Genomic DNA, 60,948 nt, shown 5'->3' with positions numbered 1-60,948 from the left:
GGGAACCCTCCCATACAGCCATTCCTCTGCCAAGCCCCCATCCATTTTGTCCCCACATAGGAAACCTCCTATACAGCCACCCCCCTGCCACCCCATAGGGTTTCCATAGGGGATGCTACTAAGGAGCAACCCCCTGTCACTCCCAGCCCCTAGCACCCCCCGGGGAATCCCCCCCTAGAGCCATCTCCTGCCACCTCCCCACCCAACCCCTAACTCGGGACCCCCCCGCTGCTTCCCCCGCTCCGCCCGCACTTGCCTTTGGCGCCCAACCCTCCCCCTAGCGGGCGGCACCACTTGCCGCAGCCGTGGGGGGGGGGGGTGAGGAGCGGAGCTGGCGTGTCCACTCGCTCGCTTCCCAGCGCTGGGCTCGGACGGGAGCGCAGCCCTGGGGTGTGAGTGAGTGACCCCCCCCCCCCCCAACCTTCGCTGCGGTGCTCCCCACGGCCCTGCCCCCCCTGCTCCACATCCCGAGTGGTCCGCCCCGAGGGGAGGCGGCTCCGCCGCCATTTTGTTTGTGTGGGGGCTGAGGAGCGGGCTCCGGCTGCCGCGCCGCGAGGAGGCGGGGAGCGAGCCGGGCGCGGGCGCCGTGAGGCGAAGGAGGCCGAGCGCGGTGGGGGCAGCCGCCGCCCCCATCCTCCGGAGACATGTACATCAAGCAGGTAAGGCGGCGGGCGGGTCTGGCTTGGCCTGGGGAGCCGGGGCCCAGGCCGTCCCTGGGGGGAGCGGCTCTGGGGTGAATGCCGGGCCCCGTTGGGAGGGGAGAGCACCTCCAGGCCCTGCCCTCGGGGAGGAGCGCCCCCCCCCCCCAGTGTGCTCTGCCGGCGGGGGCCCGCCGGGTGCCAAAGCCCGCTTGGGTCCCTTCAGGCAGGGCTGGCGGGAAGGGGGGGGGGATTGTATCTGGGCCCAGAGCTCAGCCCTTCCCCTCTCCAAGAAACCCCGTCACGTCTGTGTAAATAAAGAGCAATGGGGGGGGGACCCCACAAGATGTGCCTTTGAAGGGATAAGGAGGATGCTGGGTGGCCCAGCTATGGCCGACGGTGCCAGGTGCGGGGGGTAGACAAGGTGGGTGGGGAAATGTCATTTATTGCAGGGGTTCTCAACCTTTTTCTGAGGCCCACCCAAAATGTTATTAAAAACTCCATGGCTCGCCTGTGCCTATAAAAGCTAGGGTTGGTGTTAGGGGGTAGCAAACAGGGCAGTTGCCTGGGGCCCCCTGCCATGCGGGGCCCCACTACGTTAAGTTGCTCAGGCTTTGGTTTCAGCCCCAGGTGGCGGGGCTCGGGGCCCTGAGCTTCAGCCCTGCACAGTGGGGCTTTGGCTTTCTGCCCTGGACCCCAGTGAGTCTATTGCCAGGCTTGCTTAGAGGACCCCCTCAAATCCTGCTCGTGGCCCCGGACCCCTGATGGAGAACTGCTGATTTATTGGATCAGCTTTTGTGGGTGAGAGCGACAAGCTTTCGAGCTTACACAGAGCTCTTCTTCGGGTCAGGGTAGTTTATAAGAAGGGTACAAAGCTAAGGGTGAAGAGGAGGCCGACATTGAGCAAAATAATTCAGGCCCTTGAAAATAGAGGTGTGTGAAGCCTCAGCGTGAGGTGTACTGGTGACAGGTTCTATTCTGAGTATGACAGTGATTGAAATCTTATGAGACTGTGCAAGAGCTAAAGAATATTTGTGTCTCCCCCCCCCCCCCAATAGTGTCCATGGAGTCTTGATCAGGGAATTATTCCAGATGGCAAATAACTTGATTAGTCAGTTTGATGACAGTGAGTGTTTCTCAGTATTGTAGAGTTTTCAGATTACTTTACAGATAAAGTAGCTGGATGTCTACATTGGAGTTATTCGTCCAAAATATGCTAGACTAAGATAAAAGGTGGATTTTTACAAAATATACTAGCTAATGATTTTAACCATCTTAAAAAAAATTATATTCTAGACATACCCTCATTGGGAACAAAGTATTGTTTGGAGGTAACAGACAATGTGTTATATATTTGAGTGTCCGCAAGTGTCACTCACCGAGGATCAGGTGCTGATTCAGAGATTTGTGGGCCAAGACTTCTCCTGTCTGAAGGACATTAAGAGGTGCTGGAATCATTGCTGACGTTTGTCAAACTCTCCATTCAGGAGTGCAAGATAAACCCACTTCTTTCAGAAAAATCTATGTAGAGGCCGTTTCTCATTAAAACCATCTGTTCAGGCTGAGAAATTCTTCAATTATTGCCCTGTCTCAAATCTTTTTTGGAGGGGTGAGGGGCGGATTGTTTACTAGGCAAATCCAGCAAAACCTGGAGTCCTTAGCTCTAACTGGGTTAATAAAATTCAAGAGTAAACATGCCCAGTTTTTTAAACAGTTCCTTGTAGGTCTGGTTTTCTAAACCTTCTATCATTTTGATTGCTCCCCTCTGGACTCTCTCTCCAATTTATCTGCATCTTTCCTAAAGTGTGGTACCCAGAACTGGACACAGTACTCCAGCTGAGGCCTCATCAGTGCTGATAGAGCGGGTCTTACATACAACTCTTCCGTTAATATGCTCCAGAATGATGATAGCCTTTTTTGCAACCGCGTCACATTGATTCATGTTCAATTTGTGATCCCCTGGAATCCCCAGATCCTTTACAGCAGTACTGCCACGTAGCCCATTACTCCCCATTTTGTAATTAAGAAGGAAAAATCAGATGCACAAGTGTAATTCTTTGCACTCTACTGAATTTCATCTTGTTGATTTCAGACCAGTTCTCTAATTTGTTGAGGTTGTTTTGAATTCCAATCCTGTCTTGCAAAGTGCTTGCTAGCAATCCCTCCCAGCTTGGTGTCATCTGCAAATTTTATAAGCATACTCTCCAATCTATTATTCAAGTCATTAATAAAAATATTGACTACTACTGGCTGCAGGACTGACCACTTTGGGACCCTACTAGATACACTGCCAGTTTGACAGCAAGCCATTGATAACTACTCTTTGAGTATGATCTTTCAATCATAGAACTAGAAGGGACCTCGAGAGGTCATCTAGTCCAGTCCCCTGCACTTATGGCAGGACTAATTATTGAGACCAATTCTGACTGGTGTTTGTCTAACCTGCTTTTAAAAATATCCAATGATGGAGATTCCACAACCTCCCTAGGCAATTTATTCCAGTGCTTAACCACTCTGACAGTTAGGAAGTTTTTCCTAATGTTTTTCCTAAACCGCCTTGCTGTAATTTAAGCCCATTGCTTCTTGTGCTATCCTCCTCAGAGGCTAAGAAAAACAATTTTTATTCCTCCTCCTTGTAACAAACTTTTATGTACTTGAAAACTGTTATCATGTCCCCTCTCAGTCTTCTCTTTTCCAGACTAAACAAACCCAATTTCTTCAATCTTCCCTCATAGGTCATGTTTTCTAGACCTTTAATCATTTGTGTTGCTCTTCTCTGGACTCTCTCCAGTTTGTCCACATCCTTCCTGAAATGTGGTGCCCAGAACTGGACACACTACTCCAGCTGAGGCCTAATCACAGCGGACAAATTACTTCTCGTGTCTTGCTTACAACACTCCTGCTAATACATCCCAGAATGATGTTCACTTTTTTTTTTTTTTTTTTTTTTGCAACAGCGTTACACTGTTGACGCATATTTAGCTTGTGGTCCACTAGGACCCCCAGATCCCTTTCCACAGTACTCCTTCCTACGCAGTCATTTCCCATTTTGTATGTGTGCAACTGATTGTTCCTTCCTAAGTGGAGTACTTTGCATTTGTCCTTCTTGAATTTCATCCTATTCACTTCAGACCATTTCTCCAGTTTGTCCAGATCATTTTGAATTTTAATCCTATCCTCCAAAGCACTTTCAACCCCTCCCAGCTTGCTATCATCTGCAAAGTTTATAAGTGTACTCTGTATGCCATTTTCTAAATCATTGATGAAGATATTGAACAGAACTGGACCCAGAACTGATCCCTGCAGGATCCCACTCATTATGCTCTTCAGCATGACTGTGAACCACTGATAACTACTCTCTGGGAAGGGTTTTCCATCCACCTTATAGTGGCTCCATCTAGGTTGCATTTCCCTAGTTTGTTTATGAGAAGGTCATGTGGGACAGTATCAGAAGCTTTACTAAAATCACCCCCCTTATAGTAATTTCATCTAGACCACATTTCCCTAGCTTGCTTACGAGAATGTCATGTGGGGCTGTGTCAAAAAGCCTGACTGAAATCTATCCCCTTTACCCTATTCCCTTGGCCAGGAACCTTGTAAAAAAAAATATTTCAGATCTAGCAGTTACCTTTGCAACTATTGACCATGAGGTGGTGGTGTTTCACTTGTTACCCTAGCACAGGGACATGTGATGTTTAGTGTACATTTCTTTCTTTTTGAGATGGGCAAAAGAGTAGTTAATACTGAGCTATTTCCCATCTTCCCTGAGGGATCTGTTGTGTGAGGGTTCCATTTTGTTACCTCTCCCCTTCCCATTTTGTATGGGGCTGTTAATAAGGAGGAATTGGCTATGGTGTCTTAGTATGTGGGAGAATATTAGCTTGATATTTAAACTTCATTGACTGGGTCAGATGAGAAAGTGACTTATTCAGTGCCTAACAGCGATTGAAGCCTGAATGTCTCTGTGTATTAACCCCTAGAAGACTTTATACACTGGGAGATGGAACCAGAGGAATGTTAAGATTGTATCATTTTTCCTGAATGAAGGGTATATGCTGTTTCTCAGGTTTGCAACTTAGTGGTCTGCTATCACCAATTTTTCTGGATATCCAGATAACTAGCTATAGTTGCCAGTAGTGATGTGTGGTGTTTGTGCTCTGCAGATGAAGAATAAATTTGACTCTGTGAGAGGGCCAACTATCTGATTTCTTGTGAAGTTTTGGTTTTAACCTCTAAGCCTCTATATGTGTTGGGTCTTGTCTGCCTTAGAGATTGCTTCACTTTGTGTGATATCAGTGTAGTTGTAATCATCTGAGGTATCCAAGCTTACAGCACATGAGTTTAAACAAGAGTTGTTTTTCATGAAGGGTCCTTGATTCATGAACTCAGACTTACCCCTGCTATTTGACAGAGCCTTAAAAATAAATAAATAAAATTAAAGAATGAATTAGGCCATTCTCATCCCTCCCCCATCTTCCCAATTCTTTGTCTTGTCTATTAAGACTATAAGCTTTTGGGAGTAGGAGAGTGTCTATTATATGTTTGTACAGTTCATAGCACAATGGGGCCTTTAGGTGCTACTGGACTACATGAGCTTTGCAGCATTTATTGTATTTTATCAGGATTTTTCAGGGGCAGAATTTGAATGGGGGTTTTGTAGTAGAAGGAAAGGTTGTTTTGGCGGGTCGAGAGGATTTTTCTAGTCTTTTTAATATCATGAGTTTGTGTGTGTGTTTGATGATTGTCTGGTGCCTAAATCCCATAATAGGTGCTTTTTATCAATTTTGAATAAATACGCAGGAATGCTGGGGTCAGAATACTGGAAAGGAAGATGCCAACAAAACTATTCTGCTTAGAAGCAGTTTTGCTTATATAATCTATTTCTTCCTTACTTCAGCAGTGAGAATATTAGTAGGAAAACAATATTGGTGTTTAATAGCTCATCTGTTCCTACTAGGGTGACCAACTTTCTAATTTGTGAAAATCGGACATTGAGCACTGGAACCTGCCCTGCCCCCTGATTCTCTTTCCCACCTTCACTTGCTGCCTCTCTCTACCTCCCTCCCTTTGCCAGCTGAGCAGGGCTCTGGGGGTGGGGTGACTGGGACAGGGCGGTGGAGGGAAAGCCACGCTACAGGGGTGGAGGGGTAACTGCAGCAGGGTGGGGGAGGGAGAGCCACGCTTGGGGCGGGACGTAGGAGCTTCCGGTATCCCTCTCCTCTGGAGCCATTCCTGTGTGCTCCTCCAGGCTCCAGCAGCAGCTGCTGCTCTTCCCGCTCGCTCTCCGGCGGCAGAAGCTGGTTACCATGCTGACCGGACACTATCAGGTTCCCTTTTCGACTGGACTTTCTGGTTGAAAACTGGACATCTGGCCACTCTAGCTCCTACACATAGTTATAATTACCTATTTGAGAGACAATTATAATTTTCACAATAACAAGGCTTCAATTGGGGGAATAAGCTAGAGGGAGGAAGATGAAGACAATACTAGCGCTGTTTCTTCTACAAGTATTCTCACTAAAAACTAGACTGGAGAAATGTGTTTTTTTTGTTTGTTTGTTTTTTAAGTGGATTCTATAGTTTTCCCTCATGTCCTCCTTTTTGTCTCTCACTTCACCTCAGTCTTGTATTAGGCAGAAATGTCCTCTTTACTGGGGAGAGTTGAAGGAATCTCCTGCTGGTGGCCCAGGCCTCTGTTTGCCAGAAGCTGGGAATGGGTGACAGGGGATGGATCACTTGATGATTACCTGTTCTGTTAATTCCCTCTGAAGCGCCTGGCATTGGTCTGACCCAGTATGGCCGTTCTTAGTTCTTTTGTAATTGGAGGGGTTTGCTTGAGATAGACACGTACTACAAAAGCTGGCTGAGTTTTTCTGGTATGCAGAGCCAGTTTTAAGATACAAATACCCTATGCACTATATTTTACTTTAGCTTACCAGACTGAAATCTCTACTACACCTAAGGAAAAAAAATGTGGAACTGACAGTGTATCTGAGGTTTGTTGTGTTGTTTTAGCTGTGTTGGTTCCAGGATATTAGAGAGACAAGGTGGGTGAAGTAATGTCCTTCACCTGTAGAAATTGGTCCAAAAAAGGTAAGCTTTTTCGCTACACAGAGCTTTTCTTCAGGTTTAGGAAAGGTATTCAGAGGGCTGGTCTACGTTGCGGCTTAAGTTGATGTAAGTTACGTCGCTCAGGGGCGTGAAAAAATCACCCCCCCCCCCCGAGCGACGTAGCTTACATTGACCGAACGTATGTCTACACCACGTTATGTTGACAGGAGATGCTCTCCTGCCGACCTAACTTCCGCCTTTCGGGAAGGCGGAGTACTGAAGTTGACGGGAGAGTGCTTTCCCATTGACTTACCGTGTCTTCACCAGACCCACTAAATGGATACTGCTGCATCGATCGCAGCCACGCTCGTTTTAGCGGGCCAGTATAGACAAGCCCAGAGTGTCACAGCTAAATAGAAGATGGAACAGATTGCTTATCATAAGTAGTTAACACACCTTCTAAGGGACCATTCATGATGAAAATCTGCCATCTATAGCCTGGCCCTGAGATACCACAGAATAAGCTCCAAGGAGAAAGTCTGCGATACACACTGTAACACACTTAAAATACTTTCACCAAACAAGGACATTCCACCAGAAAAGTAGATCGCATCATGGAATGGGCCATCCAAATACCCCAAGAGAACCTGCTTGAATACAGGAGGGAAAAAACCCTCTGCCCGCTTACTCCTAGTTGTCACCTATCACCCCATGCTTGAATCCATACAGGTTATCATTAAACATATACAACCCGTACTTGATGAGGACTGCATCCTGAAAGAAATCTTTCCTAAATCTCCTCTTTTGGCCTTCAGAGAACCCCCAGCCTTGCCCAGCTCATCATCAGAAGTAAGCTCCCCACAAACTAGGACCCATCAACTCAGAGCAGCACCAGACCCCTGCCAGAACAACAGATGTAAAACTCGCAGACATATCTACATTGCTACAATGATCACTACCCCCCAGTCCCATAATACACCTTTCAGAATCCATGGGTCCTATACATGCCTATCATAACATTTGCACTAAATGTCCCAATAACAAATATGTGGGTGAAACCAGACAATCAGTATGCACTTTAATGAACTCACACAGAAATGTAAGACAAAAGCACCATGTCACCTGTGGGCAAACAATTTTCACAAAATGATCACTCTGTATCTGACCTCTCAGTTCTCATCCTCAAAGAAAACCTGCACAACATCTTCAAAAGATGAGCCTGGGAACTTAAATTCATAACTCTCAGGTAGATACTAAAAATCATGGGGTTAATAAAGACACTGGATTTATGGTTTATTACAATAATCTGTAAACTCTTAACTCCCTTTTTTGTCCTATGACTGCCGGGCTGTTAACAGGACACTTCACCTTGAATGCTCCTTTAGAGTATATGTTAAGTACTTATACTTAACAATCTGTGTACTTTTCCCAGACCTGGAGAACCGTTCTGTGCAGCGAAAGCTTGTCTCTTCACCAGCAGGAGTTGGCCCAATAAAAGATATTAGTGCTCCCACCTTGTCTCTAATATATCTGAGAGATATTTTTGAACTTACTGATTTGTCTCACACCTTCAGTTAATCCTTTTCCTGTAGTTTTTGTGCAAATGTATTAGGTGAGCTCATTTGGCCAAATTTTCTTCCTGCCTGTAAAATACTTGGACTACTAGTACCAAGTAAATAATGAGCAACAATTTGTACATTTTCACAAAAAGGTTAACATAAATGGTAGAAAAGGAAGACTGATTTTATTCCATTTGAAACTGGCAGACCTCTTAACGTTGAGAGGCTTTGATCTTTCTCACTAGTTTTAGCACTACACACCAAAAAAGCTTAACTGAGCATGTTTGTCTACTTCCTAGATAGAAATAGGTCTGTTATCTATAATTTTTACATACAGCCACTGCTCTACTTAGAGCTTGCAAGTTGCACTCTTATGCTAAATATGCTAATTGGGGTATGAAATTAACTTAAAAAAAATTCCTGTCCTGCTAGCACTGAGCCCCTGACTTTTTTTACTCTAATCTGTCATTGTGTGTACATCCTTTCATGTTGCTTTATGCTGTGACAACAAGGTTGAGTTTATTTGAATATTTCCTTATTTATTATTCTTTGACCTAGATGTGTACAAGTGTACCTTCTGTGATAGAAAAAAAGCTACTCATAAACTAATATTGGGGTGAGAAGTGGTTTTTTTTTTTTTTTAACCTCACCCTTAATTTCTTAAAATGTACTTGGATCTGAACTGCAAGACTGGAATGAAAAATTACTATATGTATTGTGATTTAAAAAAAAAAATAGAAACCTATTTATTTGAGTTACAAATTTAAAATCGGGTACCTCTTTAAAAAATAACAATACTAAATACCCCCGTCTTTGGTGCTTCCCTTTTTTACTAAAAAAAATTCGGCTTATGAACGAGTATATATGGCAGTTTCCTTCATTTTTTAAGATTATTTAACTTGTTTATCCATCAGGTGATCATTCAGGGATTTCGAAGCTACAGAGATCAAACTATTGTAGATCCTTTCAGTTCAAAACACAATGTCATTGGTAAGTTGTTCTTATAAACATACTACCGTGTGAACTAGCATTACCTCATTATTTTTGATCAAGGGTCAAGTCAGTGGTCTTTATGATTTTTGATAGCCCTTCAGATTTCAGAGGCAGTTGTATACCTATTGACTAAATTTGAAACTGTTCTCTCCGGTATTACAGGACCCTTTCTACTTGCAACAAATAGAATTATTATGCTTTGCAGATAATTTAATTTTAATTTTGCCATAATGTCTGTTCATTGGCTCTAATCTTGCAATAAGATTCAGTATAGGAGTGGACCCCTCCACCTGTAGTCAGTGAGGCTCCAAACAGACCCAGGGTTCACCTGCATGGAGCTTGTTGTAGGATCAGGGTTGCAGAATACTTGAAGTATACTGTGTCTCATGAATTATATTCTGGATGTCAGGTGATACCTCCTAAGGTTCAGCCTGATTAAAATACTTTGAGGAGTGTTACGTATTCTGCCACTTAAAACTGACAGACTTGAAAGAAAAATGTCAAAAAATGAGTAGTAATATTGTGGTCAAATAATGTTTAATGCTTCCAGTGTTAATATATACCAAAGTGCAAAATCTAGTAGAAATGAGCTGTTGGTAATTTAATTGTATATTTAAGGGGCTGAGTGAATTCATACATGCACATTTAAAAAATACAAATTATCTTTAAGAACTGCATATACTGTGACTAATTATAAAAGAGGGATCATTATTTACACCATTTGTTCATAGAAAACATTTAAGGATACCACCTGTCCTCAAATTGGAACATGTTTTTATTTATTTTCCTCATTATCTTCCTAACGTGTAACTAAAATATAGTTATTTGCAACAGGTCATAGAACAAAGCTGGCTTAAAAAAATTCCCTATCAAACTGGATTCTTAAGTGTTAATTGTTTAAATTTAGCTATATAAATTGTCACCTGATAGTCAAGTGTAATTTTCAAATGCAGTTGTTTTTGTTGATTGGTAAACACATTGGTTTCCTTTAGAGCAGTACAGGGCAGTTAGCAATGGTTTTCTCTTGCTTTACTTCTGAGAAAATAATTTTATACAATTGGAATACTGTATGTTTAAAATCATATAATTCTTAATGTTTTAGTAGTAATTTTACTATGTAACCAATCACTTCTACTGGATGATTGATCATGTACTGTACGTTAGTTTAACTCCTCAGTTATTTCAAAGTAAAACTTCCGAAGTGCATTTGTCCCTTTGTGTTGAGTTGTAAATATGAGTTGGTTTTCATTTTCCTTTGTTGCTGTTTTAAATAGGAATATTTAGTCCTTTCAGAGTTGTGTAGTTTTCCCCATCAGACTGCTCTAGCCCTCATTAACCCATCTTATTCAATTATTCAGTGATTCTAGTTGTTGAATGGAAAATGACTCTAAGAATTTATTTTCTTAAAGTACTGAGTTTTTTTTCTTTAGTTGTCAGTGAATTTTCAGCCACGTAATAAAACTACCACATTAATTTAAGTGTGGTCAAGAGAGGCTCTGTAACCAAACTGTAACTGTGGGTGAGAATGGAAGTGTATTGGCATAGTTGCGTGTCAAATGTCACTGTGCCTGCTCATGTCACATGCTTCTTGAGTCTCACTTCAATGAGAGTTTAAAAAAAAATCATCCAGACAATGTTTGTTTTTAAAAGAAAAATGTAGTCTTACCATTATTTCTCTCTTAAAATGTCATATCAGTGTGAGAGGAATATTCACAGGTGTTGATTTGATTATATGAAACTATTGTATGTGTATTGGTTTAAACCTGTTGGCTTATACCAATAGTTTTGATACCGTTGAAACTTAATTAAAGCCGTACTCTTCTTGCTGATGCATTCGTTTCTTTGCAACTGACAAGTTGAGGACTTACAACAAATATCTATGTGTGGGATCAGTCTCAGCATATAGACATAAATCTACTTTTGTAAAATATGAGGGATTTAAATTGAGGGATTTAAGAAATGGATCCAGGGTTAAAAACTGATGTAACCTGGCCAAAAGTAGTAGTAAAAATACAGAGAATGATGATGATAATCTGAATTGATTTAATATCATAACTGTTTTGGGTATAAAATGCTCTTTCATAGGTTTTGTAGATCACAGTAATGTCTCTGTTGTGGGGCGGGAGGGAACTGGGGCTAGGTGCCATTCTATCTTGTTCAGGTAATGACTCCCTGATCCATCCTGCTAAAAGGTGGTTTCATTCCTAGAAGGTTGTATTTTGTCTAGATCTACTAAAGTTGAATTCTTAAATTCATTGCCGAAGTTTCATGTATTGCCATACCACTTACTTAATTTATTTAAATTCCTGAAAACTTCTGAATTTATAACTTTGTTACCTTTCGTATTTAGTGGGAAGAAATGGATCTGGGAAAAGTAACTTTTTCTATGGTAGGTATTACTGTTGCTACATGTAACAACTAAATGACTGTGACTGAAAAACCATAAACTCTTTTTTGTCAGTTTTACATTATGCACTTATTTAATATTCAGTTTCTCCTGTGTATGTCTTTTACATTGCAAAAGGGGGGCAGGGATGGGAAAATCTTCAAAAATAGGAAGACAGGGAAAATCAGGCAAGTGTAGTACCAGTGACTTTTTTTAACACTTTTAACTGAGTAAATTCTAAGTTGTCTGTGTCATATAAAAACGAACACCAGAGTATTTTAGGTGAGATCATGTAGCTCTTTTTTGGCAGATGTGATGCTTCCCCATTGTGCTTTATCATTTTTGACTGTAACTTGTGGGACTAGCAATATAGTGTAGATTGCTTACTATCACTTATGCTGTCCCGAGGCTACATCTACACCTGGCTTTTTTGGAAATATTTATCACCTTTTCTACATCAGTATTGCTCAACCGATAGCAGCTGTGATGGTAGTATATACAAAGCTCCAAGTGCCTCTTGGATTTTTAAGCACTGTGTATTCTAAACCTGCTCTGAGCAGGTCTACATGACATGGTAGAAATCCAGGTGGCTCTCAGATACTTGTTTACATTACTATTATTTCAGCAGTTCATTGCTCTGGGATTAGCAACAATGGAACATTTTTCAGAGCAAGGCCAAATGACCAGGCTCCAAGAACAGTTTATTTTAAAAATGAGACACTGTGATTTAATGCTTACATATTACTCTTAATATATGAGCTAAAGAAGTATACAATTTGGTTTTAAAGAAACATACTGAGTACTGCTCTTGAAAGAACAGAACTTTTGTACCACTACTTTTTTTTCTTTTTCTTTTTATTACAGCAATTCAGTTTGTCCTCAGTGATGAGTTTAGTCATCTTCGCCCAGAGCAGAGATTGGCTTTGTTGCATGTAAGTGAAGATATTTTAAAACAAAACAAAATGATGTAATATGTGTTAAAGTATTTTGTTGTTGTAAAGTCGGCAACTCACTGAAATGCAAATACTTAAAAACAGCTCTTGTTGAAAGCGTGCATAGCAACTTTTCCTCTCTGCCTCCCGGCAAAAGTTATTTTGCTTTACATTAACATAATTTGCCTTTTTGTAACATGGCAAGGGAACCACTAATTTCCTAAATAAGTAGTACAAAATTCTCCTATGCATTTCAGTGTTTAATAGGGAATGTTCTTTTCAGCTTATAGACCTAACTGTTCCCTAATACAGTCAATCAAGAAAGTTGCAGTACTACAAATTACCAATGTTATCAGTATTTGTTTTTTTAAAAAAATATTTGGAGTTCCATATTTTCAACCTCATTAAATGTCTACGACAGTGCAGCAGAAAACTGGATATGATACTCTTTTGGCACACAATTATACATCTTATATAATTCCTGCACTGTAGACAGAGGACACAATGTACATACGACCTTTTGAGCTGTATACTTCTCAAGTTTATTTTCAGAAATGTAAGTTTGAAAATTGTCAAATAAGCAATGTGTATATAAATACTTTGGAGTCTTTGAGAAATCAAGAAAAATATATGTTTTAAAAATCAGTTTAAAGAGGTAGTAGTCTAACCAAAATAAATATCTTTTTTTTCTTTAGGAAGGCACAGGTCCTCGTGTTATTTCAGCATTTGTGGAAATTATTTTTGACAACTCAGACAACAGGTTACCTGTAAGTTTTAAAAAAATTTCTAGAAAACACATCCGCTCATTAAACTACCCTCTTAGTTATTTGAATCTTCATTAAAGTAATTCTCTTTTGGTTCAGTTTTAGTGGACGATACTGTAAATACTGTGGGTTAATCATAAATGACGGTCACAGGCTGTTAAATTTGTCCTTTTTGTTTTCTTAAGATTGATAAAGAGGAAGTTTCGCTTCGCAGAGTTATTGGAGCCAAAAAGGACCAATATTTCTTAGACAAGAAAATGGTGACGTAGGTACTTCTTTTCTTCCCCCCCAAATGAACTGAATACACAATATTGTAAAGTGTAGTGGAATCATTCAGAATGTGTATTTGTTTATATCTTTAGATTTAATTAATTTATGACATATGAGTTCCTTTGCCAGCAATATTTAATACCAATAGAGTTTGCTAATAAATCTTTATTTTTAGTCCTTATATAATATCTGAATTGTGAGTGGGTTGAATTTGATATCCATTTAATTTCATAAAAGAAAACTTCTATGTATTTCCAAAAGTCACCATTCTTTTTTCAAAAACTAAATTGACATTTATTTTGAAATTTTAATATTTACCATTTGTACAGTTTGAACATGAAGCAGCCATTTTCTGCATGACAAGTTAGGGGTCTCATTCTACAAATACTTACTTCAAGAATAATTCTTACCAGTAGGCCTGTTCAATGGTATTAGGCCTAGTAGGAAGTTCACTATTCCTGGTAGTGCTTGTATGTTGAGGCCGAAGGACAGGAAGGGAATAACTCCATTAGATTCAATGGAAGGAACAATACTTTTCTATTTTTAAATTGGAATCTGTTTTGAAATAACTTTTTTTTTTATATGCCAATTTGTTTTTTCTGTAACTATTTTTTTTTTCTTCCTAGGCACATGGCTTTCAGTAGTTTTAAACTACATATAACTAGCATACCTCAAACTTCCACAAAGTAGTTCCGTCTTCTTTCCCCTCCCAGCTCCTCAAAGGCAAGATTCTCTACTTTAGCACCAAACTGCACTGATTTCTGTTCCACACAACTATCTTGTGAAGTTAGTGGAATTGTACAGGTTGTAAATAGCACAGAATTTCATTCCCAGTCCTATGATCCCAACCACTTATGCACTTAAAGCCTTCTCCTATCCTCCTTTGTCACCAGGAATGTACGGCTGCCAATAGAGAGAGGCATATTTGGTATGATTGGTGGCGATGTGGAGCACCTTGTCTGGAGTTTCAGATTGTGCTCTCAAACTCCTGTATATGATCTGTATATGAAGAAAATAGTTATTGAAAAACAAACCTTTATACAGTGATAAGAGTATTTCAAAATAGATTCCAACTTGCATACAAACAGCAATACTCCTTCCCCACCTCCCCACCCCTTCCTCCTGTTGAATCCAGTAGAGAGATTTTATGGGAGTGCATGTGTGTATACGCACTTTTTATTTTTTTTTCATGGAACTTTATTTACTCATGGAAGGTTAGATGATAAATCTCTTGAGATTTTTCCTTTATCTGAATTCAGCTCCCCCCCTTTTGGTCTTACAGGGTTTGAAGGCTGTCAAATTTAAGGGCCATTCTTATCACTTGTAAACTTTAAAAGTTTCTCTAAAACTTTTTTTACACTTAAAGATGAATTTGAGTGCTCATGAAAGTGAGGATTGATATTACTAACCTGAGGCAGTCATAGCAGGGGCACTGTGTATTCTTTCTAAACTTGCTTTGCCAGTAGTCCTCAGTTCTCACCAGCTATTCCAGGCATCTCTTTCTCTTGACTGGACACTTCGAATCTTGCCGCATTAATGGGACAGGGATTATGTGAATAAATAGGGTCTAGAAAAGACTACTTTCACCTATGACTACCAAAATTTGAATCTTAACCTCCAGAGTTGAAAGATTAGTGATACAGTAATGCATTAGCAATAACAAGTCCTTTTTTAAACTTGGCTTACAGAAAAGAAAATGTAGTATCTTGTTTCTCTTGTTTAAGTTTTATTGTTTAGGTATGAAGACAGTTGCCCAACAAAACCAGAACTAGGTATATTTTTATTCTTAGTACCGCTTCATGTTTAAATTGCCCGGTAAAACTCTTTATCAAAATTGGAAGAAACTAAGTGTAAAATTCTAATATTATGAGCTATATTGGCATATGACACTTTGTTTTAAAATGCCTATGTTAAACTAAACTATGGCTTTACAATTTTTCTGACAACTCAGCTCTTCTCAGTATGGCTAACACATGCTGATGTCTCCGCTCTTCCAAATAGTCATACTTCTATATCGCTTCCTCTCAGTGTTTTAGTAAACATCATCTGGCCTAACTAATTATTGGATCGTGTTAATGCTTTTGCATTAATTATATAATCCTCAGCAACTTGCTTTTAATAACTGAAAATGAGAAGAAAAGAAGCAAAATCTTATGCTAAATTCCAAATAATTCTTTGTGGCATCAGTTTCTCTGTTACCTGTACTAGCCGCTGTTGGTGTGGAGTGCCTTTCTTAGTCGTAATCTCTTCCCAGCCCCATATATCTTGCTTAGATTCTTTCTGTTTTCATTTTCTCATTTATTGTTTATCAGTTTAGGTTTTAATACATGATTAGATATTATTATATACAGAAACTTCTTTAAAGAGATACCCTAATGGAGAGCATGCACCACAAGCAGTATTCATATGTGTAGGTTTAGTACTGATTTGTTGAGGAGTCATGTTTGTCAAACGTAGTTATTTAAAAGTATACTTACTATTTGAGAAATGTTATTTACAGGAAAAACGATGTGATGAACCTTCTTGAAAGTGCTGGGTTTTCTCGCAGTAATCCCTACTATATTGTCAAACAAGGAAAGGTAAGATTGCTTATCAAAAAGCAAAATTAAATCACTCGTTTATAAAGAAAGTTCAGACTTTTTGGAGGACTACAGTTTAACTTAATTATTGCAAATGAATAATCAGGCTTTCTTTTTACTTTTAAACAATATAGAAATGACTAGTTCTTCCTGTGCACTCTTATTTTGCAAATGATTCCTCAGGGTACGGCTCCTTTATATAGAAATAAAGTAGTTGTAATTAGAAAGAAAAGTAATTCTGTATTCCTCCATCATTCTGATTAGAAGCATCTATTTTATAAGTGTTCCTGCATATAATGTTGCTGTAATCGACCAGCTTTATTTAAGTACAGAGAAAATTCAATCATAACATGTGCATCAATGTAGCTTTTGAAATCCTTGATTTCCAAGAAGAGCCCTGAAAATAATTAGTACCATTTTTTGTTTGTATTTCTATACGTTATATTTTCCAGTTCAGAAAGTTTTGGAAACTTGTTTTACAGAATTGTCAGTATTGAACTTGTTTGACTTTCATTGTGGGGCAAGACATGTTTAACGGCTGAATCTGCCAATTATCTATATTGATAATTTTGACTTCATAATCCTAAAAATAGTTCTCTTGACCAGTTACTGAAAAACTCATTTATCTGCAAGTACTTTACTGACAAGAAAAACTGAAAAAATAAGAGCAATATTGATAATTCCCATTTAGCAACACAGGATATGTTTTTGCTATACAACTGAATTTGCCAAATGGAGGAACAAATAAAAAATTTGAGTTAGAAAGTAACTCTGTGCTAGTGCAGGAGTCAGCCCACCTGGATCCTATTGCAGGTTAAAAGTCAACGTAGATTTACTAGTCTTCATGCTCTGTATAAATTGAAAACATTTATCTACAAGCATACCATAAAGATGCAGCAACTAAAATTCTTATGAAGAATGGTGATAATTCTAGTGAAGAATAGTGAACCTGACATGGTATTAATTACTAAAAGCCCATACACCGTTTCAGTAATGTTAGAGCGCCAGGTGCTGGTGGTGTGAAGTACGACTGCAGTGTGAGCTGAGGTGTGGTGGTGTGTTTTTTTTTTTTTGACATAATACATTGAAGTACATGGCCTTCTGGAGATAGGGAATGTAAGAGGTGATTTTGCTGCAGCAGAATATTAATGCTCATAGTTGAGTCTCTGTGAAAATCAGATAAGCTGATATATTATCTCCCTTTGAAGTCCAAGAAATACTAACTTATACTAGGTTTCAGTAAAGTCTACTAGTATTTGAAAATTAATAAAAACGAATTACAAGTAGAATCATAAAAGTATACAACTTCCTGTCTCTTAAAAAGAAATTGATGTCTCAAAAGGAGGAAAATAGGGTAAATTAGAATTTCTAATCTTCCTGAAAAAACCCAGTCCTGAAGAATTGTATCCTTAAGCAAGTATATATCAGAAATTGGCAGGGTGGGTTTTCAGCTGAATGTTTCATACTAGCTTGATTTTTAAGCATGTGATACCTGACTGGAAAGTGTTATCAGGTCTGTTGGTAAACAAAGTGAGAATTAATGAAGTTCTGCTAAAATTAAACAGTTATAAGAGACATGCCCTGTACTAGATCTCTTATGTGATGTTGATCATTATTACTATATAAGGAACATGATGTTCAAAATGTAATCTTGTAACTTTTTGTTTTCTTGAATTCTTAGATCAACCAGATGGCAACAGCTCCTGACTCTCAGAGATTGAAGTTGTTAAGAGAAGTAGCTGGTACTAGAGTATATGATGAGCGCAAAGAAGAAAGTATTTCCTTAATGAAAGAAACCGGTAAAAAATAATGATCTTTATCACCTGTGTTTCTTTTATATAAGGAATGTCCTGGTTCATGCCATAGTAGTTGCACTAATTTCAAGGGTTTATAACTTGCTTGTTAAAATTAATTCTTTGATAAATGTTTAATAAATTTAATAATTTAAATTATTTTACATTTTTTCTTTCACTCCAAAGATTCCCAAAGGGCTTCACAAACTCTATAGAACATCTACACATGTAACCTACTGCTAGGTTGCAGGTAGCAGTTAACCAGTACACAGCATGCTGCACCAAAGTGGTGGAAGGGGAAGTTTTTATCCACTGGCACAGCCAAAATAAAGAACATTAAAAAAACACTTGGGTTATGATGCTTACAAACTTAAAAAAGCCAAAAAATTCAAAATTAGGGCCAGAGTATCCTATATTCTTCAGCCATGAAATTTGCTACTGGGTTGTGCTCCAGAGTCAATTTTTACTTTTTAAAAGTTATATTTCTAGCCCTTATTTGTGGACCTAACTTGAACATGCAAACTGGCATTGATGTCTTCCTGAGTCTGCAGGAATCCTGAAACAATAGCTCTAACTTTTGTGAACTTCCCCGTTCATTTCAGTCGGGGACCCGTGGACTCCACAAATGCAGAATTTGATACTTTTTTCCAAGATGCCACAGAAATCAAATTTTTTTTACAATGGATTCACTCTTGCTATAAACAGACTTCCAGTGTTTGGTTCTATCTTCTGGTCCTGGCTGTAGCTGTCTCATGTTCTCTAGCTTTCCCCACGAGTGGGAGTTAATTGGTTTACTATGTGTTCTCCCTGCACTGTTCCATGGAGCCAGAATTAGAGCCTAATTTTTACTTAAGGAGTGGGGGAGCTAGAAGTGCAGGCGGCATGCTGAACTGCCTGAAATGCCGAACAGCTGAGGTCCAGGAGCCAAATCTATGAAAATGGCTCCTAGCTGACCCCTTCTCTGGTATACATGGGGAGGGGTTCTGAGTTTTTGGCTGCCTGGACCATATCAGAGTATTCAAGGCCTAGGAACTGGAGCTAGGTGCCTGATGAACATTATGCCAAAAAAAAAAAAAACCTCTGAAATGATTGGTTGCTTTTACAGCAATGGATGACTTCAGCTATGAGCCATAGTTGTTTGCATTTGTGGTGGGGAGTGGCAAGAGAATAGATCAGTGTTGCAGCTGGATTTAGCTGTGGTTGTCATGGAATTTGGTCTCATTATTCTGGGGAGTACATGGCCCCTGGTTTTAAGGCAACAGTTACACTTTCAATTCATGTTCTGATGCCTTTCTCTCATTCTCCCTCTCATTTCCCTACCTTGCCCATTTTTTTATACAGGTTGAACCTCTCTAATCTGGCACTCCCTGGTCCAGCAACATAGATTCATAGATTAATAGACTCTAGGCCTGGAAGGGACCTTGAGAGGTCATAGAGTCCAGTCCCCTGCCCTCATCTGTGGTCCGACATAGGCACCGACTCTGTGGGTGCTCCGAGGCTGGAGCACCCACGGGGAAAAATTAGTGGGTGCGGAGCATCCACCGTGGCCAAGCTCCCCCCTTCTCCCATGCTTACCAACTCCTCCTCCTCCCTTCCAGCGCTTCCGGAGTGCCGCAAACAGCTGATTCGCGGCGTTCAAGCTCTGGGAGGGAAGGGGAGAACCTGGGGCTGCCATCGGAGCCCCCGGGCACGGGGCCAGCAGCCGGGACCCCAGGCTTAAAGCCTGGGGATGCTTTAGCACCCCACACACCTCTACTTTCCACACCTGTGGAGACCTGCTGGCACTCTACATTAACCTCCTGTGGTTCGGCAAATTCTCTGGTTCGGCGCCGGTCAGGTCCCGAGGGTGCCGGACTAGAGAGGTTCAACATGTACATCCAAAACAAACAAAAATGCCAACAATCCAGGAATACTCAATGGACTAACAGCTCTATCTCCAAATTGTCTGGCCTTTGTCTTTCATGATCTTCATGTTGACTAAATGTAAAGTCCCAGCGATGGCTTCATTCTGTTACATGTATGCTCAGAACAGTTGTTCATTAACTATCCCCTACTGAGAAACAGAAGTAGAGTTGGAATAGAATGAGCCTTGGAAGATGGGAATTTTTGGAAAGAGGATGTGTCTGAAAGTTAATTCCAGACCTAGATCTTCATTTCAGTCAATCCGTTTTTTCAAATCAAAAGCTTTACTTACGAGTCAAAGATAAGAGAATGACCTAAAAAGAAAAACAAATATTCTGAATATAAAATAATTTAGTTGCCATCCTTTTCTTGCTTCTCATGTTCTAAAGAGGGTAAACGAGAGAAAATCAATGAGTTGTTGAAGTACATTGAAGAGCGATTACATACCCTGGAAGAGGAGAAAGAAGAGCTAGCTCAGTATCAGAAGTGGGATAAAATGAGGAGAGCATTAGAATACACCATTTATAACCAGGAACTCAATGAAACACGTGCTAAACTTGATGAGGTAAAGCATCTTATTACCATTCATTGCATATTTCCTTTGTTACAGACACTTAATATTTAAACGTACATAGTTTTGTATGGACATTTGCTTAACCTAAATAGAGTAGTTAAATTGTGACATTTTTAGGCTCATTAATGTACCAAATTAACATTTTTTTTTCTGAATCGATGAGTGATTTAAAAAAAAGGAACTTGTTAATTAAGCAATATTATTTCTGTACAGCTTTCTGCCAAACGAGAGACAAGTGGAGAGAAATCAAGGCAGTTGAGAGATGCACAACAAGATGCTAGAGATAAAATGGAGGTAAAATCTAGAAGCAGTGTACTGACATGAGCAACTCAAGTTTTTTGCGTTGACTATATGTAGTCTAATTGCCTTGAAAAGTCTTTCGGGTCACTTTTTTTGTGTGTGAACATTTCAGTCTGATGTCTCAAATCTGAGTGAATTTAAACACAGACTTTGGAGTTATTTGATTATTTAATGCCAATCAATGGAAAATGGATCCTGTCAAACCAATTTTTATATATATATATATATATATATATATTTACACTATTTATTTATTTATTTATTTTAATGCGATCACAGGTTTGATTTATAAAGGTAGTAGTGTTGATCTAATATTTTTAGATTTCTGTGAGGCATTAGAACAACAGAAAATTAACATGGCACACAGTAAATGGATTGAAAACTGGCTAACTGATAGGTCTCAAAATGTAGTGGTAAATGCGGGATCATCATTGAGCGAGTGTGTTTCTAGTGGGGACCGTCAGAGATCAGTTTTTGGCCTTCTGTTATTTAACATTTTTATTAATGACCTGGAAGAAAACATAAAATCATAAAAAGATACAGACTAACACGGCTGCTACTCTGAAACCTGTCATAAAATCATAACTTAACATTTACAGACAACACAAAGATTGAGGAATGGTAAATAATGAAGGACAGGTCAGTGATACAGACTGATCTGCATTGCTTGGTAAGCTGGACCCAGACAAATAATATGCCTAAATGCAAATATATACATCTAGGAGCAAAGAATGTAGGCCATACTTACAGGATGAGGGACTCTATCTTGGGAATCAGGATCCTGGAAAAGGTTTGCAGTTCGTGGTGCTTTATAAGCTGAACGTGAGCACCCAGTGCAACGCTGTAGTCAAAAGAGCTAATGTGATCTTTGCATGCATGAACAGGGGAATCTCGAGTTGAGTAGAAAGGTTATTTTAAGTCTGTATTTGGCACTGTTGCGACTGCTGCTGGAATATTATGTCCAGTTCTGGTGTCCACAATTCAAGAAGGATAGTGATAAATTGGAGCGGGTTCAGAGAAGAGCCACAAGAATGATTAAAGGATTAGAAAACATGCCTTATAGTGATAGACTCAAAGAATTCACTCTACTAAGCTTAACATAGAGACGGTTAAGGGGTGACTTGTTCAATCTTACAGGTATCTACATGGGGAATAAATATTTAATAATGGTCTCTTCAGCCTAGGAGAGAAAGGTATCACCCAATGTAATGGATGGAAGTTGAAGTTATACAAATTCAGACTGGAAATAAGGTGTACATTTTTAACACAGAGTCATTAGCCATTGGAACAGTTTACCAAGGGTCATAGTGGATTCCCCATCACTGACCATTTATAAATCAAGGCTGGATAGTTAAAAAGATGTACTCTAATTCAAAAGGAATTATTTTAGGGAGCTCTATGGCTTGTATTTTACAGGAGTTCAGACTAGATGATCACAACGGACTCCTCTGGCCTAGGATTCTGAGTTACCCTATGGGTGTTCCTAAATTTTAAAGCAAATTAAACAATCAACTTATTTTTAAGGTTAATTTTAAAGATTTTTGGACTTCATATTGTGGTGACTATTTTTCTTTTCTTCTCACATTCTCTTTAATCTTAATGGTTAAATAATGAAGCTGTCTTGTGCTAATTCCCTTAATGGGTACTGAAATATGGATTAGATCAAGCTGTGATAGAAGGTTTGTGTATGTTTAAGAACATATATTACATACTTCCGTTTGTATAGGATATTGAACGACAAGTTCGAGAACTAAAAACAAAGATTTCAGCGATGAAAGAGGAGAAGGAACAACTCAGTGCTGAGAGACAGGAGCAGATTAAGCAGAGGACCAAATTAGAACTTAAAGCTAAGGACTTGCAAGACGAACTAGCTGGCAACAGTGAACAAAGGGTAAGAAGCAGCTGCAAGAATAAAATGTACAAATTCACTGTTTTGTATGGATCACATTTCTGGCTATAACTTATGCGTGTATTATCAGTACTAAGGTATTATGACACCTACTAATAGATGTAAGATATAATTGCACTGGAAGAACTTCACAACAATACAAGAGTTCTGTGCCCTGAAGTGCCTAGCACACTTTTGAGTGCTGTAAAACATAATAATAGATCAATTATTTCTTTCTACCCCCATATTGTAAAATCAACTAGCTGTAGTCCTCATCCTTTTCAATCATATGGTAAATACTAAAGGGAGGATGTTGTGAATCATCTGAAAGAAGATTATTCAGTGTAGCAGTACTGAGTACAACTGTTTGGCCTGTATTGATCTTTGTTACCCTCCTAGTGTAGCCTCACCTTCTCAAACCTTGCTGATTCAAGGTTGCTCCTGAACCTACCTCAGTCATGTGTCAAAGCAGTGTAGTGTCAGACAAGCAGTGGAGTCCATTTAGCATTTTTACAAATATTAAAATATGCTCCAGAAATGCCCTACTATGTTCACAAATTTAATGATTATACAAAGTTGATCTACTTAGTTATTGGTATTAAATATTACTTTGTTTATTTTTAGAAAAGACTGTTAAAGGAGAGACAGAAGCTTCTTGAGAAAATTGAGGAGAAGCAGAAAGAGCTAGCAGAAACGGAACCCAAATTCAACAGTGTAAAAGAAAAAGAAGAGCGAGGAATTGCTAGGTCTGTGGCTCACCATACAGGAAATTAAACCATTTTAGAAGGAGCAAGGAGTAATGCGAAAGCAGTATATAATGAAAATTGTAAATATATTACAGATGTTATAGAGTGAGAGAATGCATTTGAGTCTAAATGTTTTTTTATTTACAAAGAAATGCCCCTTTCACCAACTAATTAAAAAAATAAAATAAAATATAAAAAGTGCACACATTCGGTGCTTATGTGGCCCTGCGTTATATTTGCTTGTTCCTTGCAGAGGCACTGAGTTTGAAGATAATGGTTGTTTCTCAAGAACCTTATTAAAAAAGCTTTTTTGAAAGAATCAGTGTTGTACTAGTGAACAAGGAGGCAAAGGAAGTGAGGATCTTTTGCTTATTAGAAAAAGGCAAACTTGATAAGTGAGAAGGAACTTGTTTTCAAGCTTTAAAAAAGCAACCCAGGGAGAGTAAGTGAAAATTCAAAACAAAAGTAAATTGGTGCCTCTTAATTGCTTTGCTCATTTTAAAGTGTTCTCTGAGATGGTTGTATAGCTTGCAAAAAAAAAAAAAAAAAAAATTCAAATTGTCGTTTGACCACTGTTAACGGTTTAAAATTAAGTTGATAGCACTTTGTTCTTGAAGATCTTCTGAATAAAATCTTAAAATGAAATATGTTTGACACGTTCTAAAGAAACTTATTTTTCTCTCTCTTATCTAGACTAGCACAAGCTACCCAGGAAAGAACAGATCTTTATGCAAAACAAGGCCGAGGAAGCCAGTTTACTTCCAAAGAAGAAAGGGATAAGTGGATTAAAAAGGAACTCAAGTCTCTAGATCAGGCAATCAATGACAAAAAACGACAGATTGCAGCAATACACAAAGATTTAGAAGATACAGAGGCTAATAAAGAGAAGAATCTGGAGCAATACAGTGTAAGGAGTTCTGAGTTATTACTGCAGAGATGTTTTGAGAGAAAAGGCTAAACCAGTGGAGGGCAACCTGCAGCCCACCAGGGTAATCTGATTGCAGGCCGTGAGCCATTTTGCTGATGTTGACTGTCTGCAGGCACTGCCCCCTGTAGCTCCCAGTGGCCATGGTTCTCTGTTCCCAGCCAATGGGAGCTGTGGCGGCCAGTACGTCCCTGCAGCCCCTTCGCCTGCAGGCGCCACTTCCCACAGTTCCCATTGGCTGGGAACAGAGAACCGCGGCCACTGAGAGCTGAGGGGGGCGGTGCCTGCGGACGGTCAATGTCAGCAAAATGTCTCGCGGCCTGCAATCAGATTACCCTGATGGCCGCAGGTTGCCCACCACTGGGCTAAACTCTATGTCCATAATTGGATTTGTTTCAATGAATGAGTTTTATTTTTATTTAAAATCCAGAGGACAAGAGAGGATCTTGTTGTGTCCTGCACTGTTATAAATGTTTGCATACTAACACTAATTTTAGAGTCCTGTTCTCAAATATTTTTCTTCAGCACCATATATTTCTTTTTTCCTGATTTTGGAGGGAGACCGAAATTAGCTAGACAGTATTCAGCAACATCCTTTAAGAGAACATGCCTATTTATTGTTTCTGCCAGTTAACAACACTCCTGGGTAATTTGATCCAAAATTTTTCTTAAGTCTTAGAAATATTTCTGTAAATTTTTTATTTAAAACAAAACCACTATTTCTTCCATGCAAGATGCATTTGATTTTGCATTTGGCTTGAGAGAGTGTTCCTTTGGACCCTGTTAGATAATTGTACAAGTCTTAATATAGGCTAAGCACTTTGCATGCAATAGGAATCAGTTTCCATCTGCACACAAGAAAAGAGGGACTATCTTGTGTTTTAATGAATGTGCTCTTTGTTACTCAGAACATCTGCTTTCAAAATCTTCTGTGTGATGCTGTATGCTGTAGGGAAGGGTAAGAATTTGGAGAACACTGAATCCTAATGCCTAAGAGAACTATTGGTGCAGAAGAAGTTTCCTTAAATTCTGCCAGGTACTCTGTGCTGCTGTAGTATTAAAGGAAAAGTTCTTTAGAAAAAATTAAGAAATTATCACCATTATGGAGTCTGATCATTCACTTCACTAAAACTCTGGTGTAAGACATGTGGAGGAGGATCAAACTTAAATAAAGTGTGTGGGGTATTTATGCAGTGGATACATTTTCATAGGACTGGAAGGGACCTCGAAGTCATCTAATCCAGTTCAGTCCCCTGCACTCGTGGCAGGACTAAATATTGCCTAGACCATCCCTGACAGGTGTTCATCTAATCTTCTCTTAACTCTCCAATGATGGAGATTCTGTAACCTCCCTGAGCAATTTATTACAGTGCTTAACCATCCTGACAGTTAGGAAGTTTTTCCTAATGTCCAAACTAAACTGCCCTTGCTGCAATTTAAGCCCATTGCTTCTTGTCTATTCTCAGAGGTTAAGGAGAACAATTTTTCACCCTCCTCCTTGTAATAACCTTTTATGCACTTGAAAACTGTTATTATGTTCCCCCTCAGTCTTCTCTTCTCCAGACTCTAAACCCAATTTTTTCAGTCTTCCCTCATAGGTCATGTTTTTAGACCTTGAATAATTTTTGTTGCTCTTCTCTGGACTTTCTCCAATTTGTCCACATCTTTCCTGAAATATGGTGCCCAGAATTGGACACAATACTACAGCTGATGCCTAATCAGCGTGGAGTAGAGTGGAACAACTACTTCTCGTGTCTTGCTTACAACACTCCTGCTAATACATCCCAAAATGATGTTTGCTTTTTTCGCAACAATGTTACACTGTTGACTCATATTTAGCTTGTGATCCACTGTGCCCCTACGTCCCTTTCCACAGTACTTCTTCCTAGGCAGTTATTTCCTATTTTGTGTGTAACTGATTGTTCCTTCCTAAGTGGAGTATTTTGCATTTGTCTTTATTGAATTTCATCCTGTTTACTTCCGATCATTTCTCCTGTTTCTCCAGATCGTTTTGAATTTTAATCCTATCCTCCAAAGTGCTTGCAATCATGAGGAAAATCTTTTCTCTATGATGTTGCCAACGACACTCTGCATACATTATCAACTTTGTGGATATTATTTATGAAAATAATTCTTATCTTTCACATTGGGACTTAAAAGCTTCTGTGAATATTTTTGTTTATTGTCTGGTGTAACTTTAGTCTTTGAGGCCTGTTTCTTTGCTTTGTTCCTCCTTTCTGATGGCCTTTAGTACTGCATGCTTTACTGTTTCTGGTTTAAAGCTAAATCTCAGTTGTCACTCTGCAACCTTGTGTGCTTTGTTAGATTTTTATTTTTATATGTCTCTCTTGAATTGTAATTGGTCTTGCACAGATTTAAGCCCTACAGCCTTGTAAGGGTGTGCCTATTTAATATGAACCACTTATAAATTACCTTTATTCTAACATGCAGAGGGAAACTAGTTTCTACTTACTTCAAAATAAGGATTTCATTTTAGACCTGACTTTTTACACATACACCTAACGTTTTTGTTCAGTACGAAATCAATCTGCCTGAAGTTTCACATGTGGTAGGTTAAGGTATAATTTTCCTAGAAAACTTTACAAGTCATTTGAAACACAGGCTCAAAAATTAGGTGATTTTTTTGCTTCCCCCACATCTTTTAAATATCTGGCATAGGAGCAAAATATGGTCATATTCCTTATTCACTGTGTTAGTGTTCCATGGGGTTTTAGCCTCTCTAAAAGGGTGTCCAGAGGAATCATTACTTAGCCTTCCTCTGCACCAACCATAGGAGCTCTGGCCAGCCATACAGCGGAGTATACTCTGCACCTTTTTGTGGGGTCTAACTATGGGTGTTTCCCCTTTTGTAAATGAGAGCTCCAGAAAGCATTGGGAGCAATGCCTTCTAAATGCTTCGCCTGGGGCACTGCATCAGAATATAAGAATGGCCATACTGGGTCAGACCAATAGTCCATGTAGCCCAATATCCTGTCTTCTGACAGTGGCCGGTGCCAGATGCTTTGGAAGGAATGTACAGAACGGGGTCGTCATCAAGTGATCCATTCACTGTCGTCCAGTGCCAGCTTCTGGCAGTTAGAGGTTTAAGGACACTGAGAGCATGGGGTTGCATCTTGGCTAACAGCCATTGATGGACCTATCCTCCATGTGCTTATCTAATTATTTTTTGAACCGAGTTATACTTTTGGCCTTCACAACATCCCTAGCAATGAGTTCCACAGGTTGACTATGAATTGCACGAAGTACTTCCTTATGTTTTGTTTTTAAACCTGTTGTCTATTAATTTCATTGTGTGACCCCTGGTTCTTGTTATGTGATGAAGTAAATAATACTTTTTCCTCTATACCATTTGTGATTTTATAGCTATCTATCATGTCCCCCCGTTATCTCTCTCCTAAATCGAACAGTACCAGTCTTTTGAATCTCTTCTTAGATGGTGGTAGTTCCATTCCTCTAATCTTTTTTTGTTGCCCTTCTTTGTACTTTTTCCAGATCTAATATATCTTTTTGAGATAGGGTGGCCAGAACTGCACCCAGTATTCAAGGTTTGGGCATTTATATTGGGTACCATGCATTTATATATACATTATATTTTGTCTTACCTTATGATCAAAGATCAAATATTTCATCTTTACCCCAGGCCTACGAGTGCTGTAGCTAAAAGCCACAGCAGACCATATGTTGAGCAGAATATTGGTCTGCCCTGTGCTGCTGTCCAATTGAGATATCGTGCATATTTTCCAAAGGTTCAGCCAGACTGCAAAGTATTAATGAAGGGATAAGGAATGTTCCTGATTATGGAGGGGAGAATTGACAGCAGCTTTGATAGCATTATGCTGGCTGTTTTGTTGGAGCCTTTAATCGGGGTTGAACGGTAGCCTGTTCTAATGGTGTTGATTTTTCCAGACTGTTTAACAGTCCTAGTATGGCAGTCACATGGCCGTGCAGGGAATATGCCCACTGCTAATGCCATTATGCTTGATGTGCTGACGGATGCAGCTCTTACAATCTCTATTGCATAATAAATCTACTGAACTTGGTGATAAATGTGAAATCTGATCAAAGTTATGAACAAAGTCACACTGAGGAAGAAAGTGTTCTGCCAGGGTGTAAACCACATTTTGGAAGAGAGCTCTGCTACTCAAGCAATTCTCTGTAGTTGGTTGAGTGAGGGAAATGGCATACCACTCTGGCTGTTTTTACTGGCAGAGTTCCTGCAATGAACAACTCTCAAGCCTCTGTTTCTTCTGGAAGTGAAAAGGATCTTGTCAGTGCTGAAACATGTGTGCGCGCGCAAAACGATATATACACAAATGCTTCTAACCAAGCTGAAATAATTGCCTGGCTTTTTTGTAACATGGAGGTTTTTTGGAGAAATTGGTCTGAAGACAGGAAAACTGAACAATAAAAATAAAAGATTTTAAGACTGCAGAAAATAGTAGTACTAATATTAAGAATCATAAAGTTATTACCAGGAAATTCCTAGCCATTGAGCTGCTGAAAGAAATGAAAGCTCTTGATTCCAGACAATGGGGATAGAGGAACATCCACTAGCAAGTTCTCCAAATATGCTGCACTAGCGGAGTACCTGCAGCTAAGTGGTACCAGTACTTGACTTCATTGGAGAACACGCTAGAACCTTCATTATAGTAAGAGTGGCATGGAAGGCTAACATGCAATATAGTCTTGGACAGCAATCTAAATGCTATTTAGCCTCAGAGGCTTATTATTTTTGTGTTCCAAGCAGATTGCAGTAATGTGTCTCTTTGATTCCACTTTATAGTGTAATTTACAATGACTTTGAGTATTTCTGCTAATTCTCTAATCCTTTTAGTTCCGCAGGTGGCTGGAACATCAGAATCAACAAAATAAATCTTTTCTTCTTTGTCCTTCTTTCCTGGCTATTAGCAACCAGTCACTTCATAGTCTCGCTGCTGCTGCTGCTGCTGCTGACCTCTGAAGATTTGTTTTTTCTTACCACTTTAGCAATTTTAGTGCAAATCATGGAAAAATTTACAGGAATTAATTCTGAATTGTAATACAAGGATTTAAAGCTAGAATTGGATAACAGATGGATTTAAAGCTAGAGTCTTATCATTGAAAGATTTCTTTTTTTATGTGCATTAGAAATTGGACCAAGATCTTAATGAAGTTAAAGCTCGTGTCGAAGAACTGGACAGAAAGTATTATGAGGTGAAAAACAAAAAAGATGAACTACAGAGTGAAAGAAAGTTAGTAAATTTATTTAAAATTTGTTTTAATTATTATGTGTAAAATGTAAAGGATGGCAGCTGTGTAGTCGTTAGGTTGGCATAACTACTTAAGTATTTTTAAATACGGTCATGTGTTTGGAGGTTTAAACCTCTACATTTCAATTTTTAAAAAGTTACTACTCTAGAAGGAAGTTAGCCCAGTTTTACTTGCTAAGAATTTTCTGATAATCAAAGTGCTTAATGATGTTAACCTGGCTTTTGTCTCATTTTGTAGTTATCTGTGGAGAGAGGAGAATGCTGAACAACAAGCTCTTGCTGCAAAACGAGAGGATTTGGAGAAGAAACAGCAACTTCTTAGAGCAGCAACAGGAAAGGTGAGATACTGTGCATTTGTTAGTTACTAATTGATTATCTGACATGAGGAAAGGTTTCATATCTTTTAAAGATAATTGCCACGTCTTTAAGGGGAAAAACAGTCTACAGCTGCAGATCATAATATCAGAACTTTTTCATAAGCCTTATTTTTCAAATACTTACAACTCTCTGAAAAAGAATTCTTTTGGGCTATTTATTCTCTGCCTAAAGCCAGTTTTTGGAGTGAGAAATTTTTTGTTGAAATTCAGTTTGAGTTTATCAAAGCATTGAAAACTGGTGGTTCTCAGGCTCTCAAATTACCATGCCTATTGGTTCCTGTATCCAAAGCAGGAACTTGCTGTGAGTGGCTGGGCAGGAACTTGTGGAGCCTTAGAGTAGTCAGTGACAGCTCACGTGCACCAGCCACATGGGTAGCCATGTGTTGTCTGCAGTCCTAACAAGAATTGATCAGTGACTGTGGCCTTCATAAGGCCCAGTGGTTGACGCCGAGCAGCTGAGAGGCAGATGGTGAATGACCCATGATCTCAATTAGAAATCACTAACAAACTTGAAATCCAAGCAATAAGCTTATAAACATTTTGTCAGTTTATATTTTAAACTGGCAAGACAAAGGACTAAAAACTCTAGATTAACATTATTTTTAGGTCACGTGATCCTTGAAGTCTAGTAATATAAGTTATTCATTATATTTTTTGTGACAGGCCATTCTAAATGGTATAGACAGCATAAACAAAGTCTTGGAGCACTTTCGCCGGAAAGGCATAAACCAACATGTTCTAAATGGTTACCATGGAATTGTGATGAATAATTTTGAGTGTGAGCCTGCTTTCTACACTTGTGTTGAAGTTACTGCAGGGAACAGGTAAATTATACTGTATTGAATTCTTCTTGAGTTTGAAAGGGTAAGAGGGGGATGTTTGACTTCATGCATGTTGAAAGCCAGTTGCTGGCACAAGCTTGCCATAGGAGGGTTTATTCTTTTGATGTATACATTGGGCCTGTTTTCAGCTTTAGTTGCATGTATGTACAATAATCAAATCCACACTGTATCAAAAAGATACTGAAAAGAGCTCTTTACCTGACTAAAACGCACTACCCAAATTACACCCTTCCTTCTCTCAACCTGTATCCTTAGGAAAATCCTTGCTGTGTGTCCAAAAGATCAGTAGGCTTGGGCTGTACTGAGCAAAACTGTGGGGAGCAGAGCGAATTCCAGACTCAAGAGCTCTGCACTGAGTCCTTCCCATGGTCCATTATGCAACTAGGGTATTTGCCCAAATAACCTGGTATACGTCAGGGTACTACAAAAATGGCAGTCTGTAGGATACATAGGCTCCAAACCATCGGGCTATCATTTGAATGGTACTTGGAAATCAATTGGAAGCCGGTGTAGTCTCTAGAGTAGGAGTTTGAGAGATGCTCCCAGAAAGCACACTAAGTAAGCATTTAACTGCAGTCTGTGTACCTGCTGAAATTTCCAAGTGGTTAATAGCCTCAAGTAGAGTATGTCACAATGATCCAGTCTGGAGATAGCAAAGGCATGAGTATTGGTGGTGAAGTCCACATTTCCTAAGAAGGCTAACAATCTTTTAGCCATACACAATTTGTTCTAGTATTTATTCTTGTAAACTTCCTGATTATTTTCTTTACGTCCAAACACACACCTTTTTATAAAAATGATTGGTACTGGTGTTTTGTCATTTTTCTTTTCCTTTTAAAGTGTAGTGGGATGCTATGTTCGATGTACTAAACAAAGGAAGAGAGTTAGTCTCAGAAGCAGTTAAAATTACTCTTTTTCACTCCCTTTGATTAATGATGATTGCACCCACTGCCACTGGAAAATTCTTTTTATCACCCTTTCAGCACCAGGCTGAAAGTTGATTGCGTGGAACAGAGCATTTTAATTTTGCCCACCCATGATCCTGTCCTTAGACAAGGTGTTTCTGCGTAAACACTTACAGGGAAGAAAGGTAGACTAAATAGGCTTGCTATTGAAGGGTATGTGACATATATGCACAGCTGATGAGGAAAAGACCTGAGGTCAAATGTTAATTGGGCTTTCCCTGTGACCAATGCTAGTAAATTCTTGGGTGGCCTCATTCGGATGAAACTGAATAAGACGACTAATTATTAAAAAAAAAAACACAAAAAAAAAGCCCCTGTCCCAACTACTTAAATGGTGTTTCGGCAGATTTTAGTACAGTGTAAATTATCTTCCTATTCTAAAAATTTCTGTGACCATTATTTTTTCCACTTGTATTTTCTAAGGTGTGGTATGCCAAAAACTGTAGAGAGAATAAAACGTGGTTTTGTTTTGTTTAGTGGTTCCCGAAAATTTGAGTTTGGGGTAGAAAATATCAATTATTTTGGCATAATAAAATCTTGGTGGTTTTTCTTTGGTCTGTTAAATTAGGTTATTTTATCATATTGTGGATTCCGATGAGGTCAGTACAAAGATCTTAATGGAGTTTAATAAAATGAACCTTCCTGGAGAAGTAACTTTTCTGCCTCTCAACAAGCTGGATGTTAGAGATACTGCTTACCCTGAAACCAATGTGAGTCACTGTGTTGATATGGACTTCTGTTTTTTCTTCTAGTAGATTACTTATAAGTCACACGTTTGTCACATAGATGTTATGTACTCTTGCTGCTGCTACTTTATAATGCTATTTTCTTCAGGCTGGTCATGTCCAACTAAATATTTTTTTTCAGTATTGCACTCCTTCAAGAATCTCTAACACCTGGTAGATTCAAAAAAGTAATATTAACCTTCATGCGTTTAAAAAGATACAGAGGTGAGAACGAAAGGAAGAATTTCATTGTTATCTGAATAGAAATGGTAATTGTTATAAGAGCTGTCAAATGTACTTTCCTCAAGTTGGAAGGCAGCCTTTTTACAAGACCTGGACAAGCAGATAATATGACATCGCATAAGACAGCCAAATTTATTATTTGAAACAAGTTGTGCTCCATTGCCACTATGAAAATTTTAATACCATTATATTTTCACTAGTAAATATATAATATACTTACAGTAAATATCTATTTGAATTCGAAATTGTAGGCTAGTTTAAAAAAATTATTTATTTCCTACAGTAAGGTAGATCAGCTAGACTTTTTACACATTCTATTTAATTTTCCATAAACAACGAAACATAAATGGTACTGATAGGAACAACCTGATTCTTCACACACATTCACTTTGGAAATACATTATGTATGTATGTTTCTGGTGGCACCCACAATATCTTATTCCTTATACAGAAGAAGTTAATTGACAGATACAGTAACAAAAATCATTTAAACTCACTCAGTTGCTACTTAGCACTTGAGCCTGTTCCTGTTGAAATTACTGGCAGACCTGTCATTGCTCCAGTGAGAGTAAAATCAAACCTTAAATTGGCCCATTCAGATTTTCATGATTATTTATGCCTAACTTGCATGTGCAATATTTTTGTGTGTCTGGGAAATTGTAATAAGCCTACGTCCTAACTGATTGTGCAGCAGTTTAAAGAACAGATGGTCATACCCAGAGACAGTAATTTGTGTTCACAATCACAGGCATTTCTGTAAATTATGATGGCATGCACAGTTCTAAACGGATTGGCTTCATTAGTTTTCAGTACATTGGAATGACCTAGTCCTAATGTGTTATTTTTTTAATTGAAGATTACAGAAGTTCTTATTGTAAATGTGAGGGTTTATTTTATTTTGTTCTTTTGTTGGGTTGCCAAGGGTTCTCTTTAAATTATTTTCCACTGGCAATTGCACAGTGCACCCAGTGGATGCTTCAGGCAATGTGTGACATATTCGTGCAACTTATTGTTCTTATTGTTGGCATGTACTGCTTTATTGATGTGAATGCTACATTTTTAGGACGCTATTCCTATGATCAGTAAACTGAGATACAATCCCAGATTTGACAAAGCCTTCAAACATGTTTTTGGAAAGACTCTTATTTGTCGTAGCATGGAGGTGTCTACCCAGTTGGCCAGAGCTTTCACTATGGATTGTATTACTTTGGAAGGTATGTATCGCAATTATATTATTAATTTAATGGAAAAACAGGGTCTTTGGCGGACCGAGGTTCATTGAAACTAGTCTATTACTTTCCTAGTGTTCTTTGCAAAACCTGATACTATGGTAATTTACCTGGGTAAACTAGATAAAACAAACTAAATGTTAATATCACTGTTGTCATAGTCCAAAATGTTTTTTAAGTCCTCTAGGTTTTTTGGTGACTTGAGCGACAAATCAGTAGGAATCATCCCAGAGATTTACAAAATGGATTAGACTTGTACCCGATTTTATCAGGTATTGATGTCCCTGAGGAATTGAGAAGCTTATTCTACTAGGTTTAAAACAATTTCCATGGCATGCTTATGTACCGCTTAATTACTAAGAAGTGCAGGTTTGCTACTTTAGTATACTGGTCACATGTTTGTCTTGACTTGATATCTCCCTGTTTTTTGGAGAGAAATCTTCTGCTTAGTGGCTCTCCATGGGCTACGCTGCTAGTTTCTCTCTCCTTTCAGAGGTTCCTCAGATCCCCACTCTGAGAGAAAATTATTATTTACAATAACTGGTTCTTGTAGTGTTGTTTTCTGTAGATCCACTGTGCCACTTTCCTATATTTTTCCAGAGTGCTTTAATGAATCTTTCAATGTGTAAGGGCAGTTGAGGCCACAGTCCATTTTATATCCTTGAGTCCAAATGTTAGGATCCACACATGTTACTTGCATGATTCAAACAGTCATTGCATCATAGAAGATTCTGGGTTCAACAGCATTGTTGGTGTATTCATCCTGTGTGCATCTGCAGAGGCAGTTCTTTAAGAACCCCAGTTAATGTCAAGTAACGTTTCTTGGGCAAAACAGTTCACCATAAGATTTGTCAGGCCTGAACGAGACTAAGGCTTTGATCAGTGGGGACAGCAATTACAGATGGAGGTACAGCAGAAGATTTGGTAAAAAGGATGCACTGTAACAGCAAATGTTAGGAGAAGGTTGGATCTTGCTCCTTTTTGGGTGGAGTGTTTTAATGGAGCACACACCTGTTGTTTAAGGTTAGCCCCGTTTGCCTTGATTATGTCTGTCCATTTTGGCCACTATTGAGGAAACTGCTCTAACATGCTGCATTTTGAAAAACTGGTAGTGATATGGTGTTTGAATGTCCCCATTGTTCATATAAATTGACTTTAATGTGGATTACATGCTTTCAGAAGTTAATAAAAGAAATTGAACTGCTTGATGCTGAGAGAAGGCAGTTCCTCGTGCTAGGAACCTGCTGGTCTTGAGGCATTAAATACACTTTTTAAAAGCTTTACAAAAATAAATGTGATTTTTTTTTTTGCCTTGTTAACATTTGAAAGTGACATTTTGTAAATTAATTGCAAACATTACATGCATGCATGATTCCTCAGAATTATATAGAATCTCTCTAGGAAATTGACAGTACTTAAAGTACATATTAGCAGAATAATCATTAGCTTCTAGGAACTGCTTGGAACAACATGTCCTATGGGCGTGCAGTACAAAAGTACCATTTTAATTCTCTTATGTTCATAGGTGATCAAGTCAGCCATCGTGGTGCTCTGACTGGAGGTTATTATGACACAAGAAAGTCTCGGCTTGAACTGCAAAAAGATGTTAGAAAGGCAGAAGAAGAACTTGGTGAACTTGAAGCAAAACTCAATGAAAACTTGCGCAGAAACATTGAAAATATCCTTTTTGATGTATTTGTGCATGTTGTGTGGGAAAAGTTGCATGGTAATAAGGCCTAATGAGCTTGTTCTTTTCTCCCACCTTCATTACAAAATGAACAATTGTTTTAAGACTTTATTTTTACATTTTGGCTGTTTTCTATGGTATTAGTTGTAATTGCTGCCTATGCAGGCTTTCTTCTATATACTGCTATAGCGGTTCTAATGAGAGTAGAGTCAACATTTAAAAAAAAAAAAAAAAAAAGGGAAAATTACTATATTAAAAATGCATCAGAGCCCACATAAACAAATCTGTTAATACATTTTATGCCAGATTTATATTGTTGGAGAATTTAATTTCTAATGTAACACATGTCCCTCAATTACACTTGATTAATTGTACATGTGTAAATAGTGTTTGACTTTAGTCAGTGATCAGGAGATGTTTTCATAAATGATTAAGTGATATAGACGACAGCAGGTCAACAGGTTACTCATAACATCTTTACTGATGTCAAGTATCAGGGGGTAGCCATGTTAGTCTGTATCTACAAAAACAACAAGGAGTCTGGTGGCACCTTAAAGACTAACAGATTTATTTGGGCATAAGCTTTCGTGGGTAAAAACCTCACTTCTTCAGATGCATAGAGTGAAAGTTACAGATGCAGGCATTATATATTGACACATGGAGAGCAGGGAGTTACTTCGCAAGTGGAGAACCAGTATTGACAGGGCCAATTCAATCCGGGTGGATGTAGTCCACTCCCAATAATTGTCAATAAAAGACAATTGACACCTCCTCATCGGTTATTGGGAGTGGACTACATCCACCCGGATTGAATTGGCCCTGTCAACACTGGTTCTCCACTTGCGAAGTAACTCCCTGCTCTCCATGTGTCAGTATATAATGCCTGCATCTGTAACTTTCACTCTATGCATCTGAAGAAGTGAGGTTTTTACTCACGAAAGGTTATGCCCAAATGAATCTGTTAGTCTTTAAGGTGCCACCAGACTCCTTGTTGTTTTTGTACCTTTACTGGTATAGTTATAACCACCTTTAACACATACTGGCTCATGTCTGTGACATGCTTTTGTCCTCTATTATCAACTTTAACTTTCTATAAACTGCAACAGAGGGTCCTGTGGCACCTTTGAGAGTAACAGAAGTACTGGGAGCATAAGCTTTCGTGGGTAAGAACCTCACTTCTTCAGATGCAAGTAGCATTTGAACAGAGGCTTTGGCTTCTTGCATCTGAAGAAGTGAGGTTCTTACCCATGAAAGCTTATGCTCCCAGTACTTCTGTTAGTCTTAAAGGTGCCACAGGACCCTCTGTTGCTTTTTACAGATTCAGACTAACACAGCTACCCCTCTGATACTTTCTATAAACTATACCTGTACTCTTAATATAAAGAGACCAAATCTCTAGGTCTTAAAACATGATTTTGTACAATAAAAAATTTCACCAAGGTTTACTTAATAGGTGCTAGCGACTTGATCCTAAAGTCAGCTGCATGATGTCCTTTCAGAAAATATTACTATGGCTCTATCATCCTGAGATTTAAAAGTGGGAAAAATAAGTAAAATTGATTTTTTTTAAAAATCGTTATAATCTAGTAGAGATGTTCAGAAAACATCTTGAAACCATAAGCTGTGTGCATAATATTGTAGTGCTAATAAAATATTTTAGTCTAGTTTTGAGAATCCTCCTTATTTACAGTGCTTGGAGTGTAGTTTTCATACCTCTGCTTCTTATAGCAACATTGTAACATTGTGAAGGATATTGTTCTAGCAAAGCACTGTAAAGTAAAAGCAGTCCTATGTTGAAATTTATTTATATATATATATAAATAAAATGGGCTCATAGATATTAGAGGTGGAAAAGGCCTGTTAACTATTGTGATGTATCCCATAGTCACTACAAGGTTGTTCCATACTGTGTTATTTTTAGTGTTTGTATAGTCTAATTCTAAATGCCCTAAGTAACAGAGATTCTACCGCATCCTACTGTTTTATTGTCTGCTAGACGTCATGGTCTGGAAGCTTTTTGTGACAGTTAACCTGAATTTGTCTTCTCTTAATCTCATCCAATTTCTTCTGTTTCTACCCGGTTGTGCTACCCTTAATTATTTCTCTCCTTCAGTGTCTATTGCATTCTTCTAAATAACCTCTGAAAACTCTTGAGATAGCTGGCTTTTCTGATTTTAATAATTATTTAGCCAAGATATATATTCTATTCACCCATAAGGTAAATATAGAATTAGGTTAGTTGTTAACATGGTATGTGTAGTACATGTCTAAAATAATAGAAAGGAAACTAATATGTAGGTGGATATCAGTAATGTTTTAAAATACAGAAGAATATGATATGAAAAAGGGGACAAGTTGAATTAAGTTTTCTAAGTCTCTGTATTTCACTAGCTTTTTGTAAACCTCTTTAGTCATGACAGAACAGCTATTTCTTTATAAGCATGTAAATTATAGCTTTCTCAAATTGTTGACTGATATGTAGAATAGAGTGTTGATTGAGCTGTCTCAATATATGTCAAACTGTGATGCAGATTACATGACTAGCAACGTGGATGCTATTGTAGCTATTAAAGGAGGATTTTTCAGAAGGAATTAGTGAGACTTTTAAAGCCAGAGTGAATAATTGTGACTTAATTTTTTCATGTGTAAATAACATTTGTATATCAGTAACACCTCTAGTAACACTGAAGAAGTTTTTAAAAACTTTTAGTATCATGGAAAAAGCCAAAAGATTGGAGTAGAATTAAAAGCTTTAGCAAGATTAACCTTCTAATGCTCAGTGTTTCCCAGTTTTAATTATGTGTAGACTCCCAGTCTGCCCACACCTGCCTTCAGCATCAGATTCCAGACTAGCACGCTATAGTTTATAGAAAATATATATATATATATATATATTTTAAGAGTGGAATTAATACTGGCCTGTTCAAGAGCTCTAAAATTCTCTGTCTTCCTAATTCCTGACCAGAGTGTTGGACCCCTTCTGGGAGCAAAAAGTCTAGTACGTTTCCAAGGTCTTTTTGTTTTGGGGGCCTGCCTCTCTCTCTTTGACTGATAAATGGTAGCATTTGTAATGTGGACACATCGGTGAAATCTTGGTCCCATTAAAACTGGTAAAGCTCCCATTGACTTCAGTAGGGTCAAGATTTCATCCTTGTAATCTAAGGCAGCGGAAGCTAGGAATTGCTTTACTGGATCAGCCTGTGGTCCATATAGTCCAGTCTGTGACCAGTGGCAAGCACCAGATGCTTCAGAGGAAGTTGCAAGAAACCCTCACAACAGGCAGATGTTGGATAATCTGTCCCCCATCAATATTTTGTCCTAATCCTAATAGCACTTAATAGATCAGGCACACTAATTTTTCTTTGCATTTGTTTCTAGAGCCTATTGAGTGCTATAAAACTGTTACTGATATGTCTGTCTTGGGGGTGCTGTTGAGGCAACATATTTGACATCTGAGAGGAAATGGGTTAAAGCACCACAAGAGTCTCAACTGACCTATTTAATCTCTTCTGGTCAATTCAAGGCTTTGTATTGACCTCTGAGAGCAGCTGAATGTGACTGGTTCTATATCTATGAACGTTGTGATATGATGGGGAGTGAGTAAAAATGAGAAACTGCAGTAACAGTGTGGGTTTAAAATACCTCTTCTATTTAAAACTTGGAATTTTCCTTAGCCCACTGTATGGATTAATAATGAAATTGACCAACTGATGAATCAAATGCAGCAAATTGAGACCCAACAGAGAAAATTCAAAGCTTCCCGAGACAGCATCTTGTCAGAAATGAAAATGCTGAAAGAGAAGAGACAGCAGTCTGAAAAAACCTTTATGCCAAAGGTATATAGCATATGTAAGAATTTGTTAGTGACTTCTTAGTTAATTGTTATCGTATTATGGTTTGAGCAGACATACTTCCTGTCCCAAAGAATTTATAGTCTGAGTAGACAAATAAAAAATTGGTGCATACGATGCACTAGCTGACCATATGTTGGAAAGTATCATGCAGGGCTCAGGAGTGGCAATCAAAGGGGCTGATTTTCAACTAAAAATGAAGTTTTCTCCTTTCTATAAGCTGTCTTTTACAAAATCAAAATTGTTTCCCATTGGAGACTATAGCATGCATGCTGACAGAAATGTCCTAGAAAAAGAGTTGGTAGTCTGGCATTTCTGACAGGTTACAAGTTGGACTGGTCTTCCTGAACTGTTCATGTTGTCTTAAAACTACCACACTGGATTTACTTAATACAAGTCGAAAAAGACAAGTTTAGAGAAGCCTGCAGTTTCGTTTGAATGATGATCCAATTTCATACAATAATCTGTTCTGTAGCAACGCAGCTTGCAAAGCTTGGAGGCAAGCTTACATGCCATGGAATCAACTCGAGAATCGTTAAAAGCAGAATTGGGAACAGACTTGCTGTCTCAGCTCAGCCTAGATGATCAGAAACGAGTGGATGCACTTAATGATGAGATTCGACAACTGCAACAAGTAAGGAGAACTAAGAGAATAGATGTCATGACACTAAACGTGGAGAATTTCTTACTGAGAAGACATTCTGTTAATTTAAATCTTTTCTTCTTATGTAGGAAAAGTGAGATGTCATTGATAATCCACAGCTATGTAGTTCTGTGATCTTTGCGCAGTATGAGGGAGATGTTTTGTGTTTTGTTTAATTGCTGACGTGCTATATATTTTGCTTTTTTCAGATACTGTCTAGACTTTTTCTTTAACTTAGGTGTATTTTGCTTTTAAATAAGACCTTTATTATGCAGTTGTCATGTTAAAATTGACTTGTTCCCTTGCTTTAGTTTTGCAACAGGCAGCATCTCCTTCAGTAAACCCTGTAGGGTGTGGGGAGACAGATCTGTGCTATGAAATAAACAAACCAACTCCATTTTTGTTACATCTGGGTCAGTTGGGGGAACATTACGATTTAAGGACATAAAATTTTGGAGCTGTTTTGGTCTTGGTAAAGAGTTAGACCAGGCTAAAGTTTCAAATAGTCTTCCATGTTTAATAGTGCAAAAGTTGGATTGGGTTTGCTCTGTTTTGATTCTAGACAGCTGTACAAATATTAAATATTAAAAATGTCCTCACATTCATATTAAAGTAACTCCACACATATAAGGAATTGTGTAATATTTTCATTTTATTGGATTCTACAAACTTTTCTTTCCTCAAAGAGTAAGAACCTTCACTGGGAGCCTTTGTTTGATGCAATTAATATTCTCTCCTACTTCCTTACAGGAAAACAGACAGCTTTTGAATGAGAGGATTAAACTGGAAGGCATCATCACAAGAGTAGAGACATACCTCAATGAGAATCTCAGAAAACGCTTAGACCAAGTGGAACAAGTAAGATTATTGATTTTCTTAGATCCATTTTGCAAAATATTCTTGCCTTGCACCTTCAGAGATTTGACAAACTATTCTTCTTCTCTTAAATATGCACCGGATATACTACTGATAATTTATATATAGCTTTTCTACTTCTGTTTATCCAACATGCAAACTGAGCTATGTTTTTTTTTTTTTTAGGATTGAAACAGAATTATTTAAGAATGTATTTGAGGTGTGACTGACAGTGTATCCAAGCTTGCAGAAGTACAGTGTATATAATTAAATACAAGTTCACATTATAACAGAACTGTACAACAGTGGCTGTGGATTTTTTTGAGGTTTAGATTTAATTTAAAACAAAGTTCATTCTTCTATGAAAAGAATTTTAATGGCTATAGTCAGACATAGGACCAGGGTAGTAGAAAATAACTCATTTCATCTGCAGTGTGGGTTTGTACTTCGATTCCCTGCTATGGCTATTCTTACTGTTTATTTTTTGTCCCATAGGAATTGAATGAGCTACGAGAGACAGAAGGCGGCACTGTTCTTACTGCCACAACATCAGAACTCGAGGCCATCAACAAACGAGTGAAGGATACCTTGGCACGATCAGATGGTTAGTAATATTGATTCTTGGAATGAAGATACTCTACACTTTACAATACTCATAAATGTGGTTGTGATGGGTTGGACCCCCATTTTGAGATGCCCATTCTGCTCCACTAGCCTGGATTCCCTCTCTCTGGCCTCTTGCAGTGCACGCACGCACACACACAGGGCGACACTCAGCTGCAGACACAGACTGAAGTCAGTTCTGTGTGAAAGGATTCACCCAGCACTCCGGTTCACATCCCTTTTGAAGAATAAACCCAAGATAATATTGCCTTGCGCTGTATAGAAAAATCTGCACAGCGCAAGCTCATCAAAATTCGCCCTCTCCCTCAATGTGAAGAGAGATGTGCACAGCTTCTTGGCCCCTCTCCCCCGATAGAAATCGCACAAATGGTTTAATAATAAAACAAATTTATTAACTATAAAAGGCAGATTTTAAGTGAATATAAGGAATAGCAAACATAACAAAGCAGATTACTAAGCAAATAAAACAAAATATGCTAACTAAGCTTGATTCACTAAAGAAACAGGTTACAAACTGCAATTTCTCACCCTAAATGTTGAATTAGGCAGGATGCAGAGTTTCTGTAGCTTAGATTTCCAGTTATCTTTTCTTACGGACTGGACCCTGTGTCAGTCTGAACTCACCCCTGTCTTTCCCCTCAAGTACTTTCAGCAGTCTGTCTTCTTGGGTAGGCAGTGGAGGAGAGTCCAGAGCAACCCCCTCCCCAGCCCTTAAAAAAGATTTACATAAGGGGGGAATCCTTTGTTTGATCTCCATCCCCTATAGTGGAAAAGTACCAGCAGTGGGGTTATTTTTCATGAGGTGACATTATCACCTGACCTTGTAGTGCAGAGGTCGGCAACCTTTCAGAAGTGGTGTGCCAAGTCTTCATTTATTCACTGTAGTTTAAGGTTTCGCATGCCAGACATACATTTTAATGTTTTTAGAAGGTCTCTCTCTGTAAGTCTATAATATATAACTAAACTATTGTTGTATGTAAAGTAAATAAGGTTTTTAAAATCTTTAAGAAGCTTCATTTAAAATTAAATTAAAATGCAGATCTTACCAGTTTAGTGTGATCCTTGCCCTTGCTTTTCTTTGCTGAGTTTTTCAGTGTCTGGCACGTATTTGGATACTTTAAGCTGCACACAGGCTTCTGAGTGATCAATTGTTAACCGGCTCAGATTTCATGTGCGAAAATACCTGTTCACACGAGTATGTGGATCCAAATGCTGAAAGCATTGCAAACGCAATTTTCTTCAAACAGTTAATTTCACTGGCAGGGCCATCCAGTAGGTCAGAATAGAGGCCCCATGATCTCTCTTGGTAGCTTCAAGTGCACTCAGCAGATCTCCAAACTTTGAAGAAAGCATTGGGCCAAATCACTGAAAATCTTGAAATCTGTCAGAAAATTCTGATTCCAGTTCTTGCATGTACATTCCAATCTCATCGACACTGACAGTGCAACGTGTCGATAGCTCTTTTATGTGTTGGAAGTAGCGGAAAGTCGAAGTTCAAATATCCCGAGAAAAAACTGCTAGTTTTACAATGAATGCCTTCCAGGCTTCATAAAGATCCAGAACCATTTGCCCTGCACCCTGGAGACAGAGGTTGAGTTCGTTTAGGTGAGTGGTGATGTCAGTTAGAAACATGAGCTTACACACCCATTTGTCATCATCCAGTTTGGGGTATTTTAGTGCTTTTTCTGACAAAAAGGCCTTGATTGCATCAAAACAGTTTACAAAACGCACTAAAACCTTGCCACGACTTATCCACCAAATATTGCTGTGAAGTGGAATGTCATTATAAGCACTGTCCCTCTCTTCTAGCAGTGCTTGAAACTGTCTGAGTCAAAGCAGATCGAGCAACAAGGATATTCACAATTCGCACCACTGTATTCATCACATTATTAAGATCTGAATTAGAAATTTTAGCACACAGGTTTTCTTGATGGATAATATAGTGAAATTTGACTGTAGGGCGGCCAGTTTGATCTTCAAGTAACTTTACAAATCCCTTCTGTTTTCTGACCATGGCAGGAGCGCCATCTGTTGTCACACAAAATATTTTTCTGATGTCAACTCCTCGTTCTTCAAAATGGTTTACAAAACTTTCCACTATATCTTACCCCTTTGTTGTGCCATGCAGGGGTTTTAGGCAACAAAGTTCCTCTTGGATTTCGTCAGAAGCACAATATCTTGCAACAACTGCCAAACATGGAACGTCGTTTATATTCATGCTCTGATCAACTGCAATGCTAAACATGGCTGTGTCTTTTAATGCAGTTGTCTGCTTTTCATTAATGTTTTCTGCCATTTTGCTTATGCCTCTCTAAACTGTTCTGGCAGAGACAGGCAGTTCTTTTATTCTAGATATGATCGTATCTTTATTTGGCAAATCATTGAACAGAACCTCCGAACTGCTGAGAAAAACTTTTTATATATATTCCTCATCTGTAAATGGCTTTCTGTTTTTTGCAATGCACTGTGCAGTCTTGTAACTTCCTTCTGTAGCTTCATTTTTACTTACATTTCTCTGAAGAATATGGGGTGTAATGTGCCAATGGTATTCATTTTGGTAAAAGAATTGAGCATAACATGAGATCAAGAGGCAACTAATAACATTGAAATAAATTTCAAACTGATAAAAGAACGTTTTTACACAATATATAATTAGCCTGGGGAACAAATTTAACAAAATATTACTGAAGCAAATAATTTTGTAGTAATCCATAAAGGATAAAAACGTGTATGATATTTTAATCCTAGTAAGTAATTGTGAAGGAGATATCAGCCCTCAGGTTTAAAGACAAGTCAACCACTAACTCCTGGGAGTTAGAAAGAAACCTTCCTTATGGGCACATTCTTGCATAATTGTTTATGGAGTCTTGACACGTTCTCCTAAACTATATAATATTAGCCAGTGTTAGACAGGATACTGCACTTAAATGATTCACGGGTCTAACCTGGGTCCTGACTTACACTATGTGCCTCTTTAAGGTTTATGATCATGACCTCAGTTTCAGGCAAACCTGGTCAGTCTTAGGGTTTTGCATGAAGTCATGTGACAGTCACAGATTTCAGTGGTTTTCATGCGAAATAGCCAAGTTTAGCACAGCCTTATACTAGAGTTTCTTTAATGTAAGAAATAGTCCCAAAGTTTTGACTCAGAATTCTATATACTTTCTTCAATAAGATTTTTAATTATATAAGATACCCATGAAACTTTTTTCAGCTTTTTTAACCTCATGGGTAACTTGCCTTTTTTTTTTTTTTTTTTTTTTAAACATCTTTACTCTGTAGGCTTTCTGATTATTTTTTTTTTAATAGGTCAGTGGCTGGATAACTGCTAATTTTACACAGGCATATCCCACTTTGCTTTTTCACATCTCAGATCTGGATAACTCAATTGACAAAACAGAAGCAGGGATTAAAGACCTCCAAAAAAGTATGGAACGCTGGAAGAACATGGAGAAGGAACACATGGATGCAATTAACCATGACACAAAAGAACTTGAAAAGATGACAAATCGGCAAGGCATGCTTCTCAAGAAGAAGGAGGAATGCATGAAGAAAATCAGAGAATTGGGCTCACTTCCACAGGAGGCCTTTGAAAAATATCAGACATTGAGTTTAAAACAGGTAACAAGTGTGCTTGGTTTTATCGCAAAAGCATAACATGATCTTGCCTGGGGGTGTAGCGCCACACCTCTTGAATGTCAAACTGGAATAGAACCCAAAGATATCCTTTTTTTTGTGTTATTTTTCCTCAGTTATTCCGTAAGCTGGAGCAGTGCAACACAGAGCTGAAAAAATACAGCCATGTCAATAAAAAAGCTTTAGACCAGTTTGTTAACTTCTCAGAGCAGAAGGAGAAGCTGATAAAACGACAGGAGGAGCTGGATAGGGGCTACAAATCTATTATGGAGCTGATGAATGTCCTTGAACTCAGAAAATATGAAGCTATCCAGCTTACTTTCAAACAGGTAATACTGGAAGCCATTAGATAAGACTATGAAGTCTGAAGAAAATTTAGTTTTTCTGTGCTGTAACTTTGTAGGATGGAACAGATCAATGCTTGAGTTGTGTTAAGAGCCAGTAAGATTCTCAAAGCACTTTAAAACACCTTTTTCTTTTGGCTCGTACTCATTATGTACTACGTATAAGAGCCATCTATAGAGAACCCCCTAGTTTAAATCCTCTACCTTCAGAATTCACCTTGGAACTGGGTAAGATTCTTTTTGGAACTCATCAAAGCTGCTCCTAATATAGGTCAAGGGTGTGAGGGCACATTTTGCATACAATGCAAGGTGAACGCTCTCTACAGCACTCCCATATCCTGTTTAATTTGGGCCTACTCTAAAGCCCATTGAAGTCCATGAGTTCCCATTGGCTTCACTGGGCTTTGGATCATGCCCTGGGGAAGCGGCAAGTTTATCCTGTGGTGTTTACTGTCTTATAATAGTCTGAGTCTTGCCCCTTTCCATAGACCTTACAAAAAGGATGAAAAATTTTAAAAAGCCAGTTTTCCTTGTTTACTGGATTTCTACAGTAAATGCTGTGAATTATAGTATGCACGCATATCTCTGTTCTTTAAGGATAATCTATTAGTATAATATGTAAAACTAGCTGTTGTAATCTGCTTTTCAGATTAGACTGTGTCTATTTGCATATAGATAAACCTGAATTGACATTGACTTTTTGTTTTCCAAGGTGTCAAAAAACTTCAGTGAGGTGTTCCAGAAGTTAGTACCTGGTGGCAAAGCCACGCTAGTGATGAAGAAAGGAGATGTGGAGGGCAGTCAATCCCAGGATGAGGGTGAAGGCAGTGCTGAGAGCGAGAGGGGATCTGGATCTCAGAGCAGTGTGCCATCTGTAGACCAGTTCACAGGAGTTGGGATTAGGGTAAAGAAAATCTTTGCATTTCAATATTTGTAGTACTCTTTTAGTAGACCAGTAATTATGTTTCTAAAAATGAGCTGTAGAAAGTGAAGTTATAATGAATAATTAAATTCAAACACTGTACAGCAATATTTGATGTCCTAATACAGTAAAGTTAACTCCTGTTATGGCATGTTCTTAGGTGTCATTTACAGGAAAACAGGGTGAAATGAGAGAAATGCAGCAACTTTCAGGTGGACAGAAGTCCTTGGTGGCCCTAGCTCTGATTTTTGCTATCCAGAAATGTGATCCAGCTCCTTTTTACCTGTTTGATGAAATTGACCAAGCTCTGGATGCTCAGCACAGAAAGGCTGTTTCAGGTAAAGGTTTTGTTTGTTTCTTCCTCAATAAAGAATAATCTGGCTAAAAATGTTTATTCAAATAAAATATTTTTTTCATGGTAAAGGGACATATGTTACTGCTTCTGCGTGCATGACAGGATGCAGTGAATACAGAAAATTGTATTCCTTTGGCTATGTTATCTTTGTATCTTTCAAAAAGTCATGCAAAATTAATTTTAAGAAATGTCTACGTCTAGCATACAATTTCTAAAAGATCTGCTTAAAAGATTACAATTGGGGAAAAGCTTTACTCTGGCTCTGAAATAGGCAAATTACTTGTAGAAAACAGATTTTTCTGAATCCAACTTTTTGCAGCATGCGTATCTTATGACTGAAATGAGATGATGCTTACTAAATCAAACTTCTGTGACTCATCATAAAGGGTCAATTCATTGGTACACCAAATGGTGGTATTTCTTATAACACATAATTGATGTTACTACATGTAAAATCTAATAAAAATTGGGCACTTTTGTTTTTTGTTCACCAAGAAAAGAGCAACTGTTCTTGTTTGCCTCTTAGTAAGAATTGTGGCCTGTTTATTGAAAAGAGAGCTGGCTTAAGGATATCTTTATTTTTCAGATATGATTATGGAACTAGCTGAACATGCCCAGTTTATTACAACAACTTTTAGGCCTGAACTGCTTGAGTCGGCTGATAAGTTCTATGGTGTAAAATTCAGAAACAAGGTAAATATTTTTTTTTTAATATGGTTATAAATAAATATAACAAAATTATGTTGCTGGTATTGAACATTTGGTGAGACTAAGCTAGCTCAATGGGCTGGAAAATTAAATTTTCAGTTTTGTTTAGAGTCACAAGTGATAGACAGTGACCTTAGATGACTAAGTGTCTAGTGGATCTGTGTCCACATCACATAGCCGCTGCTTGATTTGCCTGTGCAGCATGGTTGGAAGTCTCCACTTCCCTCATGACAGAATCATGATTAAAATAGCAAGGATTCATTTGTTGCATGTCTGTAATATATTCACAACAGAGATGCATTTGAGCTGTTGGTGTCTGGGCTTGAAGAGTACCGATTCTGACCATTGTCATCAGTCTCTCTTTTGAAAAGGCGGTAAAACCTGCAGTTCACATAATCCCAATCTTCCAGTGTTCTAGCGCCATTCATCTCAATTGACACTATTATAGTCCATTCACTGGGTCTCATTTGGGACTTTCTCAAAGTGAGGCCTTCACTATCTAGGAGACATTACTTTTAATATATATCTATTTTTTCCCCCATTAGGTTAGTCATATTGATGTGATCACAGCAGAGATGGCCAAAGACTTTGTGGAAGATGACACCACTCATGGTTAAATAGAAATGTATTGCCAATTTGCTTGGAAGATGTGTATAGTGTGATGCCTACACCGGGGAGCTGTAAATTAAAATCTGAAATATTTAGTCATTGTTAAAATAGTTTTTGAACATACATTTTAATCAAGAAGATTATTAGTTTCAGAGGAGCTTGAGTACCCATTTTGTCTCTGTTGCTGTATTCTTTTATAAGATACCTGTGTTACCTTTATACAATACCTGTAGTTTGAAAACTTTATCCCTACAAATCTTTTTGTAAAGTGTCCTGTTGCTGTTTTAAAGCTTTTTTGAAAAGTGCTAGCAATTCCTTCCTAATTATAATTTTATCATTTATACCGCCTCACATGTTTTTTTAAATAGCTTCAATTAAACAGTTGGTTTTATGGCTGTAATTCAGATGTGGTGTTTGGAGTTGTCTTCTCTTTACAGGATTCCCTTTCCATCAGTCCAGGTAAAGACTGTGGACATGTAGGATCTGGCTACGCATAGGAAATAAGAGGCAAAATAATGTGTCTCATTCTCTTCTGTATACATCTAACTTCCCATTTTATTCTCCTTTGCATGGGTGGATGCCATGCAAATTGCAGCTTAGACAAAAGAATCAAATTCTGTATCCAGATGCCATCTGTGACTCAGCAGAAAAACACTCGAAATTTGTGTGCATCCGTTTTCACAGGCTGTCAAATGTTGAACAAAATACTGGATGAAATAGTAGGAGAAAATACTGGCAAGCCCTTATTAGAGGCCTCTAAAAATTTGTAAATCATCTGTCAAGACAGAGACTTTCCTTTTGACCCTACTACATTTAGAGATATTGAAGAAAGGATGCCTCATACCCCAGCAAGCAGCCCTTGAACCTTGGAAACACCCATGCCAAAATAACAATAATCCCTACTGCATCTTTTCAGCTCCAAAGTTCTGCATAAGTAGGGCAGGTTGTGTCAGCAGCCAAAAAGCCATCTAGGGGTCAAAGTCTCTCACTTACAAATACCTGGATCCACTAGACTTCAGGGGGGGAGGGTACTGGAGAGTTTTCTATGATTATTTTTCTAGAACCTCATCTGTTCATTTAATCTCTGATAGCAAGGGACCTAGACAAACCAAATTATCAAGAAGGAAATTGCACACAAGAGCAGTAGAACCTGTTTCATTCATAGAAAAATCCTTAGGATTTCAGTCCATATTGTTCACTCTACAGAAAATAGGAGGAGGAGTAATAGCAACAATACCAGACCTACAACGACTGAACAAATGGATGGTGAAAGTCACATTCAGGATGTGAAATCTCTAAGACTTTAAGTGAATCTAGTGGATGCTAACCTCTGTATATCCCTAAGGTTATGTCACTGCCTAATATTTGTCCACACAAACTCATTTGCGCTATAAGACCCTCCCATTCAGTTTCTGCCACTCCCCCCTCCACCCCCAGCACACAAATTCATAGTTTATCTGATGGAGTGCTCACTCCAGCTAGTTCAGAAACTCTCCCACCTGTGAGTGAACAGAGATCCCATCACAGAAAAGATTCTTAAGAAGTTCCAGATCCTGAATGTAAAGAATGCAAGCCAACAGTCAGTGATGCATCTCTGCCTTCAACTTCTGGGACTGTTAGTCTCACATAGATATTGTACCACAGATAAGGCTCCACATGAAACAAAAGGCACCTACTGAGAATCTGGAAGACTTACCAGACATGATGCAGAGGCATGTCTGCATTCTTTGATACACGTTCCTGTAATTGGAATGGTGATCCAGGAAGGAGAGGGTACCCCGCTAAAAGAAATTTGAGTACAGATAGCTGATCCAAGCCTCTTGGCATGAGGAGTGTACGGTGCAATATCTTACAGGTTGGGGGTTGAGACTCTCAAAAGTGGAGGGTGGAGGAAGGGGAGAATAAATGTTATTGCTAAGGGCAATGAACCTGGCAATTAGCTTCAAGCAACAACTTCAGGGTTGACTTCTGCAATCTACTCCAATGCTAGTATGATGCCTGAAAAACATGAGAGATGGGACCACAAGCTCAAAATTCCACTCTGAAATAATGGATACACTGTACATTGGGCAGTCTCCTATCTTGCCTATGAAGCCAGTTCCACAAAGGCGTTTCTTAAATCAGAAAGCAGCCTGATCAGGCACTTTATTGATTATTCAGAACTATTCCCTAACTAAAGAAGTATTTAATCAGAGAGATACAAGTCACCGAGAAGTTGACAAATTTGCTGATTATCCAAGGAAAATGGATAATCTTTTCCTGAGCATAGATGCCTTCACCCACAAGTGTCCAACCAGGCTACTGTACAACTTTTGAACCCAATGTAGGAGCATTACTTGTTCAGTGCTCAAAGCAGGCCTGGCTCTCACCACAATTTTACGAGCCTTGTTAAAAGATTTTAGCAAAGAACAAAATCTTCACTGCCTCAGACATTTCCTGGTAGTGGTCATCTGTAGCAAGTTATCTCCAGTGGCTGTGATTGCTGGCACCATCTGTCTGGTTAACCCCTGAATGGGATTTCTCAAAATGTGCCTCCAGAAATTCCTTCTGGGGACATGAACCACTTCCCAGTAGAGATTTGCTTATGATTGAAGCATGAATGTTTCTTTATATCCCTTCCAAAATCAGGGAGTAACCAGAGGCCACAGCTTCTTTGGCAATGAAAATGATTTTTTTTTCCAAGACAGTTCACATAAAGGATGCAGAAAAAGAGGAAATAGGAGAGCTGAAGTCCTCCAACTCGTCAGTTGCTGGCCCAGAAGGCACTTCAGACTTGATAGATAGCCAAGGAACCTCCCCTGCAGTTGCAGAAAACATCAGAACTCTTGAAGCAGGGACTTTTGCCTCTGGAACTGGACAACAGTCTGGGTCTCAGAAGTGTGGATCAGTCTAGTTTCTACATTAATTTCACTAATACTTTTTGGTACCCAGACAGACCTCAAGCAGGACATTTCATTCATTGATCTGGTCAAATTATATTTCTGATGTGAGTGGAAACAGAAAGCTCTCTGGGGCAGGGACTTGCACTTTATTTGAATAGTGCTTGCACAGTGGGAGCCTGGCCTTTAGATGGCAGCATAATATAAATAAATAATAACCACAATGTTCTGGCGATCTCAGCTATGTTCTATTAGTTTCTCTGGGGTGGATTACTGGAGTTCTACAGCCAACCACCCTAGAAAAGTGAGTGTTAGCTTTTCTCGCATAGCTCTGTTAAAGGTTGCTGGACACTCACATGGTTGCTGTGGTCGAGTCCATTACACTATATACCCGTGTGCTCTTGAGTTTCCCTGTGTCTCAGTAGACTTACGTACTGTCTCTTTCCTTGGCCTTTGGCCTTGCTTGGTCTCTGTCTGTTATCCCTTCATAGAAATGGGACCATGTGGCTCAGTTGCCTTAAGTCTCTGGACCTGTGCTTTCTCTCACATACCCTGCCCAGTCTCTCCTGTAGTTTAAGTACACCCACTCCCCGAAGTTCCACCATGTGAACACTTTGGGTTCACAGTTCACCTTTTCAGGGGCATGTGATAGGTGAAACGCACAGACACAGAGCTGATCTTTGAAGAGGATTCTAAACACCATTACTTTATAAAAAGGCAAAAATAATAAGTCAAAATATGGTAAGTCAAAATAAATATCCTACAGGTAAGTCAAAAACATGGAGACCTGGGAGAAGGGTTGGAATTTGGGGGTGAGGGGGTAGAGGCATGGGCTGTTTTAGCAGGGATAAGGGAGAGACAAGACAGAACTGGGGGGTGCGGGTGAGAATCAAATCTGTATCTTAGATGTCTATACTAATGCGAGACGTATGGGGAATAAGCAGGAAGAACTTGAAATGCTAGTAAATAAAAACAACTATGACATAGTTGGCATCACAGAGACCTGGTGGGTTAATACGTATGACTGGAATATTGGTATAGACGGGTACAGCTTGCTCAGGAAGGACACTCAGAGCCCTCTTGGATGTCCTGGATCCTCCTGCAGCTCATAGCTTCTCTGAATCATAGCTCAATTTCGCTCTCTGCTCTGTCTAGCTTCCTTTGACTTTGGCTGATACTACAGTTAAACAGGACCCCTCTCCTACAAAAGCATAATCCTCTGATCCCGCTTCCTGTTCCTGGCTTTGCGAGTTCTTTGAATTTGTAAGTCCCCCTACCAACACCTGGTTCCTTTTGTTCTGCTTCTGGGGATGTTACACATTCTCCAAGCCCAGACCCTTGCAGAGAAGTTGCCGGGGGAAAAACTGTTTTTTCCCTAGGATACAATTATTCTTGTTCTCCCCAGGTAATATCTATGCAGGTGTTTGATAGTCCTTAACAATTAGCCTGTTCACAGATAGAGAGGAGTGGTGTCAACATGTCTTAGCACAAGGTGCACAAGGCACTGCACAGTAGAGTCATAAAATGAGGATACAAAAGCTTATAAAATCAAATTGAAATTCATAAGCCATACATAGATTCCCCAAATTGTCTCTCAGCGCTAGTGACATTCTTTAGGAAGACACATCAGAATGTAGGCCAGGGGTCTCAAACACCTTTGATCAGCCCATGATACCAGCTTCCATCACCCACTTTGTTAAATTTTCAAACAAGCACCTTCCTGCTTTCTCCACATGCTGCCTGTCACGCTTGGGAGGCACTCCCCGTAAACATCTGCAAAGCCACGTCATTATCTACTGTGACATACTGACAACAAATTGGACAACTGTTAGATGGTTGGTGTACAGATACCTCTCCCTATCATACTGACCAATACTGTCTCATTGTTTCCTTGTATTCCCCCATCTGTCTGTATCCATCTTTTGTCTCTTGTCTTATTCTTAGATTGTAAGCTCCTTGAGACAGTAACCATCATATTTTTGTTCTGTTTGTACAGCACCTAGCATAATGGTCCACGACTGGGGCTTCTAGGTGCTATGGTACTACAAAAGATTAATAATTAGGGCCCTACCAAATTCACAGTCCTGAATAACGCGTCCCAGACCGTGAAATCTGGTCTTTTGTGTGCTTTTACCCCATATTCTACAGATTTCATGCGGGAGACCAGCATTTCTCAAATTGGAGGTCCTGACCCAAAAGTTTATTTTAGGGGGGGATTGCAGTAATGCTACCCTTACTTCTGCACTGCCTTCAGAGCTGAGCGACCGGAGAATGGTGGCTGCTGACCCAGCTCTACAGGCAGCAGCGCAGAAGTAACGGTGGCAATGGCAGACCAGGCCATCCTTACTTCTGCGCTGCTGCTGGCGATGGCTCTGCCTTCAGAGCTGGGATCCTGGCTAGCAGCCGCTGCTCTCCAACTGCCCAGCTCTGAAGGCAGCACAGCCGCCAGCAGCAACGCAGAAGTAAGGGTAGCAGTCAGGGCCGGCTCTGGCTTTTTTGCCGCCCTAAGCAAAAAAGCCACCCCATCCCCCACCCCCAGCGTGGCAGGGGAGGGCGCCGAGCCCAGCTGCGGGCCCGCAATCCCCGACTGGCCAAAGCACTGGGAGCAGGGCTGAGAGCCCGGCCGGGGCTCTCTGCTCTCCCTGGCGGCCAGAGCGCTGGGGGGAGGGTGGAGAGCCCCCGGTGGCCAGAGCGCTGAGGGGAGGGCGGCGAGCCCGGCCGGGGCCCCGCTCTCCTCGACCGTCTGGAGCGCCGGGGGGAGGGCGGCGAGCCCGCTGCGGCTCCACTCTCCCTGGCGGCGGGAACGCTGCGGGGAGGGCGGCAAGCCCAGTCGCGGCCCCGCTCTCGGGCCGGAGCGCCCCGCCGCGCTGTCCCCCTCCAGGCGCCGCCCCAAGCAGATGCTTGGTGGGCTGGTGCCTGGAGCCGGCCCTGGTAGCAGTACAACAAAACACCCCCCCCACACACACACACAATAATCTTGCGGGGCCCCCCCCACAACTCTTTTATGGGTCAGCATAATTACAATACCATGAAATTTCAGATTTAAATAGCTGAAATCATGAAAGTTATGATTTCTAAAATCCTATGACCGTGAAATTGACCAAAACGTACTGTGAATTTGGAAGGGCCATATTAATAATTGAGGTTATTTTCTTTCTATCTCTGGCAAGAATAATCCCATTCAGTTTCTCCTACATGCTAGCATTTAAGGTGGTGATATTTAAAATGCTTTTTAGGAAGAATTTTTTCTTCTGTATATATTCCACAAATCTTTTTTTATTTCTAAGGAGATAAATATTCTGCCAATTTTGTACAATTTTTATGTTGGTACTTGTTTCCCATGAAGTCATATTCTTCTTCCATGTGTTATATTTTCCATAACTGGAATTGCGATGTCTCCGAATTATTACTTCAAGGAAAGGGAAGAAGCAGTGAGAGCAGATATACTGTAAAGACACAACAAAAGATTTTTTTCCCCCTGAAGTTTCTTTAGTAATATATGAAAGCAATAACAATAGCAATAAATACCAGAGTGGTAGCCGTGTTAGTCTGTAGCCACAAAAACCACGAGGTCGGAAGAAGTGTGTTTTTTACCCATGAAAGCTTATGACCAAATAGATCTGTTAGTCTTTAAGGTGCTACCGGACTCTCAATAGCAATAAATGTTTATTGTAAAGTGTAGTAGTTAAAGAGAAAAGTTCCTAAAATTTATATATTACTTTTGTGACTTTCATATCAGATTTACTCATTTTTCAAGTCAAAAGATGATTTTTCTGTCTGCCAGTGCTAAAAATTCACTCTGGGATATGAAAAATCAAGCTCTGGTCATTCTGCCTCTTACACCATCATCAGGAATAAAGATTTTTATAACCTGAATTTAGCAGACAAAATTGCTGGTTATGTGTAAGGTGGAATATAATCCAATTCACTCTTAAACGCCTTTTAGCTCTGCAGTGCTAACAGGAGCAAAAGTTTTTGTTTTTTGTTAAGTCAGTGGACAGGCACATAGTACACAGACACATGGAGTTTGGAGGTGCCATTTTTATCACTTTTCTGCACTTTTAATTAATATGTAAACACATACTGTGATTTACAGGAGTATGTGAATCGGGGATTGTGCCTCTCCCATCAACCTATTTATCTGAACACAACTGTTAGAAAGGTTTACTGGAGTTATTCACCTTCATTCTCAAAGCTACCTAAATCTAAAGGTGGAATTTCATCATAGGATGCTGATCCCTTTGGTAAGGAGTTTTTATATTTCTAAAAAGATTTAAATCTTCTGATACTTGGGTTAAGGTTCAGGCCATTGTTAAATTTGCATCTAGGACTTTTAAACCCGTATTTTAATGAATGTTTCAAAATGTAGTTTGTGGCTTTGACCAGCAGATGGAGATGAACTGGAGTAAACCGACAAGTTAAACCGTCATTGCGGGATGGGGAAAAGCAGAGGTTTCTTCCTACAAAGTGTGCTAGTGGCAATGTGGCTTGGTGCTGATTGGGGGCCCCTAGTAGATAGAATAATACAAATAAAAAATAGTAGTTGTTATATTGACCAGTGGGGAGTAAAATATCTGGGAACATATCACTACCCTGATTTTAAAAATTACATCCCCTACAAAATTCCAAGATTTGGCCACCTGGCTAAATCTCTCTGCATTCTTGAGGGGTAGGATCACTCTATTTAAAAGGAACTTCTCACCCAAAAGCAAAATGCAGCAGTACAGCTAAAGAAAGCACTCAAGAGACTACGGAGAATATCAGGAACAGTGTAGAATAAAAATCTGAGTGCTTTCAATGAGATGAATGATGACTTATTTTTCAGGTGAGCTTCTCGATTGTGTGGGAGAGAGAGAATTTACCCATCACTGTCACTTACCTATTCCACTCTGGGGCAGGGATGTGCAGGAAGAGGGCACTTTTTATTGTAATTTTGCCAGCAAACTGGGTGAGAGGATTGGTAGGACGTCTCTAACTCTCCTGGATATTGCTCTACTGTCCTCAAGGCAGATTATTATCCTGTGAGCGCGTGTTCACACACTCACTCACTCTCTCTCTCTCTCTCTCTCTCTCTCTCAAGAGCAACTATTTTGCTTTTGAAATGTTTTGAAATTCTCTAGGTTGTACTAAATATCAGATCCTCACTTGGAATAAATGGTCAGAGCTCCACCGACTTTAATGGAGCCATGACAATTTACAGACGCTGAGGATGTGGCCTCCAGTATGTGTTCAAAATATTCTTCTAGGGAAGGAAAACCTCAGATGCTGTACAAGTTCTTCATGTCTAGCCTCTGCTTCCATCCCAGATTAGACACAATGAACTCCATGTTTTGCTATTACTATAATACTCAGGATTGTCTTTCTAGAAACAAAATCTAAACCGTTCCACAAGTGCTTTTAGCATAAGTTTGTTTGCTTAGAATGCTGCCTCATTCCCTGGTTAGGTGTATAAGAAAGCATTTTTGTTTAAATAGGGAATTAAATGAAATAGACTCCCCAACCCCTAACCTGCCTTTCTGTGAGTAGAAGTACCTGTGGGATATGGATCTCATCACACACGGATACATTTTCATGGGAGCTTCTTCTTAAAATATGGACACCATGTTATTGGCCTGAAGTCTCTCTCCTCCCCAGAGCAGTAGGCTCATATACACAGAAAGACTAATTTGGCTGATATCCTTGGATTTTCACTCATTCTGGCTTGCCATCTCCTGCACTGTAATCCTGCTGCTATAGCTGACCTGCACCTGCTGCACAGTAGTAATCACAAGGAGGAGAACCCAACACACCGTGTTGTATTCTCTCCTTCTGCCTTGGCCTCAGCGCATTCCCCCCCCCCGCCCCCGCTGTTCTTTCTCCCAGCCGATTTTTATTAGTGCAGTAACAGTAACACTTGGTAAGATCAAAGTGCGATCGCCTTCAGATTCCTCTATTGCTGAAGTTTGAGCTAAGTGTTAACTGCTCACTTCAAGTGAAATAAACTGCATGCTTTTAGTGTGCCCGTTTATAAGCACGCTGGGCTAGCGTCAGTTTTCAGTCTGACTGGAAGGCTGCAACAGCTGTTTCATGTTATGTTTCACTTGCATTAGAATTAGTTACTTTTTCCAGACTCCCAGACTGCTTCCCCAATTATTATTTCTTGTCAAAATTCTTAATTAACAACAATACCGACACTGATCTTGGAATAACAGTGGAAGCGTAAAGAGTCAGATTGAGAAGTGAGACACACACCTTGGACAGCGCTTTCCGCAGTGCAAGTTCAATCCCAATTTTATCTTTTTAGGTGCTGCTGAACTGGATATTTTGTGTGGCTCAGGATACAGCTGCACCTTGGTTGCCCAGCAAAGGAAGGAAAAGCAATGGAATGCCTGTGAGGTATTTAGGTGTTGGCATTTATTGAATCTCAGTTGATTTCTAGAAATAAACAACTGTAGAGCACTAGAGGGGGGTTGAAACAAAACACCATGCCCAAGCACACCTGGACTTTGGGTAAATTCAGAACCTGATCCATACACTTCTTGGGCCCATCAGAAGTGAATTGATGTTCTCTCAGGGCAGACTTGCCTTTGTGTCTAATCCTCTGTGCTGTTTGTCAAGTAGTTGGTGAAGTGTTCCTTGTTTGGATGGGAATCTGAATGGGGTATTTGGTACAGTACATCCCTGCTCTTTGTTGTCTACTTTCCTTCCTTCCTTTTTTTTTTTTTTTGAGCTGCTGTGTTAAGTGACTCTGGAATGTGCATGGAGATGAGGGGGAAGCGTAGCTGGTTCCAGCTGGCATGATAAAACTGGAGAGAAAGTTCCCAGGATATCCAGACTTTCCAGTGCATTGTGTTTAGATAGAGTTTATAAAAAGAACCAGACTGAGAGGAATGGCTTGCACAGGGGTTGGTGATGGTGTTGGAGATGCCCTTAGGAAGTGCTGTTTTACGTGTCTGAAATATCATCAGCTGCAGCAGAAGGACAGAGAATCCTGAACCAGGGACTTGGCAGGCAAAGAAAAAGAAACGGATTCTCAAATATGTTTGCTTTAAAATACATTTATTGGCTCAGAAGCGATCCCTCCCCTTTCCTGCTTTCCAGACACACCTCCTCACCCTGCAAACTGGCAGCAAAGTGAATGGTTGCACAAAGAGTAGGGCCTGCCAGTGATTTACAATTTCAGCTGAATCACATGAGGGGTTCGCACTGCGTTTTCTATGTAATGGGGCCCTACATAATCTCAGAATGAAGCCCCAGAATGCAAGTGTATGGTTTATACACTGACCGATTGCACAGAGATACCTTACTAGCTGCTTAGGGTATGTCTATTCTACCCGCCAGATCGGCAGGCAGTGATCGATCCAGTGGGGGTTGATTTATCGCATCTAGTTTAGATGCAATAAATTGACCCCCGAGCGCTCTCCCATTGACTCCTGTACTCCACTGCTGCGAGAGGCACAGGCAGAGTCAACGGGGGAGCGGCAGCAGTCGACTCACCGCAGTGAGTAGGTCTAAGTACGTCGACTTCAGCTACATTATTCACGTAGCTGAAGTTGCGTAACTTAGATCGACCTACCCACCCCCAGTGTAAACCAGGCCTTAGAGTCTGATGCCTGGATATTGATTTACAAAATGATGGCTACAGATTAGGAGCATGGGCTGTGTTCTAACTTTGCCACAGACTTGCTGGGTGATTTTGGCCAAGTCACATCATCTCTGTGGCCTCAGTTTTTTGCATCTGTAAGGGTGCTGAAGCTTAATTCATTAACATCTGTGAAATACTTTGAAATCCTCAGGTAGTGGAAGGTGCTATAAATACCAGTATTACTGTATTATTGTTTTGGTTTTTGTCAGTTTAGTAGTTCAGTCAGTTTCCAGGTGGACAGGCATCCACATCACTCCTCCCCCGCAAAAAAGTTGATACAAATTAGCGCCCTTTCTCTGTCTCTGCAGAGAAGCCAAGGATCGGCTGGGCCTTGGCACATGAAACTCCCTTCCCACCCTGAGTTCCTGTCCCTCTAGGGAAGGATTGAGGCTTATCGTGAAGACAGTGTGAGGAGGCTTCTCCTGCCCCACTCTGACGCCCCTGGCCTGTGGATAGAAAACTTCATTCTCCAGACACACAACTCAGCAGCTTTCACTAGCATTGTGAGTACTAAGAAATAAAAATAATTGTTAAGAGGAGCTGGTTACGTTGCATAATATCTAATGCTATATCCCTTGGTAACTTAGCAGTAATTAACATCCTCTTGCACTGCGGTATTTAGGAGTGAATAGCTCCTACCAATTGACATTAATACCCCTTCAGTGTCAGCCAGGGAGTGGGCAGTGAGTTCATGGAGTATGTTCCAGTAATCTGTATTTGTTAGACTCTTCACAATTCCTAGTCTTTCCAGGTTTCACCTTGCTTGAGCACTGCACAGTAACTGCAGTAACTCGTGTGTGTGTGTGTGTGTGTGTGTGTGTGTGTGATTGTTTGGCAGGTCTCCACATTTGTGGAATTTACAATCATCACTGCGTCTGTAATGCTGGGAACAGCTTTTTTTATTTCTGGTGTATGATGAATTAGGCCATCTGTCTTCTAGGTCCACCCCCCTTGCTGGCAATTCGGCACTGTCACGCAGTCAGCCAAGGTCAAGGTCCCAGACCTTCGCGGTCTGTTGTGAAAATAATGGCTCAGTTCTGAAGTTCCTATTGTAATTTCTGAGCACATTACACACCCTTAGATCTGATCTGTCACTCAGAACAGGGAGTGTCCTTAATTTACAATAACAATAAGAATGAAGTAGTATATAGATAACCTTGCTTCACAGCTGCAACCAATATTTAAAGGGGCACATCATTTAGACCTAAAATTTGGGAGTGTTTCAAAACATAACATGACTATAACTTTATTTTAATCTCATGGAAAATGACAGGGGACACAATTTAAATGTTGCTAATGCAGACATGAGACAAGTGAGCGAATGCATGGGAACATGAAAGCGAGAGGCATGCAGAGAACGTACAGCGTGAGAATCTAAATGGAACAGAACTGGAAATTAAAGTGAAACTGACCACTCTAGCCTCACTGTCCCTGTTTTCTGAAATGAAAGCAGTAAACCACCAGCATAAGCGATGGCAGACAAATTAGATTGGTAAATTTCTCTGTTTGTATAAACCTGGGTAATAGTTGTACCTTAGGGCCTGTTCCAAAGCTCATTGAAGCTAATGGGAGGCTTTCCTTTGATTTCATTGGGCATTGGCTCATGTTCACATGTAAGAAAACTAGAGCTGGGGGAGAACATACATGAAGACCAAGAACCTGAAGGTGCTTGAGGAGTCTTTGGGAAAACTCTTACCTAAACTGCTAGGTGTTGAGGATAATCCACTGACATTGGGAGAATTATTGAGAGCCATTTCTCTGGCACTCATCACAGTAGTAAATGAGTGCCTATTGAGTCCCACAGAGAAGATACTTTAGCAGTACAGCCAACCCTAAGTGTTCAAAAATTGAGTCAGGCATCAAAAATAAATCAGATAGCCTTAATTTTTTTTTAAGTGTTGGATTCTTTTTGTTTGTCTTTTGCTTTAGATCCTTTACGGTACATTCAGGTCATGGTTTCAAGCTTTTCTCTGCAATCGTGAGGGCTTTCTTTTTTAAAATGAAAGCTGAGATTCTCATGTACAGGGCTGCCCGGGGGGGGAGGGGAATGGGAGTGGGGCAATTTGCCCCAGACCCCTGGGGCCCCCACGAGAGTTTTTCGGGACCCCTGGAGTGGGGTCCTTCACTCGCTCCGGGGGCCCCAGAAAACTCTTGCGGGGCCCAGGCCCCTGGAGCTTCTTCTGCTCGGGTCTTCGGCAGCAGTTTGGTGGCCGGGGGTCCTTCCGCTCTGGGACCCGCCCCCTAAGTGCCCCGAAGACCT

General features: G+C 39.5%; 1 protein-coding gene across 1 annotated transcript; it reads left to right on the top strand.

Moving 5' to 3' along the window:
- Window positions 1–511: 511 nt before the first annotated feature.
- On the top strand, window positions 512–48,526 carry SMC3 (structural maintenance of chromosomes 3). Its single transcript, XM_034776018.1, has 29 exons — window positions 512–659; window positions 9,163–9,238; window positions 11,592–11,630; window positions 12,492–12,559; window positions 13,255–13,326; window positions 13,509–13,588; window positions 16,094–16,172; window positions 17,854–17,971; window positions 20,257–20,432; window positions 20,655–20,735; window positions 22,468–22,632; window positions 23,254–23,375; window positions 24,069–24,282; window positions 29,449–29,552; window positions 29,809–29,908; window positions 30,611–30,771; window positions 32,323–32,464; window positions 33,786–33,936; window positions 35,477–35,629; window positions 39,323–39,474; window positions 39,965–40,123; window positions 40,883–40,990; window positions 41,483–41,591; window positions 44,985–45,232; window positions 45,364–45,576; window positions 46,304–46,495; window positions 46,674–46,851; window positions 47,455–47,561; window positions 48,122–48,526. Exons 1-29 carry the CDS (start codon window positions 645–647, stop codon window positions 48,191–48,193), a joined length of 3,654 nt encoding a protein of 1,217 aa, XP_034631909.1. The 5' UTR covers window positions 512–644; the 3' UTR covers window positions 48,194–48,526.
- The last annotated feature ends 12,422 nt before the right edge of the window (window positions 48,527–60,948 follow it).

Source organism: Trachemys scripta, chromosome 7 (genome assembly GCF_013100865.1).
Source record: "Trachemys scripta elegans isolate TJP31775 chromosome 7, CAS_Tse_1.0, whole genome shotgun sequence".
Taxonomy (NCBI): domain Eukaryota; kingdom Metazoa; phylum Chordata; order Testudines; family Emydidae; genus Trachemys; species Trachemys scripta.
This window is presented reverse-complemented; position numbering and strand designations above follow the sequence as displayed.

What these genes read in the sequence shown, in the direction of transcription:
- SMC3 (XM_034776018.1), top strand. An exon ending in GAAAAGTAACTTTTTCTATG is followed by an intron (nt 11,631 to 12,491) that starts GTAGGTATTACT and finishes TTTTTATTACAG; the next exon opens with CAATTCAGTTTGTCCTCAGT. An exon ending in ACTCAGACAACAGGTTACCT is followed by an intron (nt 13,327 to 13,508) that starts GTAAGTTTTAAA and finishes TGTTTTCTTAAG; the next exon opens with ATTGATAAAGAGGAAGTTTC.